We start from the raw sequence: 60,948 nt of genomic DNA, 5'->3' as shown, positions 1-60,948 counted from the left end.
CAACCATAAATAATATGCCAATACTTTTATTAGACCAAAACACTCAGCAAGTCGTGGTTGGTTTATATCTTCAACAACAGTATTTATAATTGTAATAGCAAAATATATGTAACTTGACATGTTCGACCTTCTTTTTTGACTTTTCAGAAACATGTTTGAGCATTGTCTTATTACTAGGGCTTTTGGCGCCATATAACCTATACTGTGTTGGTGCGCCGTAAAACCCAAATAAATAAATAAATTGAATTCTTAGGTTAATGGAAGTTTGAGAATTGTTTTTTCCCTTTACGGAAACGCTTCAAGAAACAGACTCATTCAAACCAAGTCTGCTAATATTTTACCTGGTTGAGTTCTATGCTTCGAAATGGTTTCCATTTTTTCTTAATCTAAAGAGGTATATTCAATGGTAAAAACATTGTTTTCAACTTTAAGGAGAAATCCGGTTTATTAAACACATATTGTTGAAATGGAATAAATTTGCAGCTGAAAGTGGGAAGTTCTAAATGGTATTAAGGAGGTAGGTTACCGTAATATTTGAATGTGCGCATGCCCAACCGGAAGCTAACGTGACGATTTACGACGACGTTTACGACAAACTAAATGTGTTTGTATATCCATTCTTCTGAAAAAAATCCTTAACCTGTCTCCGATCTGATGCTTAATGGTTTAATAAGGCAGATATAATAAATAAATTGCCACAGAAACGCTTCAAAACATTGTTGCCTTAAAATGACGCCACTGACGTCATGACGTTACGTGTCAGTTATCGCGCAAAAATTGACAGTTTTTATTTTGAAAGTACGTAATTCTATGCATTTACTTTATTTGAAATATTTTTAATTAGCCATTATTTGCTGAAATATTTTTATGAGTCTTTCGCTTCGAATAATGATCAATATTTTGCTTGTTTTATGTAGTTACATTGAAATGTTATGCGGAATGTAAGAAAATGGATGATGGTTACTAATGTTATTGGGAATATAGATGGGTGAAAAGTTACTTATTATTATTTCAAATAAAAATTGGGCAGTTTGATTTGTAATGCTTATTTTTCTGTTTCCCTTGATAATTTGTGTGTGTGTGTGTGTGTTCGGGTTTAACGTCTTTTTCAACAATTTTTCAGTCATATAAACGACGGTGTCTACTTGTAGCAGTGAGCACAATGCCCAACTTTATAGTGCTGCCTCACTGGAATATCACGCCGTAGACACGTGACATGATACCCCACCCAGTCACATTATACTGACACCGGGCTGACCAGTCCTAGCACTACCCTCTTAATGCTGAGCGCCAAGCGAGGAAGCTACTAGTGCCATTTTTTACGTCTTTGGTATGACGCGGCCGGGGATCGAACCCACGACCTCCCGCACTCGAAGCGGACGCTCTACCACTAGGCTACCGAGGCGGTCCCCTTGATAATTTGTTATTTATATACTAAAACTAAGGTCTGAAATTGTTCAAATTTCAATAGAAAATTGTGGTTTCTTGAATTAAGTTGATGTTACCATGGAAACAAAGCCCGTTGACACTGGTCTATTTAAAGAACACAGCTTCGGCTTTTTATTTGCATTTCAACAATATCCATGAGAATAATAACAGCGTGCAGAATGATTTTTTTTCATAAAAAATGTCAGACGAGGGGTACTGCTGTAAGTATTCTAAGCTGTAAAATTTATTTAAATATGTGCAATTAACACGAAGATATTACTGACTTTAGAAATAAGATGTTTTTAAGCTACATTAACAAGAAAGATAATTTTATTTAATACTTTTAATAAGAAATTACGATTAAAAAAAGCAAGATATAAGCCATTTTAAACATCTCTGTTGCCATGGTTACTTTAAACTTTAAGGAAAATAGGGTACCTTGTAAAGTGCTTGGTATTTTGCTAATAATATTACCCAAATATTCCATGTTGGTCATAAACAGAATGGCACTGAAGCCGTCGAAAAACCCATTTTCATACATAGTTGTTTAAAAATGAGAGAAAATGCGTTACCGTGGAAACACGAGCCCCGCAACATATACATTTTAAGCTTATATTAGAAAACTTACGCGCATACTAGTAAAATTATCAATTATGCAGACTTCTACGGATAACAATGAAACCAAAATACACTGAAAAGTGTTAAATATCCGTATTTCCTTCTTCTTTCAATATAAAATAGCTTTTGGGGTCATGTACTTCAAACCTGGATAAAAATTGTACTTGGAGGGACAGAGATAAACGAAATTGAGATTGTAGCAGTTAAAACATTAAATTACACGAAATACAAAAAATGCTGCGTTAAGTGATTCATTTGTTCGTTATGTCAAGCTCTGGGGCATATGTTCGTATTATTCGTCTTTAGAAATATATAAAGGCATTAAGGGAATTTAACACAGATAGTTACTTTATCCATAGAGTACCAATATAATGAATAATCCAAAAGCAGTTTTTAGGATCTTAGATCGGGTTCACAATATACTTCTGTCTGGAATGCTGATATTTATTTCTGAAGCATATAACATAATATCAAGTAATCGTTAAAGCAATCTTTCCTCATCATTGTTAATCTAAGAGAGTCAACCAGCTGACTCTAAAACATTTTATTCTTTGTTTTTAATCATCCTTCAACAGAATTTACCCAAGTCGATTGAAATTGATCATGACATTTGTGTCTTGACATGAGTTACCCCCTTTGACTTAATATATGCAATCATTATAAGAAATGTTAATAGATATTCCGTTGCCTACACAACAGAATGCAGTTCATTACTTAGATGCATGTTGTATTCCCCTCAGATAGACTGTGCTATAAAAGGACAGACTTAATTGCATCCAATGCCCATTCCCGACATTGTTCCAGAATATAATTGATAAAGTCGATTGATGTATTAAATGTAAATAACATTCCCGCTAATAAGGTTTAGTGTTGCTATATTTTCTGGTCCTTTGGAATCATGGAGCCCATTCTATCTATGTAATAGAATTAGTACTTAAAGTACTCTCCATTAGCTATCATGGACATTTCAATCAAACCGAGTCTGCTAAGTTTTTGCTCGGCTGCCTTCTGTGCGTCAAAAGGATCTTTTACAGATTTTACTTAAGGTTGCCAATTTGTAAGCAAGAGAGAGAATGGACGATTTTTCAAAATCATGTCACTTTTTCTTTCTTGAGCACTGTCAAAAATATGTGAGTGTTTTGATGTCTGGGTGCATTTATAAAATAGCAACTATACCCGCAAAACATTGTGTAATTGAGAGGAATATGTATCCACGAGTATTGTTGCAAATGAACATGCACATTTCTTTGTTGGAAGAGCTTCCTATTTTATTTTTTTTTCTGTCAGTACTTTAACTGGTGAGAATCTATATATTTATTTTCATTCTGGTTTAGACAAAAGGTGTTAAACTTGATAATTGTCATTTCTGAATAATATAATGACATAATATTTTGAAATGTTTGTTTTTTTTCTGCATTTTTGCTTTAACGGGTATAAATCTAATGTACCTTTCTAACTTGAATGGTTCATTATTTTGATTTTGTTTTGATTTTTATTGTTTCTTTAAAAACAGACATATTTAAATAAAACAGAAAACGAAGTCAGTGAATTTTGAACTCGTCTGGTTATTTGCTTTTATTTTTCGGGAAGTAAATTTGGATTTAAGGTTTTGTCACACATGCAATCGGTTATAAAAAGATATATGATAACTACAGTTTGTTTTAACTGTAAGCATCCATTTTGACATGCATAATTTTATTGTGTTTATGGCTTACAGAACGTTTTGCTTTTTAATGAACAATATCCATTGGGAAAACATCATAATGTCCGAAATAAAATTATACTGAGTCCTTTCCTCGATTGTTATTTGCATATGTTGAAATGGAAACTCCTTACAACTGAAAGAGGAATTTATTATTACACAGCTCTTGACAATACGCTTTATTATCCAATTTTCAAACATTATACCATCTTAACTTAATTTACGAGATACTCCAAGCTTTAAATCGTCTGGCATATATGATTAATCCATTTTTTTAGACTCTATCGAATAATAATAATTGTTTCCAGACAATGTCAAGTAACCCTGTCAGGATAATGGACCGAAGATATGTTTACGAATATAGCGATAACAGTATATTATTTCCAAGGGTGAGAAAATGATGTATTATAACACTCCTTACGCCAAAAATGCCAGTCTATCATTTGTAAGTTATTTTGTCTGTCATATTTCCGTTCACGTTCAGCTCCATATGTCAAAGGTTACAGCTTCAGATATTCATTGCGTAATCTTTTGACCAAATTACATCGATTTCATATTTTGTTTTGTTATGTTTTAATTAGTTTTTCAAAATTTTCCGTTTTCTAATTTAAGAGGTTCTTTAATGCTATTTCTAATTATGGCCTTGCAATACTTCTAGAATTTTATTTCACTGTTTGTACTGTACTTAATGGCGTTGACAGTTCATTATCTGTCAAAGAATATAGACTCAGTCAAGCCGATTCAGCTGTTATTTTACGTATTAGGGTTTTCTTACAGATTTATCTATATATAATTACTCTGTATCAAAGTATAGAACCATTACACAACATAAGCGTTTTAAATTTCAAGGAAACATTAAGTGTTACTAAAATCTATAATATAAGTTCTGTCACTGCTATCGAGATGCATGGCCGACATAAAACTTACAAAATGAGGAATTTATAGAACTACAGTCGGATTCCACCGAGAAACTCAATATCTTGTGGTGAATAAACTTTTCCTATTTTTCACAATGTCTTAGAAATTATTAAGAATCACTTTTTTTTAGGTTCTCTCCCTTAGGCCATTATACAATTATCTTCTATCCCTACCCTGTTTCCTAAAATTCGTGACTTCTGCAGCAAGGATAATTTCTAAAAAAATTACACGAACAGAAATATTGCAACAGAAAACCTATTGTTGAAACTGTATAGTAAGTACATTTTCTTTGGCTGTTGGTGAAACTAACTAACGGTGCAGTTGGAAGAATGTCAACCGTCAACATAGAACTTGCTGTGCACAATTACACCACATGAAATCCGGTGATAAATGATGAATAAGGTAATTACCAATTAAGAGTCGAAAAACACTTAAATGGTCACTTTTAAGTCCACATGTGTATAATGTTAGTGTTAGGGGAAAACCTGATCAAACACATTCACAATTAAGAGGTGACCAGTAATGTAGATAAAACATTCTGTGCAATTTTCAATTGTATCGATAGGTAATAAGACAGGCGGAATGTAAATATCTGCACGCTAGAGATGTCTGTAGTTTATATGAGATAGAAACGAGGTATTGATAAAACTATTATGCATTTCGGAGGCAAATATAACATTCTTGAATTCAATTCCTTGAAAAATAGGTTTAAAATTTTACGACCGAACAAAGCAAAAGCATGAAATTTATTACACCAGCTAATATTTCCAAGCAATTTCTCGAAATACTTCACTGCTTGTTCCTGGCCATAAAAACGTCACTCTGAATTACCATAAACATGCCAAAAAGCAAGGTTGGCTGTCATTTACCATCAACATGAGATGGCATCACTGTCATGTTTCTGCAACCGTCCATAATATGCCGAGACTTTTATTAGACGCCCACAGACAGAAAGTCTTGAAAGTTGTTGTTTTCGAAAATGTAATACTAGTATGTTAATGTAACGGCCTAGGTGTAGCGAGTTATTAGAAGAGCTTGGAGATTCAGTGCAGAAAGACCGAAATGTGCTTGGTCAGCTTACACCAGCTGTATATGGATAAACTATATTGTCGTCCGAAGACCTGTAAATGCTAGCAAAAATAATCTCACGGACTTTAGCATTATGTTAATAAGAAATAATCTATTCGTCTGCTATCGATGATTGAATATTAAGGAAAAAATGCATTGACGTTTTTTTTTTTATATTTCGTTAACCATATAATGTCATTGAGATTATCTGGAATTAAAATAGTACGCTATTAAGAATATCGTGTTTATTACTCGATTACATTAAGACAGCTCACAACATTTTGAAACGGCCAAATTTTTAGATTATGAAATATTACAGACGATTAGATAGAAAGCCCTGATAGAGAGTGTAGATTCTGTACTTTGAATTAAATTGTTATCTCTGTTACCCATCTTCAATGGCATTTTATATTACTTTACAGCTGAAAGTGACAAACTTTAATTGAATCATTTTGTTTTCAAGACTAGCTACAGAGCATCTGTTTTTAATATTTAAGTTTTTACATATATTGTACTCTATACTAGCTTTATTTATGTCTTTTAAAAAATTATCCATTAAAACAAAAATATTCATTTCCCGATGATATAGATGTGGCAGTTGTGAAAATTACAATATTGTCATAGCAATAGTTATAAATTGTACACATTGTAAAGGGCATTTAACGGTGATAATTTATTAATCATACAAGTGCAAACTATGCTGAATAATGCTATCAATTCAAACAATTAAGGTCTACTAATTCTTTTCTGGGTTTTGTCATATATTTATATATTGGCTCTTTGGTATTCTTAGGGGTAGACATGTTCATATTCATAACTATATAATTTTCTTAAAATTTTTGACGTAATTGTCAAAACAATATTGTTCATGGAGCTGAAATGAAGCAATTATAGTGTATTCGCCTTTAACATCACTGACGACATTATGCATCTTATGTATCTAATAGCTATAGTGTTCCAACACAATTTATTCATTTGCACCAAAGGAAAAAGTCTTCTTTCAGGAATAGAATGCCATACATCTATATTCTAATCACAAAAGCTTACTATGATACATAATGAATGACAACATTTTTTTTCTACTTGCTAAGAATACGAACAATCTATTAATGGTTTCAAGTTTAGTGGCCTTCTATGAGGCAGATTTCTACTCAATAATACTTAATACATCTGTATAAGTAAGCGTGTTTGCTTTCTTACGTTTTAACACACAGAGCTAAAGTGTATTATCTTGTAATGTATTGCTTCACCATATCTCATCTTTATAGCTTCCGCTGTCAGTGTGCCATTAAACTAAAGGTTTCGGAATTCTACACGTTCCCTAATTAGTAAAAAAATGGACAGCGACATTTCACGGTCGCAATATAAAGCACTTAAAGACTGCTGTTGTAATTGTTAATAAAATCTTTACGAACAGAAGATGATCCTCCTGAAGCAAAGAAGAACACATGTAAACAATCAATTTTGTTTCAGATTTTACTATCTAGTTTAGCAGAAGCAACAATCTTTTCACATTAAACCTGCATTTTGTTGAATTTGTAACGCAGTTCATTATTAAAACAAATTATGTTATGTACAAATATGGATATATGATCCAGGGAGTGTCTTTACGCTTTTATACATTGAGCAATGAAAGGTGACAAACTACGTTGAGTGTCCTTTACCGAAAAAAAACTATACTGCAGTTGAGACCTGTATAAATATCATACTTTTTCTTTAATTTGTTTTGCCTTAACTATTCGTTTACGAATTATTTTCCAAATGATTAATATCTAATTATGAACTAAATAATTTCAAGGATCGGATAAATCCCACACTGTTTGAAACAAAACTAAAAATGTTCTGCGTAACTTAATTTATATCTATAAGCATGCAGGTGCAACTACGTCTTAAACTCTGGTTAACCGTCTCACATTCTTGGGCATGTTGGCCAGGAAAATTATCATTATGATTTGAAGAAATCTTTTGGCAGATTTTGTATGTAATCATAGCAGTCATTTAACAAGGGAGTGTGTACACCTTTCAGAAATATGAGATGCATTAAAAGAATGGTATTTTTTGTTAAGCGAAACACATTGAAAAGTCAGCCTCCGGTAGAATTTGAAGAAACTAGCAACTGTTATAATTAGATTCACACATACACATCTGTTAAGAAGGTGCATTTATGATTGTTTTAGTTAAAGTACAGTACATATTAACAATGAATTAGCTATAAAGAACATTTGGTTGATTTGAAATTATCGCAGTTATTGTCTATTGCAATATTCCTTTCCAGAAGAAGGGTAATTTAGTTTGATAAATGCTTTATTTGGATGTGTTTAAAATCAAAACATCAGTTTCTTATTTTGCGCACACTGGTACTGTGGTATTTAAATTCATTTTATAAGCTGCGATTTTAGGGCTTTATTTCGGGGCATAGATACTCTGCTACTTGTGATACATTTTAGTGCTGATAAGTATTTATTGCTTCCGGACGACATATCATATTCTTTAGACGACTTCAAATTTTACTTTTTGGGGTCAAACTGCGGTAAAGTTTTATTACGATCATTCCAAACTATCTTTTTGTGTAAATATCGCAGCTGCTGTTTGTAAAGCATAACATATCGATTCTTGCATTACTCTATATTTAATAATGACAGTATGTTTCTCTCTGCATTGCTAGTCACTAACGCATTTAAACCTACGGTTCCATTTATAACGATTATTGACCATTCCATGACGGCTTCCCTTCTTGCCTTTTCCTTGTGCCAATGCATATATCATGTCTGTTGTCTTGTATGTTGATAGTGTTATTTCTCCCACTTTTATTGTTTTCACTTAAGCATAAATGCATCTTTTTGACTTGCACAGGAAAAAAATGAAACCCGACTTCTATGTTTTTGCATTATTGTATTAACCTGCAGGTTGACTGTTTTGCCATGTGTTACTTTAAATGCGCGTATGCTGCTCAATTACTCTTATTTCCTTGCTGTCAGGTCCGGACAAATGTTTTATGCAGAGCACATTTCGACAGCTAGTAGTATGTACCGTCATCTTTTGAAGGTGTCCGGAACAGAACATTCGAATATCTAACTTCACCTTCCCTGGTCCAGGCTATTCCAGACAGATAAATGTTCAATAAAGGTACTGTACAAAACTCTTTAACTTTAAGGTTTGGACAAACTTTAATTTGTCAGGCGGAAGTATGTTATACATATTTTTGATATTTTTTTCGACTCTTTCAAATTATTTTATCGCTTTTTACCAGCAAAAGAAATATTCATATTAATTTTTAGGATTATTTTTCAGGACTAACACAAAATATGTCTTTTAAAGTTACACATTTACAAGTTAATGAAAGAACACAATCAGAATTTTTTAATGTTTAAAACGCTACAGTGCTTTTGATTACTTGGTTTATTACACAAAGACATGAGAGTCTGCTGTCAAATGCGTGCACCTATACCACATAATACTGAAATATATTTCTAAAGCGAAAATATTTTATACTAAAATAACTGTTTCCTTTCAGTAATTAAGGGAGTTTCACAGCACGTAATATTGCAATATGGTCTTATTAAGGCCAACATAGACAAAACAGCCGAAGTCCCATTTTAGCAGATACGTTTAATTTTGCAGACAAAATTGATAGCTATAAAGTGTAAGTAGTCTACTCACTAATGAGCTGATGTCCATCATAAAACCTGGGAAATGAGATTTTGCAATTAGACCAGGGGCCGTATTCATAAAGCATCTTAAGTATAAGTATAAGAAATTGATTATTTACTTAAGTATTACTTAGGTAAGAAATTTATTTTACTTAAGTATATTTGTTATTCATAAAACAACTTAATAAGTAATTCTTGGCTTTTATTGTGGACGAAAACATTAAAAAACAACAACATTAATTTCAGACAGAAACAACATGCACAATAATGTTTAAGATGCTTTTATCTGAAAAACAACACTTTACTCAATACTCACGACGCTATTTTGTTTTCTGACTTACGTCATTTCTTACGTATCTTAAGTTTAAGCTGTTTTATAAATAGGACTTAAGTTTTTTACTTAGACTTAAGCTGAAATCACCAAAAACTTAAGTAAAATCTTCAACTTAAGTCAAAACTTATACTTAAGATGCTTTATGAATACGGCCCCAGATCAATATTTTGTATTGTACTTAATCCTCTCACTCATCTTGTCGTGTCATTCAAAAGTTTATACAAAAACATTAATACACTACATGAGAAAGTATTTTGATGTTTTGCAAGTGTCATACAGATGACCAAGCTCTATCCGCTAGTTAGCTGGTTATATTAAATGCTGTCGAAAGGCAACGGTCGTTTTGTCCGAATTAAACTTTTAAAAAGACTTTGCCATTGTTTCAGATCGTTAAAGTTTGAAAGCAAATAATAATGCTTTTTTAGTCTGTATAGGTTAGACTTTGGAAATAGCTGCATCCGAAAACAAAATCCCTGACAAATGAAACACAAAAATAGAAAACATGGAAACACACACTAACGAACATAGTGAGGTTACGCCAAGGAAATGTCAGAAGTAATAACACCACCTGGGATCTTAATTGCATGCACACCCTCACACTTTATCCTCACAACGTTCTAAAGTTACAGGAAAGTGTAAATAAATATATCATCTTCCCAAGTTGAATCCGTAACAAACGTATTGGTAACAAAAGGGTCAATATGTAAAAGGTAAAACGCATGGAAAAAATAAATAAAAACAAACCTGAAGAACCTATCTTTCAATATTGATAGACGGCCTATTGGGTCCTGTGGATTCTAACGTTTTCTGGAAACTGCCTATAAATTTTATATCGAATAAATGATAAGCGTTTACACTTAATTTTATAACTTAAGATAAAAAATCATTTCTTCAGACTATGCATGTGAAGCACACATACAACAGTGAGCAATACATTTCAAACATCGTAGAGGATAATGTTTCAGGACTGATTTCTGTAGTTAATCATCAGGCTTTGCTATTTGACTATGGGACGACCGTGTAAATATATAACTCCACGATGCTAAAAAAATAACTGCTCTTCACATAGTAGCCGGAGTATGTTGATTATTGACTTACATCTTGTAATCTTGAAATTTAGAAAAGTCGTCTAGCACATTGGTGTACTAATACATTGGTTTGCTTTAACCACCATGTTACGGACGAGTTTGCTTATTTCTAATAGAATATCATATTATTATCTTAGTTGACAATTGATGCCCCCCAGCTCACACATTTTGTTCAGAATTACTACATGACGTCACTGTCAAGTTATCGAAAAAAGAACATGGTAAAATTATTTTTCTTTTTTGAATTATATGTTTTTGTCTCTCTTTATTCAAAATATTATTTCTCAATGTTTCTCATCAAGTTATATGTAAAATGGATTTAGATTATGTAAAAAGTTCTAATTAGATATAAGGAGAGCATTTCCACATAAAATGGTATAAAACCCGTCTAAACTGACGATAAAACGATTCAAGTTCTGTTTAATGTTGCGCATGGGTAAAATAAAATTGAAATTAGAAACGCATAGTTGCGTATTTTGCCATTACATAACGATAAAGATTAAAAGAATCAAACATTATTTATTTGGAAGATAAGTGTCTGGGATATAACAAGCCTTAACATTAGGTATCCAGACAACTGCATACAGTTCCTATTTACGATGCTTTTGGATCTTTAAAGAAGGTTCTGTTAAGCGGTTCTTATTATGAGGGGACACAGTGGTCCAGTGGTAACACTGTCTAACTACGAAACCAGAGGTCCTGAGTTCAAGGTCCCGCTCCTTTACCTACAAAATACTTACATTGCAATAAGAGTGTATGGGTAATGTGATTTACACCTGGCACGCTCAAGAACAAGGGAAGCTTCTTCAATTGAATCGTCTTCTATATCTTGCCCTATCCTTCCGCTAAAATTACTAACAGTCTACAGGAGGAGTCACATGGGTTACCTGTGGCGACTATTAATTAGCTTAAAAACAAATCAAGGTTCTGTGTTATGGTGATTTAATTGATTAAGCGGTATTCTTTGTTATCATAACGTTTAGTTTTTAAGCTTAATTGTAGTCTGTCACATTGATTTGATATATAACAGTTACGTTTCGAGATTACTTTAAGTAAAGTTTTAAGGGTAGTAGACAGAAATGTGCTAATGGAATTTAACGCTAATGGTCAAATAGTCCCACATGAGCAAACCTGACGGATCTATAACCCTTATAGAAGCACATATTATTGCCTTCATTTCTTTTAAGTGTGTTTCGTCTCTTACTGGTCTAGACCTGCTCAATTACATTTCTAATTCTTTTAGTTTGTGCTACAAAGAAGGCAGTAGTCGCCTCCGTAGCATAGTGAGTAAGGTCGCTGACTTTAATCAGTTGTCCCTCATCGATGTGGGTTTGAGCCTCACTCGCTGCGTTGAATTCTTCATGTGAGTAGTAAGCCATCAAGCATACTTACGGAAGGTCAGTGATTCTACACAAGTGCCTACTCGTGAAGAAATATTACACGTTAAACAAAGCAAACAAAACAACACTAAAAAACAACGACAAAAAAAAAACAAACAACAACAACAAATCATTATATTCATTAAACTTCTATACATTCTTATGACTTTAAAAAGGTTGTCTTTCTGTATTGTTTCTTTAAATTATATAATATATCGATGGGTCAGTGCAACATGGTCGTAACTTGATTTTTTTACTAAATACACTTTTTTACATAATTTGCCTTATTTAACAGAAATACATCACTTGTTAAAATATCTAAATCACATTCTTAAAATAAAAGTGAAAAAAGTAAAATTGTCAAAAGGTTGTATCTCAGGAAGACACTTTCAGTCAGTGCAACATGGTCGTAACTCAGCATACGTCTTTGTTGCACAGAGTAAATATGCTATTTCACTTTGAAATTTCTGTGCAACATGGTTGTAACTCACAAAGTGTAACATATTACAATAGTTAAATGATAAATAAGGATGATTTTCGTTTTTAAACAACTTAGAAAAGGTATTTATACTACAAAATTAATATTATTACCATATTTCATATTTTATCAATGCAAAGTGATGTTAAGAATTTATTGACCAACATGTTTAGAATTTTACCAAAACATTAAAAAGGTTACTCTGTTAAAAAAATACTCTGTTAACTATTTCTCAGCAAAACCTCTTCCAAATTCAGTAGTTTTTAGCATCAGAAGCCCTTTTCATAATGTCTTGACTTAATTTTAAGAGGAAAAAATGCACCTTTTTCAAACCTGTCAAGACACACGCATTTCGGCCCTAGATCACGCTCACACGCCTTCTATTCAAGGTCACACGCATTTTAAAGAAATAAAGAAATCAATTGTTGTTTTTTTTGTAGAAAATTTATAATAATACTGAATCAAACATGCGAGGCAACATTGACACGGTGTTTCCATACCGTATAATACAGCTTTCACATTCACCGGTGCAACGTGTTATTTCTACCGCATGAATAAACGTCACAAAAAGTAAACACGGAGGGAGACTATTCAAAACCAGATATATTTTGTGTTAAAAATCTATATTTTCCATGTGAGGGCGTTTCCGGCTTTTAGGGATCATCGCCCTCTAGACCCCCACCAGGGAAAACCTTCCCTTTGAACCCCGTCACACTCGTGGCCTTTGTGGAGCCTTGACAGCTATGCTTTTTATACTTGTAATTATTAAATAAACTTTCCTTTATGCAAGTTTCATGTAAAACTGTGAAAGGATAAAAATGAACATTTTTACTTCTGTATGCATATTTCCATGAACTGTGTAAAATACAAAATGGTATTAAAGGTGGAAATTTTTCTGTGCTATAAGTGAAGCAGGACTTCTGCTTGTAAAGCTCGTATTCCGATAAGTTTTATTTGGATATAAAGAAGATTTTGTTAGGTATATCGAATATTTGTATAAGTCGTTAAATCACTAAAACATAAATGATCAGCATTAATAATTTTACATTTAAATTTAATGAATGATTTACTTGATTTTTATGTTGCAAAACACCAACATAAAGGCCTGGCTGATCAAGGGCCATGGCCAAGAGAGCCATGCTCCCCCTATATCCCCCACCCCACAGTGACTTAAACTCATCGAATTTGCATGCAAAACAAAATAATATTTTCTCAATATATAGACCCAAAACTGCACCAGAGCCGCCATTTCATGCCTGCATTTCAAAATTTCCAGGAGGGGAGATGCTCCCGAGCCCATAACAGGAGGGAAGTATCCCCTCTATACCTCAACATATAGACCAATGCAAATGCACTAGAGGCCATTATTATGTCTCCCACACCACTGTGTGGTGGGAGACATATTGATTAACTCCTGTCTGTCCATCACAAATCTTGTCCACACTCTTAAGTCGAACAGTTCTCATCCAATTATTTCCCCAAACTTGAAAAATGTTTTAACAATAATAGTAATTCTTCTATTATTGTGACGAAACTTACAAAACAACCAGCACTTAATTGGTCAAAGAAAAACATGCCAATAATGTAAATGCTTTTTCTGAAAACAACACTTAATCATACTCACGACGGATATGTTTGTTTTCTGACTACGTCATTTCTAGTAATCTAGTTTAAGCGTTTATAAATAGCTTAAAGTTTACTGTAGATTTACTGAAATCACAAAAACTTAAGAAATCTACTTAAGGTCAAACTTATACTTAATTTAGGATACGGGCTCCAGTCAATATTTGTATGTACTTATCTCTCACTCCATCTGTCGTTATTCAAGTTACAAATTTCATGACATTGAGACAAGTTTTGAGTCATTTGCAAGTGTTCTCAACAAGACCAAGCTCTATCCGTTTAGTATACTAAATGCTGTCGAAAAACTCCGTTAGTCCGATTAAACTTAAACTTTGCCCTGTTTCCAAGATCGTAAAGTTTAAAGCAAAATGAATGCTTTTCTAGTCTGTATATTAACTTTAGAATAGCTGCATCCGAAAACACAAATCCGACAAATTAATACCAAAATTAAACAGAAACCTATATCGAACAGGGAGGTTACCGCCCAAGGAAATTCATGAAGTAATAACAACACTGGATTTTAGATGGCATCAACCCTACACTTTACCTCACAACGTTCAAGTACAAAATGTAAAAAGATATCACTTCCAAGTTGAATCCGTAACAACGATGTAACAAATAGGTTCAATATGTAAAAGGGTAAACACGCATGGAAAAATTAATTAAAAACAACCACCTGAAGACCTACTTTCATATATTGAAGACGAGTCCTATGGGTCCCCGGGATTCTTAACGTTATCCTGGAACTGTCCTCAAATTTTATCCAATAAAGATAAGCGTTCCATTTTATACCTTAGTAAAATTTTCTTCAGAGCTGTGAAGCCACACATACAACAATGAGAATACATTCAAACATCGATGAGGATAATTTCAGGACTGAATTCAGTAGTTAACATCAGAGGCTTGCATTGACTATGGAGACCGTGTAATATATAACTCCACGATGCTCAGAAAAATAACTGCGCTTCACATGTACCGGGTATGTGACTATTGACTTACATCTTGTAATCTTGAATTTAGAAAGTCTTCTGACATTGGTTGTGTACTATACATGTTGCTTTAATACCACATGTTACGACGAGTTGTTATTCAATAGAATACATATTTTATTTAGTTGACAATTGATGCCCCTAAGTCACACATTTTTCAGTATACACATACGTCACTGTAATCTTGAACAAAGAACATGTAAAATTATTTTTTTTTTTGAATTATATTTTTTGTCTCTTTTTATGCAAATTGTTTCTCAATTTCATCAGTTATATGTAAATGGAACGGTTAAATTATGTTAAAATTCTAATAATAAAGAGAGCATTTCAATAACATGTAATTAAACCGTCATAAAGCTATTCTGATAAAAATGCAATTCTGTTTAAATGTTGCAGCATGTAAAATAAAATTGAAACTTAGGAAACCATGTTAGCTTATTTGCCATTATAACGTAAAGATTAACAGAATCAACTTTTTATTTGGAAGAAATGACTGGGATATACAAGCCTAACATTGTTACCGACAACTGATCAGTTCATTTACGATCTTTGGATCTTAAGAAGGTTCTGTTAGCGTTTCTGTATTAATGAGGACACAGTGGTCCAGTAGGATTCATGTCTAATACGAAACCAAGTCTATTCAAGTCCTGTCCAGTACCACAAAATACTTAATTGCATATTATGTAGTCATTTAACCTGGTCAACATCAGAAAATGGAACTTCTTCAAATTGAAATCGTCTCTATATCTGCCTATCCTTCACGTAAAATACTAACATCTGACAAGGCAGTCACATGGGTTACCTGTGCGACTATTATTAGCTTAAAACAAATAGGTCTTGTTTGGATTAATGATTAGGATTTTTATCAAACGTTTAGTTTTTAGCTACATTGTATCTTCACATTGATTTGATATATAAATTACTTTCGAATTCTTTAAGTAAAGTTTAGGTAAGACAGAAATGTGCTAATGGAATAAGTAAGTAAATAGTCCACAGAAAACTGACGATCTATACCTTATAAAACATATTATGCCTTCATTTCTTTTAATATTAACGTCTCTTACTGATCTAACTCTCAATAAATTTTATTTTTATCATTTAGTGTACAAGAAGCATGTTCGCCTCCGTCAAGTATAGTCGCTGACTTAATCATTTCCCTCATCGATGTGGTTGAGCTCACTCGCACGTTGATTCTATACTGGAAAACCATTCAAGCATACTTACGGAACGTATTTTGAATTTTCACAAGCTATCGTGAAGAATTATTACCGTTATTAAGCAAAAAAAACACTAAGATAACACGACATAATAAAAAAACAAACAATCAATACAAACATTATATTCATTAAACTTCTAACATTCTAAGACTTTAAAAAGGTGTTTCGTGTTGTCTTGAACATTATATATATAATCATCCTTTGCGAGGAAATAAAAATCAAAACTTTGTAATGAAACTATACAAGTTGATAATAATTCCAATTTCATGATGTTTTGCCATAATGTGAAATTGAACAATAGTTCAGAGGCCGTTTTACATGGGAACATGTTAGGTCAAACATTGACTTATGAAAACAAAACATATTTGGCATAAGCATTTAGGAAGCACACAAATTTAATTTAAACATAGTTTATATCAAACATGATTGCAATATACATGTATATAAATCATGTTGCACAATACAAATGAAATAAAAAGGTGGAAAGCCTCGCACAACACGACATGAACGAAAATGTTGCAGGCTCAGCTGATATTTGTCTTTGTTTTTTGATTGAGTTTGTTCATGGACGGTATGATATATGCATGCAGAAAGAAAAGCAAAATCTTCTCCTACAATAACATACTGTTGTAGGTACGGTAAGACAGTGTTTATGATCTTGTCTGAAACATTATCTTTAAGAAAACTACTTTGAGTAATGTTTGAAAACATCTAAACATCTGCAAAATAGGAGGTATATGTATAAAACTGTATCTTGTATCACCTCATTTACAACTTAATCTATAAATACTCTATTCTCTTCGCTGCAACTCGACAAATTAGCGCAAACTCACGGTATATTCTTCCGTTTTATGCCATAACTTTACTTTGTTCTCTTTGCTTACTTTCATCGTAAAGTAACAAAAAAAAAACCTCGTCGCAAGCATTGTTTTGAAACCTATAAAAACATATTACTATTTTATGCTAACTTGAATGGACACCGCTTCCTCTTAGGTGCACACCTATATACACTCATCAAACAAAGCTGCTATGGATATATTAAATGTGAAATATGCAAACCGGACCAGGTAAACAACCGTTGTGTTACTGTAATAACAAACCCTTGAATAGTTTAATTTACATTCCTAGTTTTCGTGTCCGCAGATATTTCTCCCGTTTGTCAACAATATGTTTCAATCGGCATGAACTGATGAATGTAAATTGTTTACAGGTACGTTGTTAATCCTTTACCCGTGTTTCATAATATTTTTCCCCATTTATTAGATTCAGTGGAAACATAAAAAGTAAAACTCTTTTTCTTGAAAGTCTTGTCAGTGGAACGGAAGACAGTATGAAGTAAATGCACGTAATTCCATCCATCAGTCACAAAAGATGGATCCTTTGAAAAAGATATTTCTTTTCATGTGACCTGGTTTATAGAAGTATGACAATTTAGAGAATATACAAAACCTTTTATGAAGTTGGTTGTAGTTGTCATAGGTCAGCAAGTGTTTACATATTTACTATGTGAAGTTCCTCTTACGGAAGGGGTACCTTTTATTACTGGGAATGAACGTTTTTATTTCTTTTAGAACAGAAGTCAAAACAAATCATAATACTGCTGATACTGTAAATAATATTTATTTTTCTTTGAACATGTATGCTTTCTACGTTTCTTACGGACTTAATAATGAAAATACAACCGCATAATGTATGTGCCGTGTCGTGGATCCTTTTTTTTGCAAGGCTGTTTTAAATTATATACTTAAAAAAAATCAAAATTTAACAGGCAATATCAAATATCAAACAAACTCATCTCCATTGTTTCCTCTTGTGCGTGCACTTGTTAATTAATTACATTGCGTGATATCAAAACGTTACTGGTACAAATGAATTACTCGCATGCAAGTTTGGCTTGTCATTGTTGCCAAGAACTAATAAAAGGTAATTTGGAATTCGATCCCTTTGTTGAAAATTGTAAATTTTGATTTCATAACCTTATTAAAGCTTTTGCACGCCATATAACTAAATTACTCTCATTAATGCCTTGTAGATCCTCTGGAATAAAATAACTTCTATAAAACTGACATATTTAGTGTACCCGAATATTATTAGCAATGGCAGGGAATTCGAAAGTGTACTGTTGTGATTTGTACATGATATCGCTGTTCTATTCCACAAACATTTTAGCAAACATACCGTTAATCAGGCTACGGTATAAATTTGTATTGCCCAACAAAAGCCTTTAGAAGTCGGGACATTTTCAACAAAATAGAACGCGGACTGTCGAAGTACATGTGCTATTTCACGAAAGAAACCTACTTTTGTGCACAGTACTTCCTGCGTCTTCTTAACAATTAAGTATACAATGTATCTGTATTAGGAAAAGTAATGGTCTATGTTGTATAATTTCCGAAACTGATATCCACTTTGGGCTGTCTTAAAACACATTTAATGATCCTTTAACAAAGTTCTTTCATAATATTAATTAATAAGCAGATTATAAATTTACTCTTTCAGAACGTGCCAAAATATACACTCTGTTCCTGACGAAATAGACAGTTTGCATGATAAGTCAGCTGCTGATGAAAAAAAGGGACAACTACTCGCGAAAAAGGCTAATATTGAAGACGTAAAGAAGGCAAAAGAACATCTTGTCATCAAGCTTGATCAATACAAAGAGAAAGCAGCAGAGTCAATAAGGCATTTCCGAAAAGAAATGGAAGCTGTGCTGGACGCACTTGAAGTGAGTCAATCAGAAACTTGGAGGAAGAACACAGGAAAATGAGGAAAAATGTCGAAGACGAGATCAAAGTTGCACAGGTGTACATTGCTGAACTAAGACTGTCGGTGGGAAAGCTTAGCTTATCCTTTGGTAATAAAGCGTAAGAGTTTGTCTCTGTTAAAATGGCAAAGAAATGTGTTTTTGAAACAACAAAATCAGAAAGAGTTCTGACAAAAGCTTTGGATGTTAAAATCTTATTTACTGCCAATTCAAAAATCAAAGCTTTTCTGAATGAGTTGAAAACATTAGGAATGGTCTATGCATCAACTACATTGTATAAAGTGAAAAGCAAGAATAAAGTAAATATCAAACATGCAAGTGATAGTGCTACATGTAATGTTGATGGCTCATGTTTCACAGAGGATGGTTTATTACTACTAGTCAACCGTCCTAACAAAACATTGAAGCGTGTAGACCTTTCTTTAGAATCTGTCAAGGATCAACTAGTCCTGGAAGCTTCACCTCATGCTATCTGTCAAACTGGTAAAGATGAAGTTGCAGTAAGCCTTAGCAACCAATCTGTTCGATAAGTATCACTCGAAAACAAGATGACAACAATGAAACAGTTGAAGCTAAACCATAACTGCTGGGGGTCTGACCTACAAGGATGGTAAGCTGTTTGTCACTGACTCCGGAGCCTCGTTCTATATTCATGATATGAATGGCTCTATGCTACACAAAATCACAACCGACCAGCATGGAAATGCCATCTTCAGTTGCAATCAGTCTCGGCAGTGATGGAGAGAGGTTATGTGTAGCTGATAACTACAAAGGTGTGAACACCTTTGATTTGCAGGGGAATTACGAATCGACATGTAGTGATCCTGATTTAGTTCGACTATGGGGAGTTTGTACTGATGGTAGAGGAAATATGTTCACATGTAGTTGGGGACAGTCCAATATTGTCCAGATGAATGAGAGGACAAACAAGAAGCTGGGTATGATTAGGAAAGCTACAAATAGTCGGTCAGTTTGTTTTGATCCAGAGCAGCGGAAACATGTTGTTACTCTGGATAGCAGAGATACTATAGACATATATGAACTAGAATGAATGAATGAATGTTTCCAGTCATTCGACTATGGAATGAAATGAAATGGTAACATTACATTCATTTTGCAAACGATTTGTTATAAGAATCATGTCATATATATGACCATATAATTCAAGCAATAAATATAATACGCTGAATGTATAATGTAACAAAATTCAAATGTATACCAAGTTTATCCATAGTCTTATAAGTCGCATGTGTTATCTGCTATTTCTAATATAATTCTGTTTGGATTATACAAGGGAAATGATACATTACATTTTACGTAATGTAACCATTGTAATCGCATGTCTCGAATAAAAATATTCATTAACAAAGATTTTATGACTTTACTTCTTTCAAGCATATCTATATGTTAAGGCCTGACCCAGTGCTGTTCGTTAAACTTGTACAAATTGCATTTAATTGATACTTTTTACATGTATATCAAAGGCTTCCCTTTAATATAAGGAACTGAACAACCTCGGCAAAATATTTCATGTATTTCAAATTTCTGAACCTGTATGTTGCCGCTAAACTAATTCCTGCCTGATCAAAATTTAGAATTGTTTCTTCTGACGTGAATTTGAGGATAATATATGTATAGTAAGATGAATTGTAAGCACAGAGCGCAACCAAGAAAAATTATATCAGACCGGCTTTGATTCTTTTCAGTGCTAAGCAACAAAGTTAATCCTGTCTTTCATCCGTTTAGACACGCGGCTAATACTAAAAGTTTTTCTTGTTATCCCAATGTGTTTTACAGAACGTGTATGTTCTATACCACATCACAAAGTTCCAGGAATTTGTTATGCCAACGCACATATTAAATATAATGCTGTATAGAAATTGGACGAGGTAGGCGATATATTTAGAAAACAAAGAACTTAAATTTTGCATAACAGGCGTCACAGTTCTCCCTTTTTAGAAGCGTAATCATCTCTTGTTTCGACGTCACTATGTTTAAACACTAATTGTCAACCTATATATTTTTTGTAAAATATGCATACAATATATTTTGTTGAGTTCGTGAATAATATTAAGATGCCTCATTTGATCATATCCTTCAGAGGACCCACAATCACACTTTAAATGGCAGACATACCAGCAGTATATGTTCTAATGTTAAAGAAAATAAGATAAACGGACGGAAAAGCCGAATAAATTAAAATTAACGTCTGCTCCGGTCAAAAAGTGCAAATATTAATCTAGAAAGACGACACTGACCACTACCAGGTCCCAATGGAAGCTTGCTTAAAAGTGTAAACGATTTTTCGTTACGACTCTTCTAAATAATTTACCCGCTAATGAGTTTTATGACCGTCATAAAACCTGAAAAATAAAACTATACAATTTGGGCTCTCGTTTGTGCTTCTGTGGAAAAGCAAAAATCAAGGAATAGATACCTTTTACAGCTCTTTATTACCACGTCTTTCTCATCTTGTTTCACAAAAAATCAAAAGCAGCTTGTTGATGTGATGGTGTTGTTTGTTATATCGGTCGGTATAGATGGCCCGTCAGTCTAGTAGTAGGTTCGGTGTTCAAATACCGATCAAAGCGCTGGAAATTTCTGAGAGTGCCCTCCATCTAACTAAGAGACCAATACTTGTTCTTCCTAGGAAAGAAACGGTTTATTGCTCCTATATGGTGAAGAGCAAGACTGTCTGATCACAAAGAACTAGGCAGCAATATCTGTGTCTGGGGACGGGCCTTCATTCGCTCTGTACTTCTGGTCAGATCTCTTTGTCTATACTGGTAGAGGATATATAAACTGGCGCTCTGGGCAGCTGCATTGTATGTAAAACGCATTTGAACGTGATTGCTCATAGAATCTGGTGTAATATGATATAATATATCGCTATAGACATCAGCTTGGGCAAGGGACGGGAAACATGTCAGCTATAGACATCAGCTGGGGGTGGGTGGGGGAGGGGGGAAGGGGAGCGACAGGTGACACGCCAGCTACTGACGTCATCTGGGTAAAGGGACGGGTAACATGCCATTCATAAACATCTGCTAGGGGAAGGGACGGGTAACACTTCAGCTATAGACATCAGCTGGGGAAGCGACGGGCAACACGCCAGCTATAGACATCAGCTATCAGCTGGTTGAGGGTGGCGCGGAAGCTATAGACGTCATCAGGGTGAAGGGGCGGGTAACATGCCATTCATAGACTTCAGCTTGGGGAAGGGACGGGTAACACGCCAGTCACAGACATCAACTATGGGAGGGAAGAGTAACACGCCAGCCAAAGAATCAGATGGGGTAGGGACAGTTAACACAGCCATAGACATCAGCTGGGGGAAGGGAGGTTAATAAGCCAACCGTTAACATCAGTTGAGGGAAGGGACGGTTAAAACGCAAGCCATAGACATCAACTACGGGAAGGGCAAAAGGCATTTAAATTATGGAACTTCAATCTGGCAGAATATTTTTTGTAAAGGGAGCTTTCCATAAGAAATGCTTTGCATACATACATACATACATAAATGATTCGTTTGAACTCATACGAACCAACCACACTATACAAAAGTATCATAATTTACAGTGAAATAATAGAAGCTTATATTCCAAAACGTCACTCTTATTGAACATAAACGTCTAAAGAAGCAAACTATATTAGGCATCATATTTCTATAAAATGCTAACCTATACGACATATTAAAAAGAAAATGATGAACATTGAAGTTTTCCAGTCATTATGCATCTTTGTAAGCATGGTTATTAAACGCCCAAAATAAGATCTCCGGTACAAAATATACAAGTTGTCGGACATGTTCGTTTTTAATATGCTGACGTTTATCACTTGCTAAATTTGACCAGACAATTGCCTTTTATTGCAGATTTAATTATATATCTTGGAGTTTCAATTTTTTTAGAACATTGGACCAAGTGTGGCAAATTGCACGTACCCTTTTCGTTAAGTGTATTGCGTTACTCTGTAAAAAACAAAGTTAATAGTCCAGAAGAAGTGAAATGATACAACGTTTTATTGCATCCACACGATAATTAATTACATTGCGTGATATCAAAATGTTTTGTTACAAATGAATCGCTCGAATGCACGTTTTATTAGCGCTTATTGCTGAGAAAAGCTTAAATGCAATTTATCAATCGCCACAGTATCTGTTTTGTCATTCAATCCCCTTGAATTAGCCAAAATAATTGAACTTTTATAGTCTAACGCAGCTCTTGCACGACATTGAGCTAAATTAATGTCATTAAACCGTTGTAGTTTTAGCAGACTCACGGCTTCTATCAGGTTACCTTACGGCAAATCAATGAATGTAAAAGACACTGAATTAATTGGATATAATTATATACCAGAAAGAACCCGTGTTATCTCGGCAAAAAGCTGCACATCAGCATAGAAAAGAAAGAGTCCTCTCCACATCAAAAAAGCTGACTATTGCAAATTATGTTTTAAGGGCGGTATCAACTTGGTACTCAAAGATTTTAAATAAATTTGGGAGTATTGATAAAATAAGTTAAATTTCACTGAATTCTAAAGGTATTAAAATTGAAATGGTTATTTTATGCAACTTAATGAATTTTAATCTATTATCATTATTTATTATAATTTATTTATTGACGGGTAGAAACTTAATGTCAAATTGACACGACTTCATGTGATCTGGTATTATTCAATCTTTTCATGGTAGAGGAAGACTCCAGGTACTCCATCGAACACTATTTCAGGCATGGGCGGGCACTTAGATAGAACCGTCTATCTTCTGTAAGAAAGCTGAATCATATAGATGAATTCCACTACCCAAATGAGTTTTCGATCCCAAAGCGGCGAGAGGCAAGTGATTCGATGTCAGCGATTTTAGCAACTCGGCCACGAAGGCCCGCGAATGCCAAGAATTATTTGACACAATAAACATGGCTTGGAATGATCACAATAAAGACCACGATGTTTTTTTCCTTACGTCATTTTCGAATAAAATTTTCAGTCAAATCCTTTATAAATTTCACATCGTATGTAGCTATATGAATGCTTTCGTTTGTTTTCTTTTTTTTAATTATAAATTTAAAAACAATTTAAGGGCAATAACTCTGCAGCTACTGAAGAGATTCCGATGAAAGATATGTATGCATCACCGCCATATAGTGATCTATATTTATATTACATTTCATGAAGATCCATCAATGGCTTACTTTGTTATATTGTAATATAACTAAAGTGCAATAAATCTGGTTAATGAAGAGATCCTTGCGAAATTAAGCGTTCACCACTGTCGTACAGTGCAGTGATCTATATTTGTATAACGTTTGATAAGATCCATCTATAGGTTACTTAAATACAGTGAACCCCCCCCCCCCCCCCCCCCAGATATTTTACCAAATCAAAGGGAAAAACTCTGCTTTTAAGAAGTAAAGGGGGATGATATTATATGTGAGCAAAGATCGTTGCTGATTAATCATTATATCAGGATTGTTGATTCTAATAAAAAAAGTTTTGAATTATAAGCATTTTCCTTTTTATAACAAACAGGGGGAAACTCTGCTTTCTTGGATCCAGGGGGATAATACTTTATGTAAGCAAAGGTCATGTGCTAATAAATAATTATGTGAAGTTTGGTGATTCTAATGCCATACTTTTTTAATTTTAAGCATTTTCATTTTGTTTTTCAAACAAATAAAGGGGAATAACTCTGCTTTCACTGAATCACTTGGGATATTATAGTGTGTAAGCAAAGGTCATGTGCTAATTAATAATTATGTGCGTTCAGTGATTTTACCTGAAATACTTCTTGAAGTATAAGCATTTTCATTTTTTTTAAACAAAGCAATGGGAATAAATCTGCCTTTACTTGGTCAAGGGCTAATGAATAATTATGTCAGGTTTGTTGATTCTAGCTTAAATATTTTTTAATTGTAAGCATTTTAAATTTCAGAAGGACGCACGGACGGACGATTACATTTATCAAAGAGGCCAGGAGAGTTGGTAGCTATGAAACGGCTCTGTGAAATTTGAAAAAAAAACCCAGATATTCCAGGAATTGATGTTTCTAGCACATCAAAATGCGATACTACAAGCACATATTCTTAGTAATTAGATCTGAAAGAAGATACTTTGGCAGTAAAGAATACATCCAGTATCAAACTCTGACTGATTGAGTCTGCTCACAAGATGTTACGAAACGTAAAACACCCCTCGCTGCAATCTCAGCTTGAGTAGGACTTTATCTTAAAACAACTAAATGATATCAAATAATATATCACTTGATTTCAGAAAACAGCTACCTGTTCATCAGTTTCTCATTTTTTGTTGTCTGGCATGTTTTTGTTAGGCATCAAAATAGTTTTGCCATCGAATTTGAATTATTAAATTTAGATATAAAACTACTAATAGCTTAATCATTATTAGTACATGTCTTAGTTATAGCATAATAGGCCTGAGAAGGAATACTCAATAGCGAGTATTAAAAAAACAACAACAACAACAAGACACACACGCATATGTACAGGTACACGCACATGCACACTCACATAGAGACAGAGAGACAGAGAGAGAGGTAAACAATTTCCGTCTGGTTTCAAATACTGAATTATATTCCAATAGAATGGCGTGTTGCTGACAAGAACTGTGCTCTGTAAAGGGGGTAATTGAATTTATTGAATTATTGTTATATCTTGGATTGATTTGATATCGTTTATTCAATCGCCATTACTCTATTAGGAGCTTTTAATACATTTTTTGATGTTTTTTCTGGATAATTGTTTTCATCATTTGGCAGAAATGACAATATTTTCAAGTAATTTTTCGGGAGTAATTAAGAAAATTTGTTCTGGGAATATATTGTTAATCATTCATTAATCCCACCGGAAAAATGATAAAATAGCCCTCACAACATAAACATTTTCTGTCTTTTATCTCTTTCAAAATGTTTCGCTGACCGGATCTATGATGGATGCAGATATTGTTTGTTAACGTCTTCCATAGTTTGGTAATTACGTTACTTCTGTTTATGTAGAAAAGTTTCCATTGATTAAAAAACGCTAAATGTCCAACATTTCTGAGTGAAATAAGAATACACGATATTACAAAGAGGCCATTTATTGATAAACTGTGTGTCATTTTGCTTACTTTTTCTACATAATTAAAAACTATACATGTAATGACTGATCTTAACCCAGTATTTTGCGAATAAATCGGGCGATACGACATGTTAAAACAAGACATTGATTGCGCTGTCTCTGTTTCTTGGGTATCAGTGTCTTATATTCTATTATCCATATTCATACGTACTTCAAACGAGAGATGACGTCAACTTTAATACAAACGGTAGGTTTGCTCACACGTCTGTCAACGAATGCTAATCCAACTTCTCGCATAACATACTGCAAGTTCGACTAACACGGGCATGTTACTTTATCGTTTTAGAAAAGCAGTTTCCTGGCACGTGACTGGACAGCTAGAATCAAAGCAGTGTCTTGCGTATATTTAATTATCTTCTAAGTCAAACATTACCACTTTCTACTGAAGCTGTCCAGTAAGAAAGTTACACTCATACACTGGCTTCTGGAAATCATTCACAGTTACAAATAATGTGAAAGAAAACACAACACAAATGATGTCATCATGATAGATGACCATAGCTGCTCTGTTGACAGGTCAGCCAATTCTGTCAATATACAGAAAGTGTGTTAAAGGTCTCTATCACAATCATTTACATCTACCCAACTGCTTTATTCATAAATTTATTTGAGAATAACAAAACATGCTGTTATGTAAGTATAGTTGCCAATTACTTAGCGTTTTTAGCAGACTACACTATTGCCGTTAATAACACATTGACTTTTAAAAGACATGAAGCTTCTGAGGAAGCATAGCATGCAATAGCAGATTTGATGTGATTGCGTCTGTTCATAAGAGGTTTTGGAAAATACAAACTCCTTATGTCCCATAGAGCTGGTTTAAGCGGAATTCGATTATACATACAAAGTGAATGGGATCTATGATACCAAAAGACCAGGAAAGCGTGAGGCCAAGTTCGATGAGACATTTTACGGCCGTCACATGACACTGAGTTACTGCTGTTGCGATAATTCATAAAATCTTTCAAAAGCATATTTTGAAGTATAGAACGAAACCTAGAAAAAAACAGACTCGGGTTGATCGAGTCTGTTTGTAAAAGTTATATTTTGGTAGAGATCTATGTAATGAAATACAAACACAGAACATTGCCTGATGGTTTGCATATTTGAATTGTAGCAGTGGTTAACAACGACCAGCCACATCTGCCTACTTACCTATAATATATTGTTTGGATTACTTTACAACGTTTCAGGTTTATACACCGTTGTTAATTATCATCTATGTAATGTACAATAAACACAGAACATTGCCTGATGGTTTGCATGTTTGAAATAATATTCGAGGCACACCACCAATAAGTCCCACTTTGTTTGATTTGAGTGCTATTTTTATTTAAAACTGTTAATCATTCCGTATCCAAAAATGTTTTGTTTTTCAAAAATGGTAATACATTAATTGCAAGCTGCACACTTACTTATCAATTAAGCAATCAATGCTTTTAATATATATTCTGGCATAATACAATGATTTATATTCTCAAGATTTTTTTTGTATATTTAGAATAACAATTTTCTTTTCCGGATGTTTGCAAGCAAGTTTGACAGATTAATAGACACAAAATGTGTTTAAGACATTTAACGTAAACAGCTCATTAACCCATAACTAATAAATAGAACAAAAAGCCGTGGCAACGCATGCTGGCCTGTCTATCCGTTCTTTAATGTATTTTTGTCTCTCATTCTTTCTACTCGATAATATGCTATAGAATACTTTTGCTGAAATTCATATCTAAATAGTTTTATTATTTTATTCATTATTTACTATTCTATTTCCTATTCCCTATTTCGGCAGGCAATATAAATAAAGTGAAAAAAAAAATTCTGTTCCGAGAATTTGTCACTGATCAATTAAGAAATTTAGAATCGGATCCTAATCTCATTTCATTTAGAGAACCTTTGTTTATGTACTGCTTCATCTCATACCAGTAAGTGCACCACAAGTTGTGACTTCACACTTTTGAAACAATACATGGTCATGTTATAAACAAAGGCATCAAGCTGTAAGTCAGCAAATGGAGCCAGATAAAATTCTACTACTAATAAACAGCTTGAAAACATCTAAACTTTTCTAATATATCCACAGAACAATTCATATATGAAGCCATTTTTGGGGAGAGACATTAAGGTATGAACATACTAAATAGCTGGCCTTCTTTATTCTAGATAACATTGACGAAGTTCAAATAGCTACAGCACACAGCAGGATCCGTTTAAAATGTCTTTAGCTTACATTTTCTTAAAGAATATTGTCAGTGCTGAAAACAAAAACAAAAGAAAATTAGGAGTCAAGTATGTTTTCAGTCAGTCAAACAAACAAACAAACTACAAGTCAGCTAAAATGATACCACAAATTGCCCCGGTGGTGTATGACCTACAATTCCATTATACATCTGTCATGCTATCATATAGTTGCGAGAATGCTTCCTAAACATCAAGGATACATCTATTATTTGATTTCAGCAAAATGAAATGCAAAGAAATGAAGGAAATCAGCTCTATAGAGGAAAAAGGAAGACTATCTGAATCCGCCATTTTGCGACTACCATGATTTATTTTTGCGCCAGTCTCCTATTTAGTGTCTGTATACCTGAATTGTGACCCTTGCATTGCTTAATTCTGTTGAATTTGGATGGACCAATTAATGACACGTGTCTTTCATTACTATTTACATTTCATAGAACCAATTTAATGCCAGTGTAATATAATGTAAATTTGTCAAACAAATGTATTAGAGAAATACTGGATTCTTAGATATATACTGAAAGGGTGTAAATATCAGTTTCTTTTATTTTATGGGTCTTTGGATGAGTCATTTGATTTGAAAACATGATTATGTCATATACTGTTATGTAACAGACAAAGATTAAGGGGGTTAATTTTGATGTTCCCTACAAAAACATACAAAAATGATCCATTGAGGGGCCTCTGTTTTTGATATAAATCTATTGCTCTAATACATACAGCTGTATAGGTTACTTCGCGGACCTCAAAATGAATATTTTTAAATTTTTGGTATTTTATACATGAGAGACATTAATTCAGTTTCTTTATTTATGTTTAGTTCAGTAACATGATATTTTAATGATTGAAATGAATTAATTTGCCCTTAAAATGAGATTTTTAACAATTTCTCCTTTGATGACCTCTTATTATTTTTCCTGAGCCATGTATTTTGAGTGTTCATACAATATAACTGAATAAATCTTGTATCAAGGGTTATAACTCATTAAGGTCATGAATTCATTTTTGAAATTTAGAAATATTTAAATGAAATAAATAAAAGGTAGTTTCCCTTTGGGGCCTCATGTTTTGGTCTATTTAAGCCAACAAATTGTATATGTAGTTCATTTCTAATTCAGTATACTTGATCGTTCAGCACGACTTTTATGTTGTGTAACTGGTACTGTTTAGTTTCTCAGCATGAACATTTCGGCCTGGGTGGTTCCAATACTCCCGCTTTCATAGTTTTGGGTATTGTTTAATCACCCCTTGGATATGGTGCCTGCTTTTTAATTTTGTCTTTTGGCAGTTCCTGTGATATGCAGGCTCCATAACCTCAGACCCCCTTTCTAAATTCCAGTTTGTTTAGTTCTGCTCATTGTTTTCTCGTTTAGGGCAAACCCATTATTTTAACTGGGGACCATACGCCGCTTTTCATGGAATTACACGCTAGTGTAGCATTGAAGGTTCCATGTGCACCGCCGTATGAACACATCTGCGGATGTCTCTAAATAGTTTTTTTTGTACTTTTAGCATGTGTAAATGTTGAGTTCTGCTCTACCCGGGGCTAGAGGGCGTGGACGCTAGCATGCATTTTAACTACCGTCCATGAACAGGCTCAATCAAACCGAGCCTGCAACATTTTCGTTTTTGCTGAGTTGATTTTATATTAATTAAATACAAACTTTCATGCTTTCTTCATAAGAAACATCTTTTCACATGGAGTTTTAATGTTAAACATACAGTAAAGTCTGATTACGTCCCTTTTTAGTATGTATCTTGAAAGATAGGAGTATTTTGGAGTAAACTTTGTATATTTGTCAATACCAAATGGTTGTCTGTCCATGCTAGTAATATGTTATCCATGTTTAGATTGTATGAAACATTACTATATAGGTAAATTTCAATTTAAAGGAAAACATATTTTCCTCAAGACATTTTTACCTCCCTTTTTTAAATTGATTTAAAAAGAGGTTCCAGGTCAGATAGAGCATGTCTCCTCCTCTTCTAGTATTTGGGATACCTTAAAGTAATTTCATGCAAAATTTGGAGCTTTCTTCACAAACGGGAAATCTTTGCCATTCTTTGTCCCATATCTTACTCGCTATAATTTCGTAAGTGTCAGACAACCCCCAACGTGCATTTGTCACCACACCACGGAGTGCATTGCCCTGAAGCTTATGGCCTTTGGAATGAAGTAAAATTTAAGAGTCTGTATAATCAAATCTGTAACTTGACACTGTCAGCTTTTATTAACAATTGGTTGATGATATCGACAATTTTAGTATATAAATTTAACTATCCCCATTTGTTTCAAACTAAAAAATTGTTTGATTCATTACTCCCATCGAAATTGCTCATTGTAACTACTGAAATAGGCATGTGACGCAATTGGCATGTTTTTGAGACATATAAATTTTATTCAGGAACTTTATATCGGCTTTAAGAATTTTTAACCACAACACTTTCTTGGAAATAATCCCCTGATGAGTTATTATTTTAAATGGTGGAAGATTTTAGTGGCAAGTTTAATGTAATTAGGAGACCATATCAGTTGTATATTATACATATATATAATAAAATCTAAGATAAAAGCAAAAGTTAATTAAGTTATGGTTTAATGTACAGTAGTTCTAAACATTTTCAAGACGATAGTTTTGCAGGGTTTACCAACACAATATTTCTTCCATGATGGGTGCGTAACTATGTTGATTTTTGAGATATAGGAATCTGCGAATGAAGGAGTTTAGAAATTGACATAAGTAGACCAAGATTATATATATGAAAATTAGACTCAACGGTATAATCCATGACAGTAAGAATGAGATATATAAAACTTACCGTTTTGTTATGTATGTGTTTTTGTAATTTGTCAAAATAAATAATAAAAATATACAATCTTCCGATGATTTCTGAAAAAAGTTCTTGTATTATGACAGAATTATTGTACCGCTTGAGAATAGATATAAGGTATTTTTCGGTATCAGTTCTGACACTCTGGATAGAGGCATTAACATTAGTCATAACCAAGATGTCATGCTCAGTTTTCCTCGTTGCAGTGAGCTAGTAAGCATCATTGTAATTTTCTGTTTTATTCGACTTTTAGTTTTAGATGATTTTAAAATTCAATTATTTTGTGTTTAATTATGTTTCGTAAAAATGTGTTTCTTCCTTTTAAATGTTTTCGTAGCATCCAGAAAGGTAATGACTCATCCAATTATCTTGGTTATTAATGTCATTTTTTCTCGCGACTTTTAGTAATTTCAGTAACATTTATCAGGTTTCGATGTTAATTGGATAAAAGGCTTTAATTTCAACAAGTCTTATTATGGGGATAAGCTTTAATCTATAGTTAATATGAAATATTTTTTTCGAAGCGCGGTGCTAGAGTCATACCAAAATGGAAATTGGAAACACTTATCCCTGTTTCTCACTGCCTTTTACCTAAATTAGGAAATAGTGAAGACAATTGTTTTGAATAATACGTGTAGGTAAATGACTTGATTTACTAACAATTAGTAAAGTTTTATTTTTGATAGATATTTCCGACGGACAATGCTTGATACTTATAAAACTGGTGCTATGCTTTGAACTTAGATAAACGATTTCTGTCACGAGATATCACGATAATATTCTAAACTTTCGGGGAAATTTATGCATATTTCTGAAAATATTGCAGCCATAAATAATATTTTCTAGATATTTGTTTTATTTCCTGAAAATGGTTTTGCGCAAAATTTCGCGTTAATGCTCGAAACTTCCAAGCTATCTCGAAACTAGTGTTCTAGGATGTCTCTAAATTATATAGATATAACCTAGTACTTAAAACATGACTGTGTAAATGTTCAGTTCTGCTCAACCCGGGGCTAGAGGCCGTGAACGGTAGCTTGCTTCCCAATTCCATCCATGAACAGGCTCAAATAAACCGAGCCTGCAACATTTTCGTTTATGTCGTGTTGGACTACCTGTGGTTTTTCACTTTTTTATTCTAAGTGCCCTAGCCAACACGTAAACATACATTGTTCTCACTACTGTAACAAATTATATAGTCTGACTACCGGCCAGGCCCTGTGTTCACAAAGTATTTTTCGGTCTCAGCTGAGTTTGAGTTTGAAACTTTTAATATCTTTTTTACTAAAACCTTAAGTTTAAATTCCAAATGAGACTGACCATTAATACTGAATAGTCACATTAAAATAGTTATTAACATAAAATTTAGTCTTAAACATACTATTTAGATATAAATGAGAAGTAAAATTTCATTATCAAACTCAGCTGAGACTGAAAATGTTTTGTGAACACGGGGCCTGGTATAATCATTTTAGCCTTTTATCTTTTTAATCATTTCTCCTATATATTCTGACCGATCTTTCTTGGCCCTGATGACCGATCTTTCTTGGCTCTGATATTACACCAGTGTTTTGAGAAGAAAAGGGACATACACAAAATTTAAATGGCCTCAGGAGTTTTCTTCTATCAACAAAACACAGGGTCTGAACACAGGCCACAAATTACACTCAAATCCTACATTTCCCTTGAGATAGAAATAGAAAGATATGATTATTTAAAGTTATGGCTGCCATTAAGAGACAAATATTGTGCAGGAAAACTTTAATAACTAATACAAAGTACTAAATGTTTCAGCAAGACAGACATGGCTGACCGATTACTCTGGGAAGCAGTGATCTTACGTCATTATAAGAGCCGTGAGGAACATAATGTCTCTCTATTAGAAATAGAAACAAACAAAAAGAAAATACATGTATCTGTGTTCGAAAAGTAAGCTTTTACTACATGGAAAAAGATTTTTGACTGGTTTACAGATTTATTGAATACAGTTAATGTCATCACACTTTGTCTGTTTTTTTGCTGGAGGTGGACTGGTTGTTTGTTGCAATCGTTTAAATAAATGGGGAATTTGGAAAGGTGGATGCCGTGCAGAAAAGTTCTATACAACACTAATCAGACAGTAACATCGATCCACCATCTAACAACATCTCAGATAACATATTTTGTAAGTCTTCTGGAGATTCAGTCAATAAAGCAACATTATAGGATAAAATAAAAGAATTTGGTATCGGTGGCAGGTTTTATAATGCAATATTATCTTTATATAGGAATGTGGAATGTTGTGTAAGGGTAAATGGGTTTGAATCACGTTGGTTCAAAGTTGGTACTGGTTTAAAACAAGGATGCCCACTGTCACCAATTTTGTTTAATCTGTACATCAATGATCTGATAACTGCCATTAAGGACCTGAATATAGGTATTGAAATTGGTAATGAAAAAATTAGTATCTTGTTGTATGCTGATGATGTTGCTCTGTTGGCTGAATCTCCAGAAGACTTACAAAATATGTTGGACACGGTGAATATTTGGTGTAATAATAATAATATGTTGGTTAACTGTGACAAATCAAATATTGTACATTTTAGACCAAATAAGAAAGCTGTAACAAATTTTGTATTTAAAATGAGAACAGATAGTTTAAAGGTAGTTTCTAAGTATACATATCTAGGTGTATTACTCAGTGAGTTTTTGGATTATGCAGAAATGGCCAAGACAGCAGCTGTATCTGCAGGCCGTGCTTTAGGCCTGGTAATATCTAAAAGTAAAGCCTTTGGTGGCTTCCAATTCTCTACTTTCACCAAACTGTACGACTCCATGGTGTGGCCAGTCTTAAATTACTCTGCAGCTATCTGGGTAGATAATGAATTTTCTTGTGTTAAAGCTGTACAAAATCGTGCAATGAGATATTTTCTTGGGGTTGGCAAATATACAACAAATACTGCAATTAATGGGGAAATGGGTTGGATACCAGCAAAGGTTAAACAATGGGGTACAGTTACTCGTCAGTTTTGTCGTTTTAAAAATATGACTCATAATCGTGTCAATAAGAAAATATTTTTATGGGCTGAGAATGAATCTCCCCGTAACTGTAAAAATAGTGTATTTCGTATGTGAAAAATGTTAGAACAAACGAACCTTTCCAAAATCAAAGATTTGCCATCACCAAAAGTTAAAAGTTTTGTTAAAGCAGTAGAAAGCAAATTGGTAGAGGTTGAGATTCAGGGATGGAAGGATGCATTGAATAAAGTAGAATCACAAAGGGGTAATGGAAATAATAAACTACGGACATATACATTATTTAAAAGTGATTTTTGTACCGAAAATTATGTGAAATCTACTATTCCGTCTCATTTAAGAAGTGCCATGGCAAAGTTTCGATGTGGGGTAGCTCCACTGAAATGGAGACTGGTAGATATGAGAACTAGATGTTAATGCAAGAACTTGTTTTCATTGTAAGAACTGTGTGGAACATGAAAACTTGTAATACTTTACTGTCCGTTATATAAGCAGTTAAGAGATAAGTTATACAATGCTGCGAAAGATATTTTTGCCACATTTGAACAGATGAATGACTCTGATAAGTTTATATGGCTTTTCTCCAATAATGAAGTAGCTAAACACACTGCTGGAACCTGCTTTTATATTTTAAAATGTTGGAAAAGTATTTTATTTTGTAAATAGATATAATTTTCTTATCCGTAAATACCGTCCGTACCTTGCTCGTTTTAAAGAACTCTAAAAACAATATTTATAAATTCTGGTACACAATGTGATTAGGTTTTAGTTTATTTTAGTCTAGTGTAACTATTCACCCCTTTTCATAAAGAGTGATGTTTTAAGTCAGTGTTTTATATAAAGATCTGGAACATTGTTAATATGTATATATGTATTCTGTCTCTTATAGCTCTGTATAGTGCGGCATATGTACATTGTTGTTTTACTATGTGAGTTAATATATGCTGTACATGTGATGAGACATTAATAAAATAAATGAATATCATTAAAGTTTCTTTTATCATCTGTCATCAAAGCATTTGCTTTAGTGATTTTGAAAAGGTTACCATTCTGTGTCTGAAATGATGAAACACCACTAATGACAAAAAAAAAAACAACAAATAAACAGAGTACAATGCATCGCTTATAGCATTCCTATGACTTAGAACAATAGTATCATTAAGTCCGTTCGCATCATGTGCGTTTATTTTCTAAGAAAACATTAATATGGCAACTTAAACGACGATATGTAGGTAAAGCACCTGCCAATAAGGTTTCATTTGGTGGAACGGACCTAATAATGAATGACATTATGTTAGCTGACCAAGATATTACTGAGAGAAACACCTTTGGCAATGACATATTATTAAAAGAAATAAGAAAAAGCCAGTTATCACTGATGTCCAGCTTAAGTGTTCAATAATGGATGGACATGCCTCTGACTCATTACAATACTTCTGGATAGATCTGTCTCAAACATTATCAATTATCTTACACTGCATTTCCATTTTCTAAAAAGCATAGACAACAACCTTTTCCATTATTTTGTGTAAAACTTAACATCACCGTTTTATTATCTTTCAATTTGGAAAAGTGCACGTTAGTTCTTTCTTCAAGTTTGTTCACTTTGTAAGACATCAGCGTTTTAACAGTTTATTGGTCCAATTTCTTCCCTTTGACCTTAAGACCAGTTCTAAGTTAATTTAGTTAATTTATAGTGCGCTATTGCTGTTTTTAAAAGGATTCCCTGTATAACGTACAGCTGTGTATTCTGTCGAGATGTAACATAAAAAACTATAGCGCGGATATCGAAAACATACTCCAGACACAGTTTTCTCATAAGAAACTAATTAAAACCATTTTTATATAGATCTTAAAGTGGTTTTTGTACATTTGTTGACAATTTGAATCTCAACAGTGACTTTAAATGAGTCTAAGTAATAAATCTTGCAGTAAAGGAATCAAGCTTAGCAATCTTCAGTTTCTCACGATCTTTGTTACATTTTCTTATGTAGCACAACAGTCTATGTTTTTCAAATCAATTTAAGCAGAACATAGCGTCACAAGAAATAAAGATTTGTTTTCTAAATCCAAATTTCAACAATTTCGTGCATGCCTCTAAGAGATTCAAATTTTATGGTGGTCAGTTATAGCTTGAACACCTATCGTTCTAACCATGCATTTATGCCCTTATGAACTGGTGATCTAGACAAGAGCTATTATATAACTTGCCAGATACTTATCTTTCTATACTGACATACCTTTATAAAGAATAAGTTATCTTGCGTGCGAGTTCTTCATTGATTACTGAGCATCTTCCTTGTTTAGATATTATCATTACATTCTGTGAGACCTTCTGTGTCCTTTCTTACTGTTATTGGCATTTGTTGCAATAGAGTATGTGCGACTGAATGAAGTTTTTTTATCACGGAGTGATGATACCCTTCTCAGATTTTTGTAGTATACTATTCGTTTACATACTACATTTATTCATATTATGAGGTATTAAATGCAGCTTGAAAATCATAATCTGACGTATATCATTGTGTAATTATTTAGACTCGTATCGTAGAAAATAATTGAGCCGTGCCATGAGAAAATCAACATAGTGGCTTTGCGACCAGCATGGATCCAGACCAGCCTGCGCATCCGAGCAGTCTGGTCAGGATCCATGCTGTTCGCTAACAGTTTCTCCAATTCCAATAGGCTTTAAAAGCGAACAGCATGGAGCCTGACCAGACTGCGCGGATGCGCAGGCTGGTCTGGATCCATGCTGGTCGCACACCCACTATGTTGGTTTTCTCATGGCACTGCTCAATTGTTAAAGATAACATAATGTGATTTAAAAAAAAAATGGATGTAGCGTTAATGATATATTAATCGTGAAGGTGAAAGGTCAGATATAACAAACTTATTATCTATCGTTTTAAAGTTATTTTGTATGTCACATTTCCGTTCAGCTCGATATATCACAGACTGCATCTTCTGTATATTAATTTTTCATTTCACGTTCGACGAAGCGTACAGCCGTTTCGTTTTTTTCTTCAATTACAATTTTAGATTCCATTTCACAGTTTGTCATTCATCATTGTATAGGTTCCTTTCTGTAATTTTTTGGCAGTATTGTTAAGTTTTTTTACTGCATTGTCTGAACGCTATGGTACATGGATTATGTGTATAAATTTATCAAATTATGTAAAGTGCTAAAAAAAATTGATCTTCTCCTAATAAAAGTACATTACACGTTTGTTTTCTGAGGAAACATTAATTGTTGCCAGAACTATAAAATCTAAGTTCTGTTACCACTAATGAGAATGGGGCTGATATAAAAACATGCTAAACGAGGAGTTTATGGAAGTAGAACCGGATTCTTCCCTGAACAAAGTATGGAATTAAATTCCCTATGCGGTATACAATTCGTCTCAATTTGTTAGAAAATCAAAACAATTACATCAGATTCATATGCTCTCCCTTTGATTGCAATCAGCTAATTTTCTATAATTCAAGAAGTATCGAGAAAGGAACATGCATTCGAAATACCGCAACAGAAAACATACTTTTCTCACAGTTGTCGAAGCTGACCATGTAATTAATGCGAGGTAATAATGACAGTATAAGGAAAAATTATGTAAGACTTTTAGCAGTATATACTTCATAAACATGGTTTAACATCACACATCTAAATCCCTATTAAAATTCCTTAGATATGTGACATATGATGAACTAATGACTTGATCACTCCTAAATGACAGATATTTGATAATTTCTTGGTGCAGTGTCTCACCCTATATAGTTCTCTTCGGATACTTAGTATAGCTCCCGGGGGGGGGGGGGCTGAATTCGGAACACGTTTTTATATATAGCTCCTTGGGACAGAGGAGATGATGTATACAAACGCAAGCATGTACAAACCCGAATATGACTCCCTATAAATGGAAGAATTAAATACTATAACAGTACTGTGCGAGTAATTCGAAATAGAGGATATTACCTAAGTGCCTTTTCATATTGAAATTATTAAACGAGTTGAATAAAATAATAAAAGGCCAAAAAACGGATACAATTAGACCAAGAATCACCAACCAGTACAAACAAATAATGACTGGCAATTGAAGTTAGAAACATGGGTTTAAAGTTTTGTATCTGGTGTAGCAGTTATTACCCTCGAGACCAAATACATACTTGATACTTGATACTGTGACAGGCACCTTTTTTGTACTATGTGACAGAATTAATTAGGTGTACCTAAAGATTTTAAGTTTTCCGTCGGACTTGACGAAAACTGTCACGAAATGTCGACTGTCAAATAGTGGTTTAGTACTAGTTATGACCCATGCATTAGAATTAAGGTATCATGTGTGAAATATTTTGACACCATCTGGTCTTTAAAAAACGCGACAATAAGCAACGTGGTCCATGATGCATAAAAACAACGAGGAGCTATACACGGAACCAAGCAACAGGTGTTTCGTTTATAGCTCCAGTTTTAGCAAGGGAGCTAAATACGCAGAATATACAGATCAGCTCACGCGGAAAACCCACTTTTCGTTTTCCCTCGAAGGAAAAATCTTGCATAGCGAGGAATTCCTTCGAGTACTGCCTAATTCTGACTCGGAGTACCGACTGTTATAGTTTTATTACTTTAGCGGAATTTCGTCGAGTCACTCCGAGAAATTACTTGACGGAACTCCGAGTCGAAATTAAACAGGTAACATTATAATGATTTCCGGTATTTTATGGCCACTCCGCGCGACTCCGAGTCTGTAATAAACAATTTCGAGTGCCGCGAGATGATTTGACGAAACTTCGAGGCAGTATTTCCTTGCTTCATGGATTTATTTTTATACAATTAGCTTGTTCTTTTTATTGTATGGTATTTGTGTAAATTTTGATATTGAAATAGTTTCTGACCATGCGAATTAGTTTAAGAAGTATATTTAGCATAATAGACTAAATTACTCATACAAAATTAAACAAACTTTCAAATCACCGCCGTTAAAGGAAACTGATTTGTTAAATTTTGAAATTTAAATAATTTCTGACTTTGCGAGTTGAATTTAGAAAAAAAAGTCGTTTATGCACTGAGTTAAGAATAATTTTAACTAGATAAACTAGATAAACTTTAAGATAGCAACCGCTGAAAGTAAATTGTTTAGTATAATATTGAAAGACATGCGAATAAGATTTAGAAGTAAATTTAGTAAATTTATGTAGAACGGACTAAATTATTATTCATATATGATTAAACAAACTTCCAAATGACCACCGTTAAAGAAAACTGCTTTGTTAAAAATAAAGTCATGAAAAAATGCACTAAATTATGAATAATGTAGAACTAGATAAACTTTAAAAATACAGTCGCTAGAAAATTGTTAAATATAAAGAATTATATAAAACTAAACAAACTTTCAAATAACAGCCGTTGAAGAATAGCTATTTGTTAAATATTATATTGAAATAGTTTCTGACAGTGCAAATTGAATTTAGAAATAAACTGATGTAAAATGGACTAAATTAAAACTATATAAAACTAGATAAACGTTAAGACAATGGGTGTTAAAGAAAAGTGACCTTAATAAATTAACGAAAATTATAGGAGAAATGATTATTTTTCATTATAAAAATGGTCTTTCTTTTATCAATTTGGAAGGAATTTTAAATAGGATAAAAAACTACTGCCGTATGCACTCAAAAAGTGATAAAATATCATAAGTGAAAAGAAATAACTTTGTTTATTTTTAAAAAAGATAAAAATACTTCAGTATTAATTTTTATTTCAAATACTGTGTTATTTCGCGTATCACTATGTAAAATATAACCACCCTACTCCGATTAATCTGAAATTTGTCCTCGAAGTTACTGGAAGACCCATTTAAATTTGTATAGGTTATAATTTATTAGTCTCGGAGTCACTCGAAGAAATTCCGTCAAGTGACTCGGAATCAAAAGAAACCAATACAGCTGTGTATACCGCTAATTGGATTTCATCTCGAGTTACTTTAAGGATTTCCTTCGAGTGACTTCGTATAAATCCTCGGAGACAGATAGCGAAATTCCTTGACGGAAAATGGCTGACTCGAAGAAACTTCGAGTCGGAGCCTTGGTACTCTTTTTGGCCATCCTCCAAGGATAGAGTAGAATGGGTTTTCCGCGTGAGCTGATCTGATATACGAAATGGTGGCCCGAATATAGCTCCCCGATGAGCAATATCCAAAATGAGCTATATAGGATATGTCAGTGCAGTTTTCAAATATATTATCTGATAACAAAATGGATGGTAACAACGCTCATGTGAGACATGTCAGATTTTCGGAGAAGTTGTTTTTAACATTTACATTGATGCGATCTAGCGATTTCAAACCGCTGGATCTTGTTTATAGGGTAATTTTTGTATGAAAACAAAAAGAAAGAGACCAAAAATTGGCAGCAAATGTTTGCATTTTCTATAAGATCTAGGGATATACATAAATTCCTGATTTCCGATGTCTTGCCAGATACTTCGAAATTCTATGGCTTAACAAGCAGCCACTATTTTTGAACAATTACTAAGAATTTTCGTATTGCTTGTGTTTGGTTATAAAACGTCAGTTTGAATAGCCGTGAGCATTCATGAAAGAAATTGTGGTAGTCACTTTCATTCTGAACTATGAGACAACGCTGTCATGTTTCTTCAACAATAAATAATATGCCAAAAAAAAAAACAAAGAAAAATATCAAACAGGGAATGCCACGTACAAAAATCGCAGCCTCCCCAAAACGAAACCTACAGCACACAGACTTGCACACCACAAACACACACACACATACACGTGCACACACACACACACACACACACACACACACACACACACACAAAACCAACACACGAGGACAAAACGAACAAACAAAGAAGCACACACAAAGCCTACACAAGAGGACAAAACGAACAAACAAAGGAACACAGTGGGGCACCGCCTTGGAACGGTCAGTGGCAAAAACACCACTGGGGAGCTTAAACCGGTTTATGGTGCGCACCCAACCTTATTTTTAACCCCACCATGTTCCAAAGACACGGGACAGTGTAAATAAAAGTAATCCCCTCCAGGTGAATCTCTAACACACGTAATGGGAACAAAAAGGCATGGCATATAAAACACAAACATGCTCGTGTATAAAAATATAAAAAGCAAACCTTTAGAACCAAAAACGTATGTACTCAATGCCTTTTCAGAAGACAGAGCAACAAGAGAAACACCCTTAAGGGCCCGACGAAACAGGCCAGAAGACAGATATCAAAACAGTTCAGTCCTGGTAGGATTTTAAAACTGCTTATCATGGAGTCCTCCCCCACTTCCGTCAGACACAATCAAAGAGGGAAGCGTAGTGTCCAACTGTAAACGGGTTGAACACTAAACATGCGGTATGTCTCAAAACAGTTGGGTCGTAACCTCTTTTAATAAAACGTTTTATAATTTTACCAAATACATTTGGAAAATTACCATGACCCAAGATCTTACGAAGTTTGTAAACCACATCCCCATAAAAACGGGTTTAGAAATACCTTCTCGCAGAAGTGTCTTTAAATTACTATTGAATTTTATTTTAAAACTAAATCAGAATTACGATAGTAAAATTTAGCAAAATATTTACTCAATTTGTAATAACGGTAGCCTTGCTGAAGAAGTTTACTTGTAATATATAGATTACGTTCATTGAAATGTTTGACATGACTACACGCTCTGGCAAACCGAATTAATTGAGAAATATATACCCCATAAGATGTAGCCTGAGGTACATCCCCATCCAAATGGGGAAAATTTACAATACTAAAGTTAAAATCTTTCCTCTTGTCATAAATTTTGGTATGTATAATATTGTCATAAATAGAGAGATGTAAATCTAAAAACGAAGCATCAGTATCCATATTGTTAGTTTTAATTAACTGAAGCTCCATAGGATAAATAGTACCAACCAATTGACCAAAAAACGGATTATCCATATTAAGAATATCATCCAGATAGCGTGATGTATTATAGTAAGACTTTTATTAGACCAAAAACTCGCAGCAAGTCGTGACTGGTTTATATCTTCAACAACAGTATTTATAATTATAATAGCAAAATATATATGTAACTTGACATGTTCGACCTTCCTTTTTGACTTTTCAGAAACATGTTTGAGCATTTTCTTATTACTAGAGCTTATATTCGTAGGTTAATAGAAGCTTGAGAATTGATGTTTTCCTTTTACGAAAACGCTTCCAGAACTCATTCAAACCAAGTCTGCTAATTTTTACCTGGTTGAGTTCAATGCTTCGAAATGGTTTCCATCATTTCTTTTTTATTCTATATTCAAAGGTGAAAACATTTTTGAGGAGGAATCCGGTTTATTAAACGCCTATTGTTGAAATGGAATAAATTTGCAGCTGAAAGTGAGAAGTTCTAAGTGGTATTAAGTGATTCGTTTGTTCGTTATGTCAAGCTCTGGGACATATGTTCGTATTATTCGTCTTTAGATATGTTGTCTAGCGTATTAGTTTGATTTATTACTAATTCCAGATTATGTAACTTACTTTCCAGAGTAACAGATATAAAGGCATTCATGGAACTTAACACAGATAGTTAATTCATCGAAAGAGTATCAAAATAATGAATAATCCAAAAGCAGTTTTTAGGATCTTAGATCGGGTTCACAATATACTTCTGTCTGGAATGCTGATATTTATTTCTGAAGCGTACAACATAATATCAAGTAATCGTAAAAGCAATTTTCCCTCATCGTTGTTAATCTTAGAGAGTCAAACAGCTGACTCTAAAAATCTTATTCATTGTTTTGAAACATCCTTTTAACAGATTTTACCCAAGTCGATTGAAATTGATCATGACATTTGTGTCTTGACATGAATTATTATTATTATACCAGATTTGTTGAGCGCCCTTTTAATATGAAATATACGTTCAAGGGCGCTTTACAATTAAACATGTGACATATCGCAGATATGTAGGAAAATCACAGAACATGACATATGCAATCGTAAAACTGAAACTGAAACTGAATAATTTGATTAAACGCCTATTTTTATAAATGATATATTCAATGGCGTTGTACATAATTATAATAATAATAGTTATTATAACAATATTAATAATGACAATGATAATAATAACAGCCTTATTGTAATAAACAGTCATGACTGCACCCCTCCCCTTGAGGTCATTTTACCCCTATTGCAAATATTCAGGGCTTAAAGCAACTGGTACGCCCAGACGAACTGCATACAGCGGTTCGACCCCCCCCCCCCCCGGTTAATGGTGCCATCATATGCTGTTTTAGAAAGAAATACCACACACTTCAAGTGAAACTCAAGTCTTGCAAAACACACAGTAAAGAGATCTTCGTCAGCGACGAACGACTTGCCGTAGTTCTATATCACAAAAATAACAATAGCATATTTATTATGGGTAGAAACAGTCACAGTTTATATCTATGTGTTGTAGAAAATTTTGAAAAGGTGCGTTTTGAGAGCTATTTTGAATGAATTTAGTAATGAATCTTTTTTGAGATTGTCAGGGAGAGAATTCCGTAGTTTTGCGACTCTGAGTCGACTTTTTGTGTGGCACAAGGGTTGTTGCTGCACTTGCTGATATCAGATTTCTGGTTGGCACATAAACCTCCAGTAAGTCTCTCATATACACTGGCGACTGTCCATGCAAGGCCTTGAATGTTTGAATGAGAATTTTGTATTTGATTCTATCTTGTATTTGAAAGCAATGAAGATCTTTAAGGATTGGTGTTAAAAGTTCAAAACGGGTTGTTTTTGTAAGTAATAAGACGTGCAGCTGTGTTTTGAACATTTTGCAGTTTGCTCGTTGTTGAATTTGGCACGCCATACAAAAAAAACATTGCAGTAATCTAATCGTGAGGTCACAAGCGAGTTTATAAGAGTTTTGGTGGCATCAGTTGTCAAATATGGTCGAATGTGGACAATTTGTCGTATTTGGCCATAGCATGTTCGAGTCACAGAATTAACATGATGGGCCATGTGCATGTTCGAACCAAGCGTAGCACCAAGGTTTCGAACTGTTTTTGATGGCCTGATGCACGAATCGCCAACTTTCAGTTCTAGATTTTCAACATGTTTGGAGTGCTTTTAACTCGAAAAAAGAATTACTTCAGTTATGTCTGCATTCAATTGTAACATGTTTCAATTCATCCATGAGATGATTTCTTTTAGGCTTTGTTCAACTCGCGTGATTGTGGCTGCCTTTAATGCTTGGTCAACTGGTTTAAACGATAGATAGAGTTGGGAGTCATCTGCATAAAGATGATGGTTTAGACCGTGGTTTCTACAGATGGACCCGACTGGCTTTGTGTACATCTTGTAGAATATTGGGCCTAGAATAGATCCTTGAGGAACACTGAATTTCATAAGGACTGGTTCAGAGAGTTTGCCGTCGATGCATACTGTTTGGTAGCGGTCTGTTAGATATGATTCAAACCTATTGAAGAGGGTTATCGGCGAATCCAAAGTTAAATTCGAGTCTATGAAAAAGGGTGTTATGGTCAATGGTGTCGAATGCAGCCGACAGGTCCAACATCATAAGTACTGTGACGTCACCTTTGTCTAGGGATTTGAGAATGTCGTTCTAAACTTTTAACACTGCGGTTTCAGTTGAATGTAGTTTTCTTATGCTGACTGGTTTATTTCATGTAATTGATTGTTTGTCAAATGTTCCTCAATTCTTCTGTTTACCACTTTTTCGAGGACTTTTGAGAGGTATGGCAGATTGGAAACAGGTCTGTAATTCTTGAGTGTGTTTTGGTCAAGACTTGGCTTTTTTAACAATGGTCTTATTCGTGATGTTTTAAATGATTTTGGCACGATTGCACTTTGTAGAGAGATGTTAACAATTTTCGTCAATATTGGGAGAAGTTCGTTTATACACGATTTCAAGAGCCATGCAGGAAGAGGGTATAATTCACATGACTTATTAGCTTTTCCACCTCCTCTGTTGCTGGATTGAAACTAGCCAAACGCGCAGTATCACATAGTTCTATGCGTCCGTCTTCTGGAGTAACTTATTCACTCTGATCCTGGGATGCAATATTAGTTCTGATTGTTTCTATTTTATCTATGATCGTTGACTTCTGTGCTCGTACTTCTAGGTTCTTGCCTGATGGAAGTGCAACTTCACTTGGACCGTTCAATAAATGTTTCGTTGTTTTGAACAAACTTTATTGGTCTCGTTCACTTGATTCTACTTTCTCTGAGTAATAATCAATTCTTGCCTTTTAACATTTTGTTAGCGATTGCGAATTTGTTACTATACATTAAGTGGAGCTCCTCCGAGAACCAGGGACAAGATGCTCTTAATGTGATGGTTTATGAACACAAAGGCGCATGATTGTCAATTAAAGCTGAAAGTACACTATGATGAGACAATCTTCTGCATCTGATGTACTCTGTGACAAATTCAAAAGATGATAGAATATCAGCTTTGAAAGAATCAACCTCAATCGAACGGAGTTTCCTGTATGTCACAGTTTTCTTTATTGGAGGGGGTTTCGCGGCAAGTGCAATAAACATTACCGCGAAATGGTCATTGGCTATTTTTCCAGAGCTATCTGATCATCCAGGATCAGTCACTACCTCTGCCGATACTGTGTTGTCCATGTCTCTGGTGATGACCACGTCTAGGGTATGACCGTGGACGTGGGTGGGCCCTTTCACATATTGATACATGCCACAAGATTGTAACACACTGTTAAATCTGATGGTGTCACGATCAGAAAGAATGTCCAAATAAAAATTCAGATCGCAAGTTATGATTATATTCTTGTCAATCTCGGCGTATTGTGATAAGAAATCTGGCCACTCGGTATCCAAAAAATCATTTGTATCCAAACCATTTATTTTTGGTGGAGGAGGTCTGTAAATAACGGCCATGAGCAATGTTAGTTGTTGATACTTACATTACACTCAGTATGTTCAAATGTTGAAAATATATTGGCACTAGTTGATGAGACTATTTTTACATCTATCACCGATCTATAAAGTAGGGTCATCCCATCTCCACGCTTACTACCAGGGCGTGACACATGCTTGATTTTGTACCCATCAAGTAACAGTTCACATAGACATGCTTTATCGATGGAGGTGCCTAACCATGTCTCAGTCACAGCAATAAGGTCTAGATCATTCGGGAGTATCAAGTCACAGAAGGATGTCGTTTTGTTTTCCAAGGATCTTGGGTTATGCAACGCATTTTTATATTTTTCTGGTCTTTAACTATTGTTTGAGATTCATATTTCATATGGGATATATTCATTGTTATTCTAGAGTCCAGCACTTCTTTGTTGAATTTTTGATAATGCTTTGGTCTCGTCAAAATCAAATTGCCCGTATTGGATGTACGCACGTATTGAGCGTACTATATACTGACTAAAGATTAGGGTTAGGTTTTACATAGGTTTAATAGTGTACATTCAATGCGTGCATACACACAGTGCGGGCAATTTAATGCCAACCGTTGGTCTATCTGTTGATATTACAGTTGGAATTGTTTCAGGTAATGTTCTAATATTGTCAAGATTAATCCCTTAATTATCCCAATTACCTGTAATTTGATTATGACCACCTCTGGCAGATCTGTATATCAAAATATCATAATCCTTTAGAGTTTTCAATGTTTCTTTGTCCGGTCGTGAAAACCTCCTGGGTATGTTTTCCAATTTCAATAATTGCTCCCTATTATATTTTATAAAGCACATTATGTTTGTGAGATTGTGTTCACTAAATAAACACTATTTTACAGGTAAAAGCAGTCTATTTTTATTGTACAGCCAATTGTTAAAATCACAGAACTGTTATCTACATAATTATATTCATGAAACACTATGCAAAAACTCCTGGTTCTAAAGTCACTGGTTTTTCCAGAATAATCAACATATCAACAGCATAAATTTCTGCTGCATACACTTGGCGCAACAACAGTTATCCCCCTTTGACTTAATATATGCTATCATAATAAGAAATGTTAAAAGACATTCCGTTACCTACACAACAGAATGCAGTTCATTACTTAGATAAATGTTGTATCCCCTCAGATAGACTGTGCTATAAAAGGACAGACTTAATTGCATCCAATGCCCGTTCCCGACATTGTCCCAGAATATAATGGATAAAGTCGATGAATGTATCAAATATAAATATTCCCGCTAATAAGGTTTAGTGTTGCTATATTTTCTGGTCCTTTGGAATCATGGAGCCCATTCAATATCTATGTAATAGAATTAGTACTTAAGGATGTACGAGCAAATTTTTTCTAACGTTAAGAATTTTTTCATACCTTGTGAGCTTCAAGAACATTAGTTTCTAAGACAAACAAGAGCATAAAAAACATAGGTCACCGAACTCGTTTTAATTTTATAGAGTATTTTCTTCACCCACTGTTTACGCATTTCTGAAATTTTGTAAAATTGAAAAAATGTTGGTACTTTATAAAACATATACTATTCTGTTTAATCTTATAGGGATTTCAGGTCTTATAGGTTAATATGAATATTATATAAATATCATATGGCAACGTGTGTGACATTGATATTGTCAACCCGAGGGCAGAATGTCACCCGAGGCGAAAGCCGAGTGGTGACATTCTGTTTCGAGGGTTGACAATATCAATGTCACACACGCTGCCATATGATATTTATTTTATTATACCGAACAAAATTAAGTACATAAAAAAATTTTAAAAAAGTTTTTAATTCATTTAATTCAACTGTTTTAACTTTTGTCTGAATCGTCTGTTTACACATTAAACAGTGACGTCACTACTATATGTGTACAAGGGAAGCAATCATTTCATGATTTGGCTGAAAACATTGAAGCAGTTATTTGCCCTTATATGACATTCGAAATATCAGCGCGGTCACATGACCTGACAGTCACTTTCGCTCGGTCACGTGGCAAAAAGTTTGAAAATGTGTTTGATAGTCATAATATCTCTTTTATGGGTAATGGGATTTTATCATTGTAGACAAAAGTGAGGTATAATAAATGGTGATGTCAGTATTATATAAGCATAAATGTCACTAACAAATCTCTTTAATTTTTACATGTTGACATAATTACCCCGTCCCACTTTTATTTTCAATGGAAAAAACGTATTTAGATCTACAAAAACAATTCTGGCGTTAAGATTATCAAAATATTTTGCAGCATTAATGACACGCAAAAATGCTTTAAAATGGAAAGAAAAAAAGTTGGAGTCACCGTGCATCTAAGAGATTTATTAAGAAAAAACTGTTAAAAAGTGGTGAATTTTGATATTTTTTGTTCTTTTTGTTTTAATATATATTTTCTAGATAATATAAAGTGCTACCTTGAAAACATTTATTTTATTTATTGCTTAACAGTATACGTATCAGTCAGAAATATATCAAAACCAAACCTGATCTACTTTAACAGGTATTTGAAATTACCTACCTCTACCCCATTGTAAATCTTACGTCAATTTTAGGCAAATGCCAGTCAAAAATAAGGGTAAAAATTTTTTTCGCCAAAAGCATAATATATTTGGTTAAATGGTACATTATTAGCCATATTTAAATTATCTAGCATTAATTTTTGGCGAAACGTTTGTTAGAAAGCAATATTTGAAGAAACATTTTTCAAAATGGCGGATATCCTGAAAAAAAAAACCGCTCGTGCATCCTTAAATAGCACTTTCCATTAGCTATCATGGACATCTCAATCAAACCGAATCTGCTAAGTTTTTGCTCGGCTGCATTCTGTGCGTCAAAAGGATCTTTTACAGATTTTACTTAAGCTTGCCAATTTGTAAGCAAGAGAGAGAATGGGCAATTTTTCAAAATTATTTCACTTTTTCTTCCTTGAGCACTGTCAAAAATATGTGAGTGTTTTGATGCCTGGATGTATTTATAAAATAGCAACTGTACCCGCAAAACATTGCGTAATTGAGAGGAATGTGTCTCCATGAGAGTTGTTGCAAATGAACATGCACATTTCTTTGTTGAAGAGCTTTCTTATTTATTATTTTTGGTCAATACGCTAACTGGTGAGAATCTATATATTTTCATTCTGGTTTAGACAAATGGTGTTAAACTTGATAATTACCATTTCTGAATAACTTAATGACATACTATTTTGAAATGTTTTTTTTCTGCATTTTTGCCTTAACGTGTATAAATCTAATGTATCTTTCTAATTTGAACGCTTCATTATTTTGATTTCTATTGTTGTTTTCTTTTTTTTTTAAAAAAAAGAGACATATTTAAATAAAGCAGAAAACGAAGTCAGTGACTTTTGAACTGGTCTGGTTATTTGCTTTTATTTTTCGGGAAGTAAACAGTAAATTTAGATTTAAGATTTTGTCACACAAGCAATCAGTTATAAAAAGATATTACTAGAGTTTGTTTTAATTGACAACATCCATTTTGACATACTTTTATTGTGTTTATGGCTAACTGAACATTTTCTTTTTAATGAACAATATCCATTGGGAAAACATCATAATGTCCGAAATAAAAATATACTAAGTCCTTTCCTCAACTGTTACTTGCATTTGTTGAGATGGAAACTCATTGCAACTGAAAGAGGAATTTACTATTACACCGCTATTGACAATACTCTTTATTATCAAATTTTCAAATATTATACCGTCTTAACTTAATTTACGAGATACTCAAAGCTTTAAATCGTCAGGCATACATGATTGATTAATTTTTTTAGACTCTATCGAATAATAATAATTGTTTCCAGACAATGTCAAGTAATTCTGTCAGGATAATGGACCGAAGATATGTTTACGAATATAGCGATGACAGTATATTATTCCCAAGGGTGAGAAAATGATGTATTATAACACTCCTAACGCCAAAAATGCCAGTCTATCATTTGTAAGTTATTTTGTCTGTCATACTTCCGTCCACGCTCAGCTCCGTCTGTCCAAGTTTACAGCTTCAGATATTCATTGCGTAACCCTTTGACCAAGCTAACGTCAATTTCATTATATTTTCTGTTACAATTTTAGTGAGTTTTACAAAAAATTGCGTTTTCTGATTTAAGAGATTCTTAAGTGTTATTTCTCAGTATGGCTTTAAAATACTTAGATTATTTTCAGTGTTCGCACTGTACTGCTGCAATGGGACGCGAAGGATGTTCACAGTACATTATCTGTTGAAGGACAGACTCAGTCAAGCCGAGTCAGCTGTAACCGTTATTGTACTTACTAGGGTCTTCTTGCAGATTTATTTATATATAATTACGCTGTATCAAAGTACAGAACCATTACAAAACAAGCGTTTTAAATTCCAAGAAAACATTTATTGTCAGTAAATATCTATAAGTTCTATTATTGCTAACGAAATTTATGGCTGACATAAAACTCACAAAATGAAGAGTTTATAGAATTACAGTCGGATTCCACTGAGAAACTCAATATCGTATGGTAAATAGAATTTTCCTATTTTTCACAATGTCTAAGAAATTATTCAGAATCACTATTTAAGGTTCTCTCTCTTCGACTATTATACAGTCATCTTCTATCCTTTCCCGTTTCCTAACATTCGAGACGTCTTCAACAAAGAAAATTTCAAACAAGTTACATGAACAGAAAAATCACAACAGAAATCGCATTGTTGAAACTGTATAGTAAGTACATTTTCTTTGGTTGTTGGTAAAACTACCTAACAGTGCAACTTGAAGAATGTTAGCCGTTAACATAGAATATTATAATCTTCGTAAGCATTGTTGAACTTGCGGTGCATAATTACACCACATGAAATCCAACAAACAGGTGACAAATGATAAATAAATAAGCTTATTACCAACGAAGAGTCAAAATACACTTAAACGGTCATTTTTTAGTTTCAAATATTTTTCCGTATGTATATAATGTTAGTGTTAGGGTGAAACCTGATCAAACATATTCACAATTATAAGAGGTGACTGGTAATGTAGAATAAACATTCGGCGCAATTTTCAAGGGTATCGATCGATGATAAGACAGGCAGAATGATAAATATCTGCGCGCTAGAGATAGAAACAAATAATTCAGTTGTGTTGCCAGAAAGTTGATGTTATGATAAAGCTATCTTGCAGTTCTCGAGGCAAATGTAACATTCTTGAATTCGATTCCTTGCAGAATAGATTTAAAACTTTACGACTGAACAAAGCAAAAGCATGAAATCTATTACACCAGCTAATATTTCCAAGCAATTCTGCTTGTTCCCGGCCATAAAAACGTCACTTTGAATTACCATAAACATGCCGAAAAGCAAGGTTGGATGTCATTTACAGTCAACATGAGATGGCATCACTGTCATGTTTCTGCAACCGTCAATAATATGCCGAGACTTTTATTAGACGCCCACAGACAGGAAGTCTTGGAAGTTGTTGCTTTCGAAAATACAGTGGGTAATTGTAACGGCTTATATGTAGCGATTTATTACCAGAGTTTGGAGATTCAGTGCAGAAAGACCAAGATATGCTGGGCCAGTTTAAACCAACTGTTTATGTATAAAATATATTGTCCTCCGATGATCTGTTAATGCAAGCAAAAGTAATCTCACAGATTTAAGCATTATGTTAATAAGAAATCGATGACTGAATATAACGGAAAAATTACATTGACGAATTCTTATATTCCGTTAACCATATAATGTCATTGTGATGATCTGTGATTAAAATAGTACGATATCAAGAATATCGTGTTTATAACTCGATTACATTTAGACAGCTAACAGCATATTCAAACGGGCAAATTGTTAGATTATGAAATGTTGCAGACGATTAGATAAAAAGCTTAGAAAACTAGACCTGATAGACAGTGTAATTACTGTACTTTGAATTAAATTGTTTTCTCTGTTACTCACAGAAATCTTCATTTTTAACGGCTTTTTGTATTAATTTGCAGCTGAAAGTGACAAACTGTAATTGAATCATTTTTGTTTTCAAGACAAGCTGCAGAGAATCTGTTCTTAATATTTCAGTATTTACATATATTGTTTTGTGATGTATGTCTTTTTAAGAATTATCTTTTGAAATAAAAATATTCGTTTCCTGATGATATAGATATTGTTAGAGCAAACGATATATATTGTACACAGTATAAAAGGCATTTAACGGTGATAGTTTATTAATCATACACGTGCAAAGTATGATGAATAATGCTGACAATGCTGTCAATTAAAACAATTAAGGTATAGAGCTAGCTGCACTAATTCTTTATTGGGGTTTGTCTTTTATTTGTAGATTGGCTCTATGGTATAATAATATTCTTAGGGATAGACATGTTCATATTCATAACTAAATTCTTTCTATGCTGACATATTTTGACAGAAGCGTCGTGTATCTAATAGCTGTGGTGTTCCAACACAACTTGTTCATTTGCACCAAAGGAAAAAAGTCTTCTTTCTGGATTAGAATGCCAGACATCTATATTCTAATTACAAAAGCTTACAATGATACATAATGAATGCCAACATTTTTCTACTTGCTAAAATACAAACAATCTATTAATGGTTTCAAGTTTAGTAAACTTCTATGAGGAAGATTTCTATTTAATAAGTAGAGACACAATTTTCTACTTAAAACATCTATATAAGTAAGCGCGTTTTTGCTTTCTAACGTTTTAACACACAGAACTAAAGTGTTTTCTCTTGTAATGTCGGTGGATGGGTCTAATTTTACTTATAGTGTGTATCCTTCACCATGTCATATCTTTATAGCTTCCACTGTCAATGTGCCATTAAACTAAAGGTTTCGGAATTCTACACGCTCGAGCAATAGTTAACGGTCACCATATAAAGCACTTAAAAACTGCTGTTGTAATTGTTAATAAAATCTTTAAGAATATAAGATGATCCTCCTGAAGCAAAGAAGAACACATGTAAGCAATAAATTTTGTTTCAGATTTTACTATTTAGTTTAGCAGAAGTAACAATCTTTTCACATTAAACCTGCATTTTGTTGAATTTGTAACTCAGTTCATTATTAAAACAAATTATTTTATGTACAAAAATAGATATATGATCCAGGAAGTGTCTTTACGCCTTTATTCATTGAGCAATGAAAGGTGACAAACTACGTTGAGTGTCCTTTACAAAAAACTACACTGCAGTTGAGACCTGTATAAATATCATACTTATTCTTCAATTTGTTTTGTCTTAACAATTCGTTTACGAATGATTTTCCAAATGATTAATATCTAATTATGAACTAAATAATTTCAAGGATCGGATAAATCCCACACTGTTTGAAATAAAACTATAAATGTTCTGCGTAACTTGATTTATAGGTAAGCATGCAGGTGCAACTACGACTTAAACTCTGGTTATCCGTCTCATATTCTTGGGCATGTTGGCCAGGAAAATTATTATTATGATTTGAAGAAATGTTTTGGCAGATTTTGTATGTAATTATAGCAGTTATTTAACAAGGGAGTATGTGCACATTGCAGAAATATGAGTTGCATTAAAAGCATCGTATTTTTTGTTAAGCGAAACACACTGAAAAGTCAGCCTCCGGTAGAATTTGAAGAAACTAGCAACTGTTATAATTAGATTCACACATACACATCTGTTAAGAAGGTGCAGTTATGATTGTTTTAGTTAAAGTACAGTAGGCAGAATACAAATTAACAATGAATTAGCTATAAAGAACATTTGGTTGATTTGAAATTATCGCGGTAATTGTCTATTGAAATATTCCTTTCCAGAAGAAGGGTAATTTAATTTGATAAATGCTTTATTCGGATTTGTTTAAAATCAAAACATCAGTTTCTAATTTTGCGCACATTGGTACTGTGGTATTAAAATTCATTTTATAAGCTGAGATTTTAGGGCTTTATTTCGGGGCATAGATACTCTGCTACTTGTGATACATTTTAGTGCTGATTAGTACTTATTGCTTCCAGACGACATATCATATTCTTTAGACGACTTCAAATTTTACTTTTTGGGGTCAAACTGAGGTAAAGTTTTATTACGATCATTCCAAACTATCTTTTTGTGTAAATAAAGGATAGCAAAATTCGCAGCTGCTGTTTGTAAAGCATAACCTATCGATTCCTGCATTACTTTATATTTAATAATGACAGTTTGTTTCTCTCTGCATTGCTAGTCACTAACACATTGAAACCTACGGTTCCATTTATAACGATTACTGACCATTCATGACGGGTTCTCTTCTTGCCATTTCCTTGTGCCAATGCTTCTATCATGTCTATTGTCTTGTATGTTGAGTTAGTGTTATTTCTCCCACCTTTATTGTTTTCACTTAAGCATAAATGCGTCTTTTTGACTTGCACAGGAAAAAATGATCCCCGACTTCTATGTTTTTGCATTATTGTATTAACCTGCAGGTTGACTGTTTTGCCATGTGTTACTTTAAATGCGTGTATGCTGCTCAACTACTCTTATTTCCTTGCTGCCAGGTCCGGACAAATGTTTTATACAGAGCACCTTTCGATAGCTAGTAGTATGTACCGTCATCTTTTAAAGGTGTCCGGAACAGAACATTCGAATGTCTAACTTCACCTCCCCTGGTCCAGGCTATTCCAGACAGATAAATGTCCAATAAAGGTACTGTACAAAATTCTTTAACTTTAAGGTTTGGATAAACTTTAACTTGTCAGGCGGAAGTATGTTATATACATTTTTGATATTTTTTTCGACTCATTCAAATTATTTTATCGCTTTTTACCAGCCAAAGAAGAAATATTCCTATTAATTTTTAGGATTATTTTTCAGGATTATCACAAACTATATCTTTTAAAGTTACACATTTACAAATTAATGAAAGAACACAATCAGAACTTTTTAATGTTTAAAACGCTACAGTGCTTTTGATTACTTGGTTTATTACACAATGACGTGAGAGTCTGCAATCAAATGCGTGCACCTATACCACATAATACTGAAATATATTTCTAAAGCGAAAATATCTTTTACTAAAATAACTGTTTCCTTTCAGTAATTCAGGAAGTTTCACAGCACGTAATATTGCAATAAGGTCTTATTAAGGCCAATATAGACAAAACAGCCGAAGTCCCATTTTAGCAGATACGTCTAATTTTGCAGACAAAATTGATAGCTATAAAGTGTAAGTAGTCTACTCACTAATGAGCTTTTATGTCCATCATAAAACCTGGGAAATGAGATTTTGCAATTAGACCAGATCAATATTTTGTATTGTACTAAATCCTCTCATTCATCTTGTCGTGTCATTCAAACATTTATACAAAACATTAAAACACTATATTAGAAAGTATTTTGATACTTTTCGTAGGTGTCATACAGATGACCAAAGTCAAGACACAAACTCCATCCACTAGTTAGGTGTTAAATATCAAATGCTGTCGAAAGGCAATGATTTGAATTAAATTGATCCGAATTGAACTTTTTAAAATGACTGACATTATTTCAGATTGTTAAAGTATGAATGCAAATAATAATGCTTTTTTGGAGTCTGTGTAGGTTAGACTTTGTAACACAAATACCACATATTAAAAGAAGGAGTAAGGACTGGAAACAGCAGCCTCTGAAAACAAAACCCCAGACATATTGAGCAAGACATTTCAAACATCGTAAAGTACATATCTGAAGATGTAGTTAATCATCATGTTTTACTGTTTGTAGATGTGACTATATTACTCCACAATACTAAAAAAGCTGCTTTTTACATAGTAGACGAAGTATGTTGATTCTTAACTTACATGTTGTCATCTTGAAATTTAGAAAAGTCATCTTGCACATTGGTGTACTAAAACCTTGGTCTGACCTACATTTTGTTTTATTTTACAACACAGCAAGTAAGCTTACCATCCCAGCGGGAAATGATTTCATTTACATTGTCTCGACCAAAATAAAACGCAAGGCGGCTACGTTTAAACTTGTAATCCCAAGGGTCAGGCTCCTGTGACCTTTGACCTTCTGACCCCAAAAACAATAAGGGTCATTTAACTCAGTCATGCTACCAAATCCGAAGGTTCTATGTCAAATGGTTCTTATGTTATACGGCGGAAACCGTTTTCAAGGTTCGTGACCCTATGACCTAGTCGAATAGAGCGACCGACCGACCGACGCGAACAATATACGTCCGCTTCTTCGCAGGAGGGGAGGGTGGTGGTGGATAAAATATTCCTTTCCAGATTATACTGAAGAGTGATTGCCGGAGTAATAGATATACATAGTACACAGTATTTAGGGCATTTAACGGTGATAATTCATGATGAATGATCCTGTCGATCCTTTCAATGCAAACAATTGACGTCTACTAATTCCTTATAGGGTTTTGTTTCATTTTTGTATATCGGCTCTACGGTATTCTTAGGGTGGACATGTTCATATCAACAACTAAGCCAGTTTCTTAAATACATCGGTGTACTTTGATAAAGCGTTTAAACAATATTTTCCGTTTTGCCTATCTTTGTATCTTTGGTAAGGTTAGAAATACCAAACGCTTTAAAAGCCTTGGCAGTTTTTCTCAGTGCATGAGTTATTTACCTTTGACTTTGTCGGCATCCCAGAAAGGGAAGTTAAAGGTGCAAACCAGTTTAAAACAACTGTTTTGTATTACACGGAAACTGTTCAAAACTCACAGTAATACCTCTAAATACGAACTTTTTTAATTGTCATATATTTAATGAGCTGGAATTATTTAAGCAATACACCTTTTAACACCACTAACGACATTTCCATTGATGCGTTTGTGTATAACTTTTGTAATGCAATAGCTACGGTGTTCCGTTAGGGTCATCGTTGTTTTGCTCGTTCGTCCGAAATCTATATTCTCAGGTTACCCGGAAATCCCGAAAATAAGCCGCGGCTTATTTTAAATTTTCGTAAGGATTTGGTGGCTTATTATCGAGACCGGCTTATTTTTGAGTCCGGCGAACTTTTGAGTACATATATTCAGTAACGGTTTAAAAACCGGCGTATCTTCGAGTACCGAAGTACTGAAGATATGGATGTCATATACATGTAGTTTGCTTTTTAGTAACAACATAGGCGTCGATAAATACTTATACTTCTGACATACCAGTTTTGTTACATTTTATTACAATTTCTTAATGAAAATAATCCGATGCTAATAGATAATTACCCATTAAAAAGTTTTGTCTGACCTAACAGACAATTAATCGGCCAACGGGTATGAATAACTTACACAATAGGTGATAAACACTAGCTAGTACGCGTGGAAATAACACGATGGTAACTTTTGCTATCTCATTTGGTGTCCTTACAAAGTCATTGATACTATTACTCATACAAAAAACTGGACGGCTTATTTTTGAGTGCGGCTTATTTATGAGCCCTTTATGCCTGTAGTGAAATGGTGGCTTATTTTCGAGACAGGCTTATTTTCAAAACCGGCTTATTTTCGGGATTTCAGGGTATTTGATTTATATCGTGGAATTTGCACGAGTTCTGCAGTAGAATTATTGCGTGACTTTAGGACTTTAACTTTGCGATGGTAATTGACAAAATATATAATTAATGGCTCATTAATCCCAACGGTAACATGATATTTAGCAATGACAACGCCAGATATGCTAGTCTGTCGTTTTGAGGCAGAGTGTCCTCCTTGGTGCTAACATAATCTTACACAGAGTTTCCAAAATCAGTCATTCTTTAATGCAAAAAGCCTGACATATAAGTACCAAAAAGTGATTCTATTCTCATTTTGCATTACTACGTAGTCATACCTAACCTAGCAGACGTGTTTGACATGTTGTGAAACATAGATAAAGTGCATACCATCGGCCTTTATTTTGGTCCGTCTCGACGGGTCTGTACGAAAAAGACCGAAGTTTTCGAATCCCATGTATGCTTTTACATTGCTCTCTTGTGAGAGAAATTGCAAATGCATCAGCAAGCTGAGAACCATTTACTGCAATATATTAAATGAAAGTTATGTCCTTTTTGCATATCTGTTCGATGGAATGTAGGGATAATAAACGTTTCTTTGTGTATTAACGTCTGCAGAAGCCCGCGGGATTGTTTGTGACCGAGACAGAAGGCATAAAAATAATACACGACGACTTTATGTATTGTTTTCATATGTGATGACTTGACGATTCCGATACATTTTTTATTTACCATTCTTGTTGTTCTTGGAAACGGTAAACATGTTTTAAATATCCGTATCCAGGGCCCAGAAATAAACAACACTATCAAAAGCGTATCCTGAAGGTTTTAAACGATTTTTTATCTCTCGTTATTACAAATATAAAATTACCAATAATTGTTCATATCATTTCACAATTTGGTGCACTCTAGCACAATTTCAAGAATAATAACTTTACATTCGAGTTATATTGAGTACGGACACAGTTTGGAGTACGGATGAGTACGAACGTAGTGTCAAGCTTCCAAGCTGTTTAAATAAATTCTTCAAGAAATTAGTTAATCATACCGACTGATACTTACCAAAATCCTAAATATGATTCATAAAAACAAAGAATCTCACAGGTTACACGCGATTCTTTAATATTCACGGTTGTCTACAAAATCTGAATCGACGCCCAGTTCTATAAGGGGAGTACACAAGGGAAGAAACGAGTACGAACATTGTTGGGGGCAGCGCATTTGGCGTTAGTTACTGATACAGCAAAACATTCTATTGTTTAGATTGCATCTTTTATGCTTCAAGAAGAGGTTTTTATGAAATCTGCGCAGAAATACATATACGTCCCTGCGAAAGCATTTCAAAAATAAAAATCGGGTATTAACAGCACGTGAATTGCCTTGTTTGCACACGATTTTTCTCCCGTTAATACCTGGGCGGATCCAGTGAAAAAAGTAGTTTTTATGCAAGAATACCAGTTTATATACTTCACAAATATTTATTTCTGTCTCAGTTACGTTGAACATTAGCGTAATAAACGGGCCGCTGATCAGCCTTTACAAAAAGCTAACCTTTTTATGTTTTTATTATATAATGTAATAAAAACAGCCTTAGTGTCCTTAGTGTGAAAATATAAACTTGAAGGCTAAAAACAATCATTTCTGAAATTGACGATTCGGCATGCAAGAGAGACTACTGTATTCAAATCTTGAAAACAAGATTACTGTGATCAAATCATCTGTTGTAACTCCCTAACTTAGTACGAGTCTCGAAAGTTATGCGTTCAGTGAGTACATTTTTACGTAGTTCGGCATTTTTACACATTTGTTTTAATTGAAAACTAACTGGATGACCTACATATTTGATCAGTTATTTTGAATAAGTCGGCTGAGGTCTATAAATGTGTGAAATGTCAAGGAATCTGTGGAAAGCCGGTGCGCCATGTTAATTTCAAATGCGAAATGCGAAACAATAAATGACAAATGCTTACTTCTAAGTGCTTATTCAGATAAAAAGCTTAATGTATCAGTGGATGAATGTACCCTTTAAATAGTTACTGGCCTTCATAACATAACCTTGCTTGTCTCTTTTAAAACTCTTTTTTAAACAATTTAGAGCCATATTCCAGAAAATGCAATTGCTTCTAATCGGACTAGTAGAACATTATGTATTTTTTAATGATTAAAGTTTCATTCCTTAGAATAGGAGATGCAAATCATTTCTTCATAAAGTTCAAGACTTTGACGACTAGAATTTATTACTTGGAAATAGGCACAAGCTCTTTGACATTTAGCATTTGGCATTAAGCATATGGCATATAGTATTTGGTATTTAACATTCACCATTAAATTTGTGTCATTTAGCATTTGGCAATCAGCTTGGCTTATCGGCCTTCCATAGAAATTGTCTATAATACAGTGTCAAATAGAATTAACAAAGATAATAGTGTTACTGACAATCATCCTAACACAACCTGATAGTTAAGGAATCTAGTTTTAACTAAGTCGTGATGATATATTGTGACATTCTACAAGAATGTGTTGCTGAAAAGATAACGACCCAGCTGTGGACGAATGTAGAAATTACTCAGAATCGGTTAAAACTGTCATATAAATTTTAAAGAAAAACTGCGCAATCAACAATGCAGACAGCTGCAACAAATGACTAAAATTGAAATGAAATTAAGGGTACAACTCTTACATTTGGTCTTCTTCAAATAAAAAAAAGACTAATAACAGTCAACCATTTATTTGTCCAAACATAACTTTCATAAAGGAGTATAGATCATAAACCAAATAATTTCAATTTATTTCTTTCCGACAACAACCGTCTCCGAGACGTCCTGTCGTAGAAGGAACCCAGAGAAAGTGTTGTAATGACCTCCAAGATAAGATTTATGGGCATCAATATTGCGGATACATACATCATCTCCCTTTTGCAGTTTTACCACTATCATCTGGCTGGTAGTATCGAATCCGGCTTCTGAACCACTAACGTACATAAAACTAATAGCTTGTCCGTTTACTGTGAAATGTGAATGCGAGCTATAATGGTGTTCGGAGACCAGCGTCGCCGAAAACACGTATGTTCCTGACACTGGGATGATAAAATTACCGTTGTAGCTATTGTAGCTGTGGCCGAG

At 33.8% G+C, this 60,948-nt stretch overlaps 2 protein-coding genes across 2 annotated transcripts in view; one reads left to right on the top strand and one right to left on the bottom strand.

Annotated features, from left to right (window-relative positions):
* The first annotated feature begins 22,447 nt into the window (after nucleotides 1–22,447).
* Nucleotides 22,448–34,576, top strand: LOC128548876 (uncharacterized). The gene is made up of 2 exons (XM_053524396.1): nucleotides 22,448–22,598; nucleotides 33,783–34,576. The coding sequence occupies exons 1-2, from the start codon at nucleotides 22,448–22,450 to the stop codon at nucleotides 34,574–34,576; spliced, it is 945 nt and encodes a 314-aa protein (XP_053380371.1).
* Nucleotides 34,577–60,421: 25,845 nt separating this feature from the next.
* LOC123562559 (uncharacterized) overlaps nucleotides 60,422–60,948 on the bottom strand; it is a 2,395-nt gene continuing 1,868 nt past the window's right edge. Inside the window, exon 2 of the mRNA XM_045355186.2 lies at nucleotides 60,422–60,948. This exon is cut by the window's right edge and continues 125 nt beyond it. Within this exon, the coding sequence (XP_045211121.2) occupies nucleotides 60,613–60,948 (336 nt within the window). The 3' untranslated portion in view covers nucleotides 60,422–60,612.

Source organism: Mercenaria mercenaria, chromosome 2, assembly GCF_021730395.1.
Source record: "Mercenaria mercenaria strain notata chromosome 2, MADL_Memer_1, whole genome shotgun sequence".
Taxonomy (NCBI): domain Eukaryota; kingdom Metazoa; phylum Mollusca; class Bivalvia; order Venerida; family Veneridae; genus Mercenaria; species Mercenaria mercenaria.
Note: the sequence above shows the minus strand (reverse complement) of the source record. Positions and strands in the feature narration are given on the sequence as shown.

Bases quoted from the DNA above. Each gene is read 5' to 3' on its own strand.
- LOC128548876 (XM_053524396.1), top strand. From the start codon at position 22,448: ATGCCATTCATAGACTTCAGCTTGGGGAAGGGACGGGTAACACGCCAG. The intron at 22,599-33,782 runs GTTAATAAGCCA...GTTGGTTCAAAG, and splicing joins CATCAGCTGGGGGAAGGGAG to TTGGTACTGGTTTAAAACAA.